This window comes from Bos indicus x Bos taurus, chromosome 1 (assembly GCF_003369695.1).
Source record: "Bos indicus x Bos taurus breed Angus x Brahman F1 hybrid chromosome 1, Bos_hybrid_MaternalHap_v2.0, whole genome shotgun sequence".
NCBI classification, from domain to species: Eukaryota; Metazoa; Chordata; class Mammalia; order Artiodactyla; family Bovidae; genus Bos; species Bos indicus x Bos taurus.
In genome coordinates this window covers 130535166-130607254 of record NC_040076.1, presented here as the reverse complement: position 1 = coordinate 130607254, position 72089 = coordinate 130535166, and the positions used below count along the sequence as shown (strand labels likewise).

Here is a 72089-nt window from a genome sequence, read left to right as displayed (position 1 = left end):
ATTATTGCTTCTGTCCACCATGGTATTGAATACAAACAATTCAATTCATACAAGCATAGAATTGAAAAGAGGAAATAAAACTATCTATTTGCAGTTGAGAGAATTCAACAAGCTTGCTAGAGACAGGATTTATATATAAAAATCAATTGAAATTCTATGCAATAATAATAATCAAATAGAAAAGATAATAGGAAAGGATCCCATTCACAATACCAAAAGATTAAAATCTGTAAGGAGTCTTGGAATAAATAGATGTGCATTATGAAAGAATTATAAGATATTATTGAAGTACATGAAAGGAGACCTGAATAAACAGAGAGACACTCCACGTTCATAGATAGGAAGACAATCTCATAAAGATGTCAAGTCTTCTCCAAGGTAACCCATAAATTAATGTAATTCCAGTCAATAACACAATGCAGGTTTTATTTATGGAATGTGACACACTCATACTTAAATTCACAGGGAAGAGTAAAGGGCCAAGAAAATCACAAAGATTATTTTGAAGAAGAGGAACAAGGTGGGTAGGTGAGGAGAGTGTGGGACTGCGGGATGGCAAGGGGGCAAGGGAGGAAGGTCATTGCCTAGCAGAGATCAGACTTTCTATAAAGTCATTGTGATTAAGCCAAGATGACACCCAGTTGGGCCACTTATTAGCTATGTGACCAGGGCAAAATTCTTAGCCTCTCTGAACAACTTCTTTAATCCTATCTGGAGATGTATGTTTATATCATCTACATCATAGGTAGGTTATAGAAACTACATAAAATAACTGATGTAAAGTGGTCAGTTCAGGAGAAAATAGGAAAGACAATAAAAAGTATTTAGATGTACATCTGAAAATTGAAAATAGTAATTCAGTTTTAACAAGCTTTATTAAAACATTAATTGGTACAACTAGAGTTTATCATACTAAAGGAAGTAAGTCAGAATGAAAAAGACAAATATCATATGATATCACATATATGTGGAATCTAAAATACAACATACATGAAAGTGAAAAAAATGAAAGTGTTAGTTACTCAGTCACGTCCAACTCTTTGTGACCCCATGGACTGTGTCCCGCCAGGCTCCTCTGTCCTTGGAATTTCCAGGCAAGAATAAGGAGTGGGTTGCCATTTCCTTCTCCAGGGGATTTTCCCTAGCCAGAGATTGAACCTGGGTCTCCTGCATTGCAGGCAGATTCTCTACCATCTGAGTCACCAAGGAAGCAGATGAACTTATCTACAAAATAAAAACAGATTCACAGACATAGAGCACAAACTTGTGGTTGTCAAGGGGTAGGGAGTTGGAGGAGCAGTGGAGTGAGAGATTGAGGTTAGTAGATGTAAGCTATTATATATGAAATAGATAAACAAAAAGGTACTACTGTATAGCACAGAGAGCTATATTCAGGATGCTATGATAAACCATAATAAGAATATGTAAAAAGAATGTATATCTATATATAACTGAACCACTTTATCACTTTGCACAGCAGAAATTAACACAACATTGTAAATCAACTATACTTCAATAAAATATATCTTTTTCATTAATGGGAAATTAAACTTCCACATGTCCTCAGGGGCCCTCTTTACTGCCAGCCCTATGTGTCCTGTATTAAAAAATAAAATCCAGAGACTCTTGACCTGGCTTCCATTTTGTTTCTGATGTTGGTCTGCACCAAGCATAAGTCCTCATTCTTCTCTGAATCTAGAAGTTCCCATAGGTTTCTTTGCCCTGGGCACAAACACATAGAACTCAGAAAATCCTTGATCCTTTCCCCGGGGCCCCAGATGCAACCCTTACAGGATGCAGATCACACAGCCCATCTCTCCTGGCAGTGGGCCAATGAGATGCTCAGGCTAAGAGGAACAATGCTGTCTAACTTTAATTATAAATAACTTTTTAACACTGTTGTTGTTGTTCAGTCACTAAGTCTTGCCCAGCTCTTTGCCACCCCATGGACTGCAGCATGCCAGGCTCCTCTGTCCTCCACTATCTCTCAGAGTTTGCTCAAATTTATGTCCATTAAATTTGTGATGCTATCTAACCATCTCATCCTCTGACACCCCATTCTTCTGCCCTCAATCTTCCCCAGCATCAGGATCTTTTCCAATGAGTCAGCTCTTTGTATCAGGTGGCCAAAGTATTGGAGCTTCAGCTTCAGCATCAGTCCTTCCAATGAATATTCAGGGTTGATTTCCTTTAGGATTGACTGGTTTGATCTCCTTGCAGTCCAAGGGATTCTCAAGAGTCTTATCCAGCACCACAATTCCTAGGCATCAGTTCTTCAGTGCTCAGATTTCTTTATGGTCCGACTCTCACATCCATACATGACTACTGGAAAAACCATAGCTTTGACTTTATGGCTATTTGTTGACAAAGTGATGTCTCTACTTTTAAATATGCTATCTAGGATTGTCATAGCTTTCCTTCCAAGAAGCAAGCATCTGTAAATTTCATGACTGTAGTCACCATACACAGTGATTTTGGAGCCAGGAAAATAAAATCTGTCACTGCTTCCACTTTTTCCCCTTCTATTTGTCATGAAGTGATGGGACTGGATGCCATGATCTCAGTTTTTTGAATGTTGAATTTCAAGCCAGATTTCTCAGTCTCCTCTTTTACCCTCATCAAGAGACTCTTTAGTTTCTCTTCATTTTTTGCCATTAGAGTGGTATTATCTGCATATCTGAGGTTGTTGATATTTCTCCTGGCAAGCTTGTGATTAATCCAGGCTGGCATTTTGCATGATGTACTCTGTATATAAGTTAAATAATCAAGGTGACAATATATAGCCTTGGCATACTCCTTTCCCAGTTTTGAACCAAACAGTTGTTTCATGGCTGGTTTTAACTGTTGCTTCTTGACCCACATGCAGGTTTCTCAGGAGACAGGTAAAGTGGTCCAGTATTCCCACCTCTTTAAGAATTTTCCACAGTTTGCTGTGATCCACACAGTCAAAGGCTTTAGCATAAATAATGAAGCATAAGTTTTTCTGGAATTCCCTTGCTTTCTCTATGATCCAGTGAATGTTGGCAATTTGATCTCTGGTCCCTCTGCCTCTTCAACACCCAGCTTGTACACCTGGAAATTCTCAGTTCATGTACTGCTGAAGCCTAGCTTGAAGGATTTTGAGCATAATCTTGCTAGCATATGAAATGAGTGCAATTGTATGGTAGTTTGAACATTCTTTGGCATTTCCCTTCTTTGGGATTGGAATGAAAACTGACCTGTTCCAGTCCTATGGCTACTGCTGAGTTTTCCAAATTTGCTGACATATTGAGTGCAGCATCATCTTTTAGGATTTGAAATAGTTCAGCTGGAATCCCATCACCTCCACTAGCTTTGTTCATAGTAATGCTTCTATGTACCTCCTGCACTCTGTTTACCAGATCTAATCCTTTGAATCTATTCGACACCTCCACTGGGCAATCATAAGGGATTTGATTTGGGTCATACCTGAATGGCCTAGTGGTTTTCCCTACTTTCTTGAATTTAAGATTGAATTTTACAATAAGGAGCTCATGATCTGAGCGACAATCAGTTCCATGTCTTGTTTTTACTGGCTGCTCAGTAAATAGACGATAGAGCTTCCCCATCTTTGGCTGCAAAGAACATAATCAATCTGATTTCATTGTGGCTCATAGTTTCACTGAGTTATGCAAGCCCCTTACCCACAATAAGGCTGTGATCTATGAAGGAGTTTTTAATACTAGAAGATATTATACCACATGAATTCCTTAACAGTGGTTTTAGGTAGTTTGGTTTGCTTTGATTTTTTTTTTTTTGTCTTAGACTTATTTCCCATATTTTCTATTCTTCTACAGTTATCATCCTATTTTAGAAAAACCTAAGATACTTTGAGAGTATGAACAATATTAGATGACATTAGATTTAAGGGAAAAGATACATCACAATAGTACATTTCTTCCTTGTAGGAAGGAGCCATCTGTTTTGTCTCAGTTTCTTGGGCAGGGTCCAGTCCACAGTACAGACTCCAGATTTCATGACTACCATTGTCTTAAGACACAATATTCCTCACCAGAGCCAGAATTAGGTCAGAGAAACCACAACCTTGTTACTAGGGAACACAGATTATAAATAATTTCTTTTAATTGTGTGAGCTTTAAACTTATTACATGTGGCATGCATGCCTTCAACAGCCAGAATAAAACTGGGGTTATTGATTCAAAATATCCAGTTAAAATAGGAGGTCAATGTCCGCCAGCATGTGGATAACAACTAACACTTTACACTGCCTCTCTGAGGCTAAGAATTGCTTTTTACAGCTCCAGTCTTCCCTAGTGTTGAGTGGGACTCTGGGACACAGTCCTGATTGGAACCTCCAGACCCAGATCCTTATACCTTTTTCTCCACCACCACACACATGATCAGTGATGTCCCCATGAGGGCCCAGACTCCAAAGATGTACTCTGATTATGGGCACCAGCAAGATAGGATAGGCTATGGTAAAGTTAATGCCTAGCAATTCCTTTCTCTCCTTCTCAAGAAACTTGTTAAAGGCAAATAAGATTGGTTTTAAAGGGAAAACTAAAACTACTCTAATTTTTAAATGAATTAGATTGCACAAAACTTCACACCTGGGCTTCCCTGGTGGCCCAGTGGTTAAGAATATGCCAGCCAGTGCAGGGGACATGGGTTCGATCCTTGATCTGGGAAGATCCCATAGGCCACAGGGCAACTAAGCCCCTGCTCCACAGCTACTGAGCCTGTGCTCTAGAGCCTGGGAGCTGCAACAAGAGAAGCCACCGCAACGAGAGGCCCATGCACCACAACTAAAGAAAAGTCCAAGCAGTAGCAAAGACCCGGCACAGCCAAATATAAATAAATAAATAATAACTTCAGACCTTTCTTACAGTGATTGTTACTGTCACAAGAGCACAACTGAATGCTCTAAACGTTTGGCCTCACATGTCACCTCTTCTAGTGACACTGCCTTCCAGTGGCAAGAACAGCCTTCTCTTCTCAGTCGTCACAAATCTCCAGGAAGAGCCTGAATTGTCTCTCCTTCCCCCCACACCCTTGGTGGTGGTGGTCACTTCCAGCAGGTACCACACATCTCTGTCTCACTTGGGAACACTCATCACATTTCATCAAACAAAGTCTGAAGGTTGGCAATCAAAATCCTATCTGGCTTGAGTTTCAGGTTTCCTGGTTCAAAGAGGGAACAGGAATCTTTTGGTTCAGTGGCACTTTTCAAAAGAAGTTTAATTGAAGTCTGAAATGTTGCATAAATGGAAGATATAAGTTTTAATTGAAAAATAATTATAACCACTTAATCATTTTTAAATGAGGGCTGTAATTGCAGTCAGCACACAATAGCCACATACAGTCACTGAGATTTGCGCAATAAAGCAGGGATGGTACAGCTTGATTTGCTAATAGCACTTCCACTTCTCCTCCCTTTGTCTCAAAGATTAATTCAGGCAAGGGCTATTAGTGCTGTTAATTGGTTCTGCAATTTAGACCTTGTGCTTGTGAATGAATGACTGATGTAGTCGCTCAGCCAATAAATGGGAGCACTCTGTCAACGCTCCCCATTGTCCAGCAGGGCATCATCCCACCAGCCCTTGGGGACAAAAGGCCCAGTGCCTCTTCTGGGTCACAGCTTCGGCAGGACCTGAGATAGGTCAACAAGATGCCTTTGAAATGAGGCTGACTTATTGAATCTAATGGATATTCAACGAGCACTCTTCTCCCTCACCAGAGGAAGGGTTTTGTTCTGTTCTGTTTGGAACCCTCCCCTCACTCCATGATGAGGTTGTGAAGGAATAAGAGGCCCAGTTGTTACGGAGCTTTGGCAAAAGAAGGCACTGTAACATTAGCTTGAAGATAAATGCACCCCAGAGCTCAGGAAGAAAACCTTCTTTAATTGCTGTGGCGCCTTCTTGGCATGGGCACAGCAACCCCAGGGAGGCTCTGGAGAGTTATCAGACCTGATGAGGGACCATACCGATTGTGCCAGCCCCCGAGGACTCTGGGGCTAACTGCAAGCTGAAACACCACCAAAGCTTTGATTGAAGTGGTGAGTGATTGAAGGCTCACTCACCAGCGGTCATTTGCAGAGCCATGCTGGATTTCACCATTCGGAAAAATTTCTGTTGCTCTAGGCGAGAGCCTCCTCAAGGCCTATAGGCCCCTCCCTCACTGCCACAGACACTCAGATCAATGCTTTACAGAATGAAGACATTGGAAATGAAGGGCATCTGCCATTTCAACTCCCAGGAGCAGCCTCAGGCCAGGAATTGGCAAAGAAGATGAGGGTGTGGAATGTCCTGATGAGGGAAGGGGGCTGGGGATGAAAGGGGCCCCTGTGACACACTTGGCATTGAGCATGGATGCTCTCTGAAGTCTGTGCAGATCTTGTACTGAGGTTACACATTCATGCTTCTCCCTACCCCTCCCCCTCACCCCAGGAGGGGGGCATGCACTTCAGTTTGGATCCCATTCACAAAGTGATTCTTCTCTCCAAAACAGAAGTTAAAAATCTCATTTATCCATATAGCAGAAGCTATACAGGCTTCTGTATACAGCTATACAGGCTCAGATGAGAGAGAGAAAGGGAACATCACAGCACCAAGAAGCAGTCTCTGGAATAACAAGCTATAATCTCCAGGCATCAACTCAGATGCTTAAGAGAATAACTGTCCTTTCTTTAATTTGTTGTTTAGTCACTAAGCAATGTTCAACTCTACTACAACCCCATGGGCTGTAGCCCTCAAGGCTCCTCTGTCTATGGGATTTCCCAGGCAAGAATACTGAAGTGGGTTTCCACATCCTTCTCCAGGAGATCCTCTCGACCCAGGGATGGAACCCGTGTATCCTGCACTGCAGGTAAATTCTTACCACTGAGCTACCTTTGAGCCCCATTTCACTCAATGACCAAAACTCAGATTTTCTTCCTATGTTTCCCTGAGGATTGAATCCAAGCTCCAGAGCTGCTATGGTGTCAAGGAATCAGGGAAGCATTGTGTGTAGAGAATTTAAAAGCAATAATAAAATCTACTCAACATCAATCAGCTTTTTATCATCATCATGTGACAAAAAATGTCAATGATAGATGTCTCCTCCCCAAAGATATCTTTTGTTGGTTTAATATCTAAAAAATTGCTGTAGATTCTCTTGAGCATTGTATGTGTAGGCTCCAAAGATATTTTTATTACTTTTCTTTCAATAAACCTTTTCTGCCTGGAAGTTAATTCAGAAAATTTCCTGCTGCCCAGTTGGCCCTGACACAAACTTAGCTACATGCATTCATTTTAAGAGTAAATACTAAGGGTTCAGAATCATTGTGTTTGCTTCAGGCATAGTTCAATATCTCCAGCTCCTGTGGTACTCCATGCCCCTGCATTTAATCAGAAGATTTGAAATAAGCATGATAGCATGTTTATTGCAAAGACAAAGAACAAGTGTTATTTCAATTCTGTCATTCTATGAGACCACTTGGAGTTTTTTGGTTTAAAATTTAAAGCAGAGTGCAAAATTGAGTAATTTTTTTTTCTTCAAAAAAACCCTAACATATGTGTAAAGTATTGATTAATTACTTTTCCCCTTTCCTGTATTGTACTATTTGTTTTATTTTTACTTATTTATTACTTACTGACATTATTATATGTGGATACTTGAGAAAAGAACTTTCATTATCCACATTTTTTCTTTGACCATTGTTATTAATTGTTCCCATTCATGATTATACTGAAAATAATTTGGTCATATAGAGGGAATAAAATGTTGACAAGTGACCCTCTGTGGGTGCAAACATACTGGGCACACACCACTGTTACAGTGGACATACTGACCACTGAAATGGGGCCTGTTTTTGGTCTCTCTGATTTGTGAAACTTTTGTGTCTAAGGATGATTGAGAAAGCTATGGGCCTTGCTTGGGATGTCACCTATGAGCAGGGAAGAACTATTCCAAGATTGGGCTTGAGTGGGCACTGAGGAGACAGCTTCCCAGGGGATGCAGTAGTAAAGAATCCGCCTGCTAATGCAGGAGACGAGGAGATCAGAGTTTGATCCCTGTGTTGGGAAGATTCCCTGGAGAAGGAAATGGCAACCCACTCCTGTATTCTTGCCTGGAAAATTCCATGCACAGAGGAGCATGGCAGGTTATAGTCCGTGGGATCACAGAGTCGGACACAACTGAACACGCACTCAGGCACACACATACGAAGGAAAATTGCCTTGGGCTTGCAACCAATGAACTCAGCTCCTTCTCTGTATTTTGCAAAACACACTGGAAGAAAACCCTGAGCGTTACTCTCAGGATTACAGTAGGCCCTTAACACTGAACTGAACATGACAGAAAGAGCTGGAATGATCAATCAGCCAACAACAAATGTCACCACTTCACCTCATATAAAGATGTGTGGGGACACAAGAGTGAGCTGTGGAGAGACACACAGAGAAGGTCCCAGAAACCTGGGCACTGCCAAAGGGCTAGGAATGGCCGTTCTACGCTTTATCACAGATAAAGATGTTCAAAACACTCCTTCATGAAGAGAACATTGAAAGTCATCACAGAACCTATCTGTATGTGCTTAATCAGACAGATACATTTATATTTAACTCTCTAGCAAAAAAAAAAAAAAATGAGTTTAGTCTTATTAACAAACTTCTTTTTGGTCTTAATAAACATCCTGAAAGGTTGTTTCAAATAGATCTGAATGGCCTGGCTTTTAGAATCAATGAGTGGGTACCACACAGAGGCAGTTCCCTCCCCAAGCAAAGACCACATTAACAACCTTATTTCTGAGTGAGCTTCATGCTACACTCACATTCTTCCCCCCAAATAAATAGAAATACCATATAACCTTGAGTTACACAGAAGATAAGAATCTGAAAAGCACTCTAATCTAAAACAGTAATTAATCTTATATATAATTGGAAGGTAGAGACCTCTGCCCACCAACTTGACATTAATTTCACTAAAGGAAGATATAAGACACAACTTTGTAATGGAATTATTAAGCTGATTAAAACTTCACTCATCAACATGAACAAGAAAATCAAAAGAGAAGACATAAAAATGTCCAAAAATGTCCACTAATATGAAAAAAAGATACTTACTTGGCAAATAATAATCAAAGAATTGCAGGTTAAAATAGGGCATTACTTCCATCTATTCTTTCTTGAAAGTAATAAAATATTGATAATCCTCATTTTTTGAGAATATGGAAAATTGTCATTATACTGTTTTTTAGCAGGAGTGTAAGTTGATCGAACTTTTTGAGAGAAAAATATGATCAAAATTTTAAATGTATATCTTTTTTATGCTCGTACCAAATGTTTTACTTCAGGGAGTTTATCCTAAGGAAATAATGAAACAAGGGAGAGGAGTTAATGTTCTGAGGTATCAATATTACTGATAACATTATAAATAATTAAATTAAAAATTAGAAACAACTAAATATACATCATATGGGATTGATTATAAACTAGTTGAATTTTTCCCTTTTTCATTGAAGTATAGTTTATTTACAATGTTTCAGATGTACAGCAAAGTGATTCATATATATGTATATATATAAAATATTCTTTTTCAGATTAGTTTTCATTATTATAAGATACTGAATATAGTTCTCTGTGCCATACAGTAGGGCCTTATTGGTTATCTCTTTTATAAATAGTTGCCATTGCCTTCTCCGTTTATAAATAGTAGCCTGTATCTGTTAATCCCAAATTCTAAACTTATCCCTCCCCCACTTTCCTCTTTAGTAACCATAAGTTTTTTTCCCCCATGTCTGTGAGTCTATTTCTATTTTATAAATAAGTTCATTTCCATAATTTTTTTAGATTCCACATATAAGCAATATTATATGATATTTGATATCTTTCTCTGCCTGGCTTACTTCACTTAGTATGATAATCTCTACACCCATCCATGTCGCTGAAAATGGCATTATTTCCTTCTTTTTATGGCCAAGTAATATTCCATTGTATATATATAGCACATCTTCTTCATCTATTCATCTGTTGATGGACATAGAGGTTGCTTCCATGTCTTGGCTATTGTGAATACTCCTGCTATGAATATTGGAGTGCATGTGTATTTTCAAGTTAGAGTTTTCTCCAGATATATACCCAGAAGTGGGATTGCTAGATCATATGAGATCAATTACAGTATATGCAAATGATGAAATACTATACAGTGTTTTAAAACATTGGGTAAATTTTGATGCAACAGCATAAAAAATTATCCCATTAAGAATGCTAGGTATGACCAGTACATTGAATAGTTACCACTGTTGACATAATAAAAATGCAATTTTATTTTGGTTCTGGTATTGCCAGTATTCTTACCTGGGAAATCTCAAGGACAGAGGAGCATGGTGGGTTAAAGTCCATGGGGTATCAAAGAGTCAGACACAACTTAGCAACTAAACAACAACATTGTCATTCTAATGGTTGGTCAGTGAGTGTAAATTTCTTCTGCAACTAAGTGAAAGCTGCCCATGAGTTTTCTGCTCACTGTTGGTTGACAATCCTACACTCACTTTAAGATATAATTACTCCAGAGGGATGGTACAGGGAGGGAGGAGGGAGGAGGGTTCAGGATGGGGAACACGTGTATACCTGTGGCGGATTCATGTTGATGTATGGCAAAACCAATACAATATTGTAAAGTTAAAAAAAAAAAGATATAATTACAGCCTCAAGTGAAAAATCAGAATGTCTGGTTCATTATATTAATCAAAACTGCAAACTTGATTTAATAACAAGTACATATGAGATCTAATAAGATATTCACCTTTTGGCATTTGTCTTCTAGCTTTGTTTTTGATAGGTTTGCTGTTGAGCAAATATGTTTCAGGCTAAAAGATTATAATTGAAAAGGAGGGTAGGGTTTTCTTCTGTGCTCTTTCCCACATGGAACATCTCTTTCCTTCTTCTATGGTGCCCATTGCCTCCCAGGAGTCCAGCTCCTTAGGGTTGAGTGAAGTGGGAGGCAGGGTTGGGAGGTGGGTGGGAAGAGTGATGAGGGGATAGGAAAGGCCTTACTTGAATTGGCCTCAAGTTAAACTCATTACTTGATCAAAAATACTGAATCTGAAACCAGGGTGGAGCAATAGAACATCAAGGACAGAATCTAATCTGAAATTCAAGGAAGCAGATAGTGCTGTTGATTAATCTGGCCCAACTTGGGCAGAGAAAGGAGCAAAGGACATCCCAAGTAGCAGAAAAGTTATGGAGTGGCTGGGAGGTGAGACAGAATGACCTGTGCAAGAAGCAGTGGGTCATCCAGGGAATTAGAAAAGAGGGGACATAGGAAAGGATGGGGAAGGGAGGGAGCATGGCTAACCAGTGCTTACTCTGCCTTATATATCTTACCACCTCCTGGGCAGAGTGTTTTATATTGTCTTCTTTAACTGGTATGACTGAGGCTCAGAGAAGTTGAGTAAACAGCAAAGCATAAAGTGAAGCCCAGAACCCCTGATTCCGAATCCCCAGTTCCTTCCACATGTCAATGGTTCCCAGACTACCCACAAAACCAGTATTAGACTGGCTTCTCAGGATCACCTGGAGAACTTCTTTTAAGATCTTTTTTTAACAATTAAATTTATTTATTTTTAATTGAAAGATTGTATTGGTTTCTGCCAAACATCAATATGAATCAGCCGTAGGTATACCTATGTCCCCTCCCTCTTGAACCTCCTCCCACCTTCCTCCCCATCCCATCCCTCTAGGTTGTCACAGAACCCCCATTTGAGTTTCCTGAGTCATACAGCAAATTCCCATTGGCTATCTATTTTACATATGGTAATGCACATGTTTCCATGTTACTGTTTCCATACACTCCCCCTTCTCCTTCCTCCCCTACCCCCGCCCCATGTCCATAAATCTGTTCTCTATGTTTGTGTCTCCATTGCTGCCCATCAAATAGGTTCATCAGTACCATCTTTCTAGATTCCATATACATGTGTTAATGTATGGTGTTTGTTTTTCTCTTTCTGACTTACTTACTCTGTATAATAGGCTCTAGGCTTATCCACCCATTAGAACTGACTCAAATGTGCTTATTTTTATGGCTGAGTAATAGTCCACTGTATGTATGTACCACAGCTTCTTTACCCACTCATCTGTCAATGGACATCTAGGTTGCTTCCATGTCTAGCTGTTGTAAATAGTGCTGCAATGAACTTTGGGATACATGTGTCTTATTCAGTTTTGGTTTCCTCAGGGTATATGCCTAGTAGTGGGATTGCTGGGTCTATGGTGGTTTTATTTATTTTTAAGGAATTTATTTATTTTTAAGGAATCTCCATATTGTCTTCCACAGTGACTGTATATGATCTTTTTTTTTTTTAATTTTTGCTTCTGGCCACACCACACAGCATGTGAAATCTGTTCCACAATCAGGGATCGAACCCATGCCCTCTACATTGGAAACATGGAATCTTAACCACAGGGCTGCCAGGAAGTCTCCTTTAGAATTTGTAATCCATAATCCCTGGCTTCATCCCAGATCTACTGAGTCAGAATCTCTGGGAGGATCAGGAAATAGGATTTATACATAAGTTCCTTAGGCAATCCTGTGGTACAGCCAAGTTTGAGAACTTAGGTGTGTCACATGACTTCCAACACATCTGCAGGTTGGGGAGGAAATGAACCTTTATTTTCTGAGCATCTACCTCATGTTACTTTCTCAGGAGCATCTCCTGGGCACTAAGTATATCATCACATGTTGTCCTTCCTTGATATGCTTATGAGATTGACTGTATCTCCACACTAGTGAAGAAGCTGGCAACAGTCATGGGATGCTCTGATAGGGTTCTTGGCTTGTATGCAGCAGAGCTGGGATACGATCGCAATCTCTAGGACCCCTGGTTCCTAGCCTTTGTACCTTACCACACTGCTAAGGGAGGGAAGACCTTAGGAAGATGGGACAAGGTAGAAGAGATCAAGATGCTGCAGATGAACTGGATAATTATGGATCAATTAACAGAGAGTTCTGCAATAGCACCCAGGCTGTGAGAAACCTTGGCTGGGAAAGCAAGTGTGAGGGGAACTAAGGAACAGGTCCAGCCCCTGTCCTGGTGGATTCATTAAGCGTTTCTCCAGTCCCTGCCTAGTGAAGACCATGCGGCTTTAGAAGACTTTATTCCGAGAGGCTGGCTCCCTCTTGTGGCAGCTTCCACTTATTACTGATCTGTGACCGGGCAGCCTTGAAGAGCAGAGGTGACAGCCTGGCTGCACACTGGAATCATTTGGGAGCTTTTAAAGCTCATGCTCCAGGTCAATGAAATAAGATTATCTGGGGAGATCTGGACTTGAGCTGTCCAACACAAAGGCACAAGCCACATGCACACTTAAGTAAGTGTTAGTCGCTCAGTCGTGCCCAACTCTTTGCAACCGCATGGACTGCAGCCCACCAGGCTCCTCTGTACATGAGATTTTCCAGGCAAGGATACTGGAGTAGGTTGCCATTTCCTTCTCCAGGGGATCTTCTCAACCCAGGGATCGAACCCAGGTCACCTGTGCTGCAGGAAGATTCTTTACGGACTGAGCTACAAGGGAAGCCCTTGAAATGTTGCTAATTTAAAATGAGATGTACGTGTAAAACACACACTGGGTTTCAAAGACTTAGCACAGAAAAGAGAATGAGAAATAGCTTATTAATAATATTTATATTAATTATATGTTGAAATGGTATTTTGGATATATTGGGTTAAATAAAGTATATTCTTTAAATTAATTCACTTACCTCTTTAAAATGCAGCTCTAGAAAATTTAGTTACATGTGTGATTCACATTTGTGACTCAGATCATACATAAGCTTGCCAGGCTTAGGAAATAAAAATATTGGATGCCCAGTTTAATTTGAGATAAACACAAATAAATTTTTGGTATATTTAATAAAGGTTTAGTATAAATATGTCCTATGCACTGTTTGGGGCATTCATATACTACAAAAAAAAGTTCATTGTTTATCTGAAATTCAAATTAAACTGGATGCAGAATGTGGTCTGAGAACAAGCAATGTAAGTCTTACCTGGAATCTTGTCAGAAATGCTGCATCTTAAGACTCCCCAGTGTCTCAATGGTAAAGAATCCGTCTGCAGTGCAGAAGATGCAGGAGAACTGGGTTCTATCCCTGGTTCTGGAAGATCGCCTGGAGGAAGGCATGGCAACCCACTTCAGTATTCTTGCCTGGAGAATCCCATGAACAAAGGAGCCTGGGAGGCTACAGTCCATGGGGTCGCAAAGAGTAGAACACGACCGGAGCAACCGATCATGCAAGCCTCACCCATAGCTACTGAAACAGAATCTTTTATTTAACAGGATTCCCAGGTGACTCGTGCAAACATCAATGTTTGAGAAGCACTTAGCTTGAGAGCCACCAGCAGAGCAGAGGTGTATAGGAGAAGGAAGATGGGTCTGCCCAATTCCCTTGGCCAAAGCAGACAGTCCTGGATTCCAAACTGAACCGATCTACCTTTCTCCTCTATCCCTACAATGACCAACATGTAAAGGTCAGTTGAGTAAATAAGTGTGAATGTGTGAATGAATGAATGAATAGGTGAGTAAGTAGCTGAATGGGTGAATCAAGTGTGTGCATGTTTGAGATAGTAAATAAATTCAAGAGCAACCAGAAGGAAGATCAAATGGAGAATTTCATAGTGAACCGTGGACTACACAAAGCCCAGCAGAAAGGGGCAGATGGCTCAGAAAGAAAAATGACCCAAAGGGTTGTCCCTTCCTTGGCCCAGGAGGAGACCACAAAAGGAGGTCCACTCCTTCTGATGCCAGACCCACACCTGCAGCTAGGACAGGGTGAGGAGGAAGGTTTTCCCCTCCAGGCCAGCTGACTTGAAATTTCTGTGGGACCTGAACACGTAAAACTTTGCTCACCCAGGGGGCCCACTGATCTGACCTGTCACTAACTGGCTCCCCCTAATAGCACAGCTGAAAGTGCAAGAGATGTTTTGATTTCCTTTATTTCTATAAAGTGGGTCAGGTTTTAATTAATCATTTCTTTTCCAAAATAGTCATTTCTTTCTTAATTTTCTTTCACATTATAAATGTATGCCCAAGTAGAAAGCAGAAACTGAAAGCCTTGCTATAATTCCTTCCTCCATAGATAAGAACTATTAACATTTTGAGTATATCCTTTTATGCTTTTATCTATGCAGATATAGTGTAATAAATGAACCATGCCAGACATAATATTTTATGGCCTCCTTTTTCACTGAAAATCTTTCATATCAATCAAAATATATACATCTATCTAATTCCTATGAGTGACTGTATGTTACACCATCATATGCATGCCCCATGATTTGTTGAACAAAATCCCCTACTGTTGGACATTTAGATTGTTTTTAAAGTTCATTTCTCCTACAGGCAATGCTGTTCATTCCCAACCGCCCACCCCTCATTGCCTAGTGAATTTCTACTCATCTTTCACATTTCAGCTCAGTTTCCACTTCCTCAAGAGAAACTTTTCCTGAATTCCTCAGATAAGCCAATCCTCCTATTCTGTGCTATAGCAGCCCTGTGAGATGCTTCTTCATGCCTCTTATCACTGTGATAATTTTAGGTTTATATTAATATTTTCCATGTGATTAATGTCTGTCTTCCTATTATTCTACCAGCTCAATGAAAGCAGATTCTGAGTGTTTTATTCACCATTGTATCCCCTGCATGTAGCATAGTGTTTGGCTCAGAGCAAGTTCTCAATAAATACTGGAAGGAAGGAAGGGAGGGAGGGAGGGAAATAAGGAGGGAAGAAGGGAGGACTAAGTGAGTGGTAGAGTAGAGCAGAGAACGAATCAATTCAAGAACAAATAGAAGAATGATTCAATGGAGAAGTGCATAATGACTCTGAACTACACAATACCCAGTTGAAGGAGGCAGTGGCTCAGAAAAAAAAAAAGAAAATTAAATGAATGAATGAATAAAAATGATTGAATAAATGTCCCTCTGTCTACCTGCCTAAATTCTGGCTTTACCAGTTCTATCTTCTTAGGAACCTCAATCTCTCAATTATCCCCTCCCTCTTCCGTTCCTTATTCCTCTTCTCTCTCCTGCTTATCAGTATTTATATGTTCTAGCCATGCCTTCTCACTCATGGGTATATGGCTCAGACAGTAAAGAATCTGCCTGCAATGCGAGAGACCTGGTTTCAGTCCCTGGATCGGGAAGATCCCCTGGAGAAGGGAATGGCAACCCACTCCAGTATTCTTGCCTAGAGAATTTCATGGACAGAGGAGCCTGGTGGGTTACATTCCATGGGATAGCAAAGAGTCAGACAGGACTGAATGACTACACTTTCCCTTTCTTGCCTTCTCACCCACACTCCTATTCCTTCAACCCCATCTCCCTTTCTCGTCTTTCTTTTTATGGTCAAACGTATGGAAAGAGACATATACTGCCATTCTCTCCACTTCCTCACATCCTATGCACTCCGCTACTCACTGCATATGACTTTCTTCCCTCTCACTCAAATTACCCTCAGAAGAGGACAAAGAGGACCGACCAGTGGCCTCTTTGTCATTCAAACAACTTGACACCACTTGGCCCTCCATTTGCTTGACCTCTAGTGGCATTTGACACTGTCACACTCTCTCTTCTCCAAATACTATTTTCTCTTACCTTCTATGACTCCACATTCCAACTTCCTTCCACCTCTCTGACCAAACCTTCCCAGTCTCTATGCTGATGCTTCTCACTCTGCCTGTCCTCGAGTATTGAACTTGTTCCCAAAATTCTTGTGTTTGACCCTCCAAGCTACAGATTCTACACTTTATTTCTTGTGATCTCATTCCTCTAATGACTGTCTTATCTCTTTCATCAGGTGCCATCAAGTTCGGTTCAGTTCAGTCACTCAGTCGTGTCCGACTTTTTGCAACCCCATGGACTGCAGCATGCCAGGCCTCCCTGTCTATCACCAACTCCCAGAACTTACTCAAACTCATGCCCATCGAGTCAGTGATGCCATCCAACCATCTCATCCTCTGTCGTCCCCTTCTCCTCCCGTCTTCAATCTTTCCCAGCATCAGAGTCTTTTCAAATGAGTCAGCTCTTCTCATCAGGTAGCCAAAGTATTGGAGTTTCAGCTTCAACATCAGTCCTTCCAGTGAACACTCAGGACTGATCTCCTTTAGGATGGACTGGTTGGATCTCCTTGCAGTCCAAGGGACTCTCAAGAGTCTTCTCCAACACCACAGTTCAAAAGCATCAATTCTTCGGTGCTCAGCTTTCTTTATGGTCCAACTCTCACATGCATAAATGACTACTGGAAAAACTAGACAGACCTTTATTGGGAAAGTAATGTCTCTGCTTTTTAATATGCTGTCTAGGTTTGTCTAGCTTTTCTTCCAAGGAGCAAGCATCTTTTAATTTCATGGCTGCAGACACCATTTGCAGTGATTTTGGAGCCCAAGAAAATAAAGTCTCTCACTGTTTCCATTGTTTCCCCATCTATTAGCCATGAAGCAGTGGGACTGGATGCCATGATCTTAGTCTTCTGAATGTTGAGTTTTAAAGATGCCATCCATATAGTGATAATTTCAGAAACCCATATCTCCAGGTCCCTACATCTAACTATCCAGGGAAAACCTTTTTATATACAACCCACAGATATCTCAAAGTCAACTCCTATTCAGATGAACTTACATGTCTCCCTTCTCCAGCCTCCAAAGAGGTTCTCCTTCTGCCATGTTTTTAATTTTAATAAAATCTATCATGATACACTGAGCATTTAAACTAGAATAAGGGATCTTTCTTAACACCTTCTTCTCTTACTCTCCTCAAAATCATTCACCAACAAAACAGTTTGAAACAGCTGTTTCAGCCCTGCTCCTGTGAAACAGCTGCTGCATATTGACCCACTCAATGCCATCCCAGTTACTTTCTAGCATGACTTCCTGTACAGAGATCGTACATTTCTCTTGCTTCCTTGCCACTAGGGGGAACCTATGTAATTAAGGTTCTTCTTATTAGCTGAAATTGCATGATACTTTGTCCAGAAAGGAGTTATGTAAATGAGTCAGGGCATGGGGCATCCATGTTGCCAGTGTGGGTAGCAGCAGAGACACAGTAGTTCTGAATTTGGGTAATAATCGAAGCAGCTGTCTGGCCATAGCAAAGGGATTTCCCTATCATCTCCTCTAGAAGTTCTTCTGGAACCTCAGCCTAGAGTCTGTTCTGTGAGTCTTCCTATATGTTCTGCGAGCTACCTAATACCTTATAATAAATTCCATCCTACTTAAATCACCTGAAATGTATTCTGTTTGAAGAAACTAAGAGCCCAGACTAATAAAACCTTTTAAGTAAAACTCAAATCCATCTACTAGTCTCCATTGGCATTGCCACTCCGTCAATCCAGAACACCATGGTTCACTCAAAAGCCTTCTGGACTGTCTGTGATTAGTAGTTGCCCATTAGTTGATTCCATTTTCTATATTCAACCAAAGTAAGTAAGTAAGATGTAAATATGAGTATGCCCCACTACTGTTAAACTCCTCATAAACTCCTCAAAGGCTCGCCATTATACTTGGGATGGAGTTCAAGATCCTTAACAACACTATTAGACTCCTCATGTTTACTCCATGGCCTACAAGGCCTCCATGTCCTGGCTTCTGCCCAATTCCCCAAGCCCCTGGCCCCTCTTTCCCATTCCCCTCACTCTGTGCTGCAGCCATTCCCAACCTCCAGTACCTGGTCCTCTCATACTCACTCTTTTTAAAAATTATCTGTTTGTTTATTTGGCTTCATCAGGTCTAGTTGCAGCAGGTGGGGTCTTTCACTGCAGTGTGCGCTCTAGGTGTAGCAGTCTTAGTTGCTCTGAGGCATTTGAGATCTTATTTCCCTGACCCAGGATCGAACCCATGTCCCCTGCATTGCAAGGAGGATTCTTAACCACTGGACCACCAGGGAAATCCCCTCTCATACTTACTCTTCATTCCCAGCCCTTGTACAAACTGCTCTGTACCAAAAATACACTTTACCTAGCTCTTCACGCTTCCCTCTTTGATGGCTCACTTTCAACCATCCCACAGTCTCTATTAATTCCCATGTCACTCAGGAAGTTGCCATAAACACAAAGATTAGAAGAAATTTTCTGGGGTATCACTCTGTACTTCATCTATTTTGTGTTTTTGGTAATTTGATAATTGTGTAAATCCTGCCTCTAGACCACGAGCTATCTGAGGGCCAAGACTACATCTGCATGATTCACGATTGAATCCCTAGCACCTTGCAAAATTATTAGGATGCTTACTAATTTTTAAAATAAATTAATGCTTTGGTAAACATGCTCAGATTGTACTAATCTCTCAGTGTCTTGGTTTCTTCATCTGTAAAGTTGGAATATTTAAGTTTCTGTACCGGGGACCAGCCCTGGTGGATCCAGGGAATTCAAAGGGGAGACAGCTTCGGCGATCAGAAAACAATAGATCAATTAAGCGTTAATTAAAGATATAAAGAGTGGTTAAATAAGGATAGCTCAGTGAGGAATATCAGTGGAGAAAAGAGGCTGAATAATTCAGCCAGAAGGTGAGAGAAAGAACGACATGGGGAGACCAAGCTTCGTGAACAAGGCCCACACTTTATTTTCCAAATTATACCTTAAGTTATGCATAGAGGATAATGGGGGAAGGGGTAGAGTCATGCAGTAAGCCAGGCTTTCTTCCTGCAAACTTATCATATGCAAAAGTTTAGGTGATTTCATCATCTTCTGGCCTGGAGGCCTGTTAACATTTTAAGACCCTTTCTTCAGAAAACTTATTTTTCTCTAAAGGTGATTAGTCAGGTGCCACCCTCCAAAAGCATTAGATAAAGTTGCATTCCTATAGGGCAAAGGTGTGGTGGGCTATAACAAGAAAAAGAATTAACTCAAGGGTCCAAGGTTACAAACATTAAAGCTATTTCTTACACCAATTATATTAATCAATACACTGCCAGGAACACAGCAGGTAAGGGATATGGAGACTTAGCAGAAAACATTGGCCCAACAAGTGAAAAACCCTTCACCAATACAATTTCTAATCAATCTTTTAACTGTTCAAAGGAATCTGTATTTAGACAGTTTAGAACATCTCATGCCTCTCACAGTTGGGAGGCTCTGAGCAATCACATGTGGCCGGAAAAACCTATTCAGGCAGGCTAGAGGACTTCCAAAGGAGTTTGTAGGTTGAAACACTATCACACCCAGGAACTTTATTAACTGGAGCTGTAAGTTAACTCTTTTTTCAGAGAGAGGTAGTGGGGGACAGCTCCCTGTAAAGTCAGAGGTGTAGGTGATAGCACAAAGCAGAAAGTAGGCAGACTCTGGTTTTGGGGGTAGATGCTCGAGAATTTCCAGGGGGACTCCTGAGGCTCGATCCTGCCTTTGCGTATGCCGAGCCTCCTTCCCCATGACCTTTACCAGGGGCGGAGCTCCTGCTCCTGGCATTTCTGTCTCATAGAGTTGTGGTGAAGATTAAATTAGGTAATACCTCTGAAGTTCTTATAATGATGCCTGGTACAGTGTAAGTTCTCAGTAAATGTCAGTGGTCATTATTATTATTTCTCTACATAAAGATGGTCTATGTGAGTTAGTATCATAGAAATTGAGGAAGAAGCTGAATTTGAGGTTTGAGTATACATGGTATGGGACAGGAACAGCTGCAAGGGAGAAGGATCCCAGAGGCAAAATTGATATGAGAGCATAAGACTGTAGAGAAATTGTAGAAACTGCAGGCTGGGCTTTGGAGACCTATGAGCTGTAGAATGAGTAACAGAAGTAGTCTTATTTAGACTGCAAGAGGCTGAATGCTCCAGGTAACCTCAGCACACACACACATGCATATCCATATCCCGGGGAACAACAAGACTTCAGGCAAAAGGCAGTTCCATTTTAAAATGAGAAAAAAAAACTTTTTTTACTCCATTAAGTTCTCCTTACCACAAACAAATTCCAGAAACATGATTCTTACTCAAGCATACACAAAAAAATGTACCTTACCCATCAGGATACTTGGATTATTAGTATACAAACACCTATTTTATGGTCGGTGGTGATACCATATCTTCCCCAAGAATAGTAAGTGAATAAGTAATTTACATTTGTGTGATTATATTGTTAATTCCAGTGGTGCACAGAAAAAAATGCAGACTGTCTTGAAGGAGTATTAGAGACTCTATTACTAGTGAAATAGAAAACTGCTTACCATTTAAATGTTAGTTATCTTTTAAGTTCTACCCATCAAAATTCCAAAAATCAGAGACTCTGGTTTTTCAAAAATCATATTGCACATAAAAAGTAAGCACCATAAATAAACTAAATACTCAACAGTAGGGGAAAGGTTAAACAAACATGGTTCACCCACATGATAGAGCATCAAAATTTACACTTATTATAAATTTTTGATAAAGTATTTTTGAAAGATATAAAGTTAAATTAAAAAGCTTGATTAAAAACTGTATGTGTAATATGATCCCAAAACATATACTCAAGGAAAGAAGACTAGGAGGAAATAAAACCAAAATATTAACAATCAGGGCTTCCCTGGTGGCTCAGTTCAGTTCAGTTCAGTCACTCAGTCATGTCCGACTCTTTGCGACCCCATGAATCGCAGCACGCCAGGCCTCCCTGTCCATCACCAACTCCCAGAGTTCACTCAGACTCACATCCATCGAGTCAGTAATGACATCCAGCCATCTCATCCTCTGTCGTCCCCTTCTCCTCCTGCCCCCAATCCCTCCCAGCATCAGAGTCTTTTCCAATGAGTCAACTCTTCACATGAGGTGGCCAAAGTACTGGGAGTTTCAGCCCTAGCACCATTCCTTCCAAAGAAATCCCAGGGCTGATCTCCTTCAGAATGGACTGGTTGGATCTCCTTGCAGTCCAAGGGACTCTCAAGAGTCTTCTCCAACACCACAGTTCAAAAGCATCAATTCTTCTGCACTCAGCTTTCTTCACAGTCCAACTCTCACATTCATACATGACCATTGGTGGCTCAGTGGTAAAGAATTCTCCTGCCAATGCAGGAAACACAGGTTTGATCTCTGATCCAGGAAGATCCAATATGCCACGGAGCAGCTAAGCCCCTGTGCCACAACTACTGAGCCTGTGCTCTAGAGCCCAGGAGCCACAACTACTGAAGCCCGTGCATCCTAGAGCCTGTGCTCTGCAACAAAAGAAGCCACCACAATGAGAAGCCCATGCACTGCAATGAAGAGTAGCTCCCACTGACAACAACTAGAGAAGAGCCCACGCATCAGTGAAGATTCAGCATGGCCGAAAATATATAAATAAATGAAACTATTTTTTTAAATGTTAGCAATCATACATTTTAGAGATAGTCATGGTTTATTGTTTTATTCTGTCTGCTTTTCTTGGGTTTTTGGTGGTGGGGATTTTTTTTTTTTTTTTTTTTTTAGTTTGTTTAATTGGAGGATAACTACTTTACAATATTATAATGGTTTTTGCCATACATCAACATGAATCAACCATAGGTGTACATGTGTCCCCTCCCTTCCTAACTCCTCCTCCATCCCCACCCCACCCTTCCAGGTCATCACAGGGCACCAGCTTTGGGTTCCCTGTATCATACATTGAACTCCCACTATCTATTTTACATACGGTAATGTTTATGTTTTAAATCTATTCTCTCAAATCATCCCACCCTCATCCTTCTCCCACTGAGTCCAAAAGTCTGTTCTGTATGTCTGTGCCTCCTTTGTTGCCCTGCACACAGGATTGTCAAAACCATCTTTCTAGACTCCATATATATGCAATAATAAATAATATTTGTCTTTCTCTTTCTGACTTACTTCACTCTATATAATAGGCTCTACATTCATCCACCTCATTTGAACTAACTCAAACGCATTCCTTTTCTATAGCTGAGTAACATTCATTGTGTATATGTACCACAACTTCCTTATCCGTTCATCTGCTGGTGGACATCTAGGTTTCTTCCACGTCCTAGCTATTGTAATTAGTGCTGCAATGAACATTGGGTTATGTGTCTTTTTCAATTCTGTTTTCCTCAGGGTACATGCCAGTAGTGGGACTGCAGGGTTGTTTGGTAGTTTTGTTCATCATCAAAAAGTTTCTTTTTTTTATTTTTTCATTTTATTTTTGAAAAAAACAATTTTTTTTAAGAGCAGTCTTAGGTTCACAGAAATATTGAGGGGAAGGTACAGAGATTCCCCATATAACCTCTTGCCCCCACACAGATAGTCTCCCCCATTATCAACATCCCTATAAGAGTGCTACATTTGTTACAACTGATGAACCAACATTGACACGTCATTGGGGTTCACCCTTGGCATTATATGTTCAATGGGTTTAGTTCATTATATGTTCAAACCAATATACAGGATCCTACAGATCAGTTTCACTGCCCTAAAAATCCTATGCTTCACCTTTCATCCCTCTTTGCATTTAAAAAACTTTATTCTTTAACATTTTCTACATTTTGTGGTACTTTTATGATAAGAAAAAATACTGTCATTTAAAGAAACTCTTTTGTGAAGGAAATTGCAGGTTGGAGCTTTCATTTTCACGACTCAAAAATATTATGAGAATATTTTCAGTTTCCCTGAATAAAGGCACCAAAAGGTGAACATGCAGTTTCTGTGTGGAGTATCAGGAGGAGTCAGGGAGTCTCTGAACCCAGGCTAATCAAACAGAAACCAGCCCTCCCACTTTGTTTGCCCTCTTGCCTCATTCTCTTTTCCAGAGCAGGAAGCAAGAGTATCACTGCTTCCTGATTCTGAGTGTCGGCTCAGATAAAGCGTGTGCCAGTGGAAATGAAAACTCTCATGACCATATCACTCCAACCACTTGCTATATATGGCTTTTCTTCTCATCTTATTGCATACATTAACTAAAAGTGACTCACTTTATATTATTTTTTCATTAAAAATTTTCATTTAGATCAAAAACAGGCGAAGAAATCTGCCTCAGTTCATGTACGCAATCTTTTTAGTATGGAAAAGTGAAAGTCGCTCAGTTGTGTCCAATTCTTTGTGACCCCATGGACTACACAGTTCGTGGAATTCTCCTGTCCAGAATACTGGAGTGAAGATTCCCTACACAAGGGGATCCTTCCAACCCACGGATCGAATCCAGGTCTCCCGCATTGCAGGTGGATTCTTTACCAGCTGAAACACAAGGGAAGTCCAAGGATACTGGACTGGGAAGCCTATCCCTTCTCCAGCGGATCTTCCCAACCCACGAATCAAACCAGGTCTCTGCATTGCACGCAGATTCTTTACCAACTGAGCTATCAGGGAAGCCCTTATTATGGAAAGCAGTCACTATATCCTTTAATAAGAGTGTTCTTTTTTGGCCATTTTTAGAATATAACATTTGTTGCTCAGACAGTTTGATACAGAACAGCTCTTCTTCTCATTTTGAGTTTGGAAATACTATCAGTTCAGTTCAGTCGCTCAGTCGTGTCCGACTCTTTGCAACCCTATGAAACGCAGCATGCCAGGCCTCCCTGTCTATCACCAACTCCCAGAGTTCACTCAGACTCACGTCCATCGAGTCAGTGATGCCATCCAGCCATCTCATCCTCTGTCGTCCCCTTCTCCTTCTGCCCCCAATCCCTCCCAGCATCAGAGTCTTTTCCAGTGAGTCAACTCTTCGCATGAGGTGGTCAAAGTACTGGAGTTTCAGCCTTAGCATCATTCCTTCCAAAGAAATCCCAGGGCTGATCTCCTTCAGAATGGACTGGTTGAATCTCCTTGCAGTCCAAGGGACTCTCAAGAGTCTTCTCCAACACCACAGTTCAAAAGCATCAATTCTTCGGCGCTCAGCCTTCTTCACAGTCCAACTCTCACATCCATACATGACCACAGGTACCTGAATACAAAGAGGAACCAAAAGTACCAAAACTAACCTTATGATTCTCTGTTCATGTGGCATAAACCAGTTTTGTACATAACATGTAGCAGCACTTTTTAAATGAGCTTTAGAAAAATATAAATTCTGCATATTTATTATTTCCTACCTAATGCTTGTGTTGAAATTATTAGGATCAACTTACTTCTGGAGAAAACAGAGGAACAGAAGGTGCAAAGAACAGTGAAACTTTGAAACTGCCCTCTGACTATCACATAGCTTCCCTTCAGTTCAGTCGTGTCTGACTCTTTGCAACCCCATGGACTGCAGCACACCAAGCCTCCCTGCCCATCACCAACTCCTGGAGCTTACTCAAACTTATGTCCATTGAGTCGATGATGCCATCCAGCCACATCATCCTCTGTCATCCCCTTCTCCTCCCGCATTCAATCTTTCCCAGCATCAGGATCTTTTCAAATGAGTCAGCTCTTCGCATCAGGTGGCCAAAGTATTGGAGTTTCAGCTTCAACATCAGTCCTTCCAATGAATATTCAGGACTGATTTCCTTTAGGATGGACTGATTGGATCTCCTTGCAGTCCAAGGGACTCTCAAGAGTCTTCTCCAACACCACAGTTCAAAAGCATCAATTCTTCGGTGCTCAGCTTTCTTTATAGTCCAACTCTCACATTTATACATGACTACTGGAAAAACCATAGCCTTAATTAGATGGACCTTAGTTGGGAAAGCAATGTCTCTGCTTTTTACTATGCTATCTAGGTTGATCACAACTTTTCTTCCAAAGAGTAAGCGTCTTTTAATTTCATGGCTGCAGTCACCATCTGCAGTGATTTTGGAGACCCCCAAAATAAAGTCTGCCATGGTTTCCACTATTTCTCCATCTATTTTTCCATGAACTGATGGGACCAGATCCTATGACCTTTGTTTTCTGAATGTTGAGCTTTAAGCCAACTTTTTCACTCTCCTCTTTCACTTTCCTCAAGAGGCTTTTTAATTCCTCTTCACTTTCTGCCATAAGGGTGGTATCATCTGCATATCTGAGGTTATTGATATTTCTCCCGGTAATCTTGATTCCAGCTTGTGCTTCTTCCAGCCCAGCGTTTCTCATGATGTACTCTGCATAGAAGTTAATAAGCACAGTGACACTGTACAGCCTTGAGATACTCCTTTTCCTATTTGGAACCAGTCTGTTGTTCCATGTCCAGTTCTAACTGTTGCTTCCTGACCTGCATATAGGTTTCTCAAGGGGCAGGTCAGGTGGTCTGGTATTCCCATCTCTTTCAGAATTTCCCACAGTTTATTGTGATCTACACAGTCAAAGGTTTTGGCATAGTCAATAAAGCAGAAATAGATGTTTTTCTGGAACTCTCTTGCTTTTTTGATGATCCAGTGGATGTTGGCAATTTGATCTCTGGTTCCTCTGCCTTTTCTAAAACCAGCTTGAACATCTGGAAGTTCACAGTTTACATATTGCTGAAGCCTGGCTCGGAGAATTTTGAGCATTACTTTACTAGTGTGTGAGATGAGTGCAATTGTGCGGGAGTCTGAGCATTCTTTGGCATTGCTTTTCTTTGGGATTGGAATGAAAACCGACCTTTTCCAGTCCTGTGGCCACTGCTGAGTTTTCCAAATTTGCTGGCATATTGAGTACAGCACTTTTACAGCATCATCTTTCAGGATTTGAAATAGCTCAACTGAAATTCCATCACCTCCACTAGCTTTGTTCATAGTGATGCTACCTAAGGCCCACTTGACTTCACATTCCAGGATGTCTGGCTCCAGGTGAGTGATCACACAATCGTGATTATCTGGGTCATGAAGATCTTTTTTGTATAGTTCTTCTGTGTATTCTTGCCACCTCTTAATATTTACTGCTTCTGTTAGGTCCCCTACTATTTCTGTCTTTCATTGAGCCCATCTTTGCATGAAGTGTTCCCTTGGTATCTCTAATTTTCTTGAAGAGCTCTCTAATCTTTCCCATTCTATTGTTTTCCTCTATTTCTTTGCATTGATCTCTGAGAAAGGCTTTCTTATCTCTCCTTGCTATTCTTTGGAACTCTGAATTCAAATGGGTATATCTTTCTTTTTCTCCTTTGCTTTTCACTTCTCTTTTTTTCTCAGCTATTTGTAAGGCCTCCCCAGACAGCCATTTTCCTTTTTTGCATTTCTTTTTCTTAGGGATGGTCTTGCTCCCTGTCTCCTATACAATGTCATGAACCTCTGTCCATAGTTCATCAGGCACTCTATCAGATCTAGTTCCTTAAATCTATTTCTCACTTCCACTGTATAGCTTCCCTGGAGCTGTGGAGAAAACAGCCATTTGGGTTCTTTGTTTTGCTTTTTGTCCTTTGCTTTGTTTTTGTTTTCACAGCCAAGAGTTTCATGTAGTAATTAAATCTCAGCATCCTGTCCATAAATCAAAGAGAAATAAATAAAGAGATAGACTTGCGCCTCAGAAAACCTTTCAGAAGATCTGTGTGTGTGTGTGTGTGTGTGCGCGCGCCACGTGCATGCGTGTTTGTAAAAGCCATGAGAGGAGAAAGAGAATCAAACAAAATATATACAAACAAATTAGCTAGACATGCAAACTAAGCTATGATTCACCCGGAGTGTAAACAAATCACAAATTTCACAGTTTAACATTGGAGGAGGGGACAGAACAAGAAATAAAAGAAACATTTCTCAACCTCACTAATAAAATGTGGCAAGACCTTATTGTCTACGAGGGTATAGGTGAAGGCTAAGTAACCATCACTTCACTCCCTTCTACTAGAGCTCTCTCCTGGTAGGACTAGCAGTATGCTTTGCTTTAACATATCTCCATTCTCCATAGTGAAAGATTGATTTCAAATTCTTAAATAAGATGATTTCCAACAGTATCACATTCTACCAGTTCATCTCACTTTCTTGATCATGCCCTTTGATGCACAAAATCTTTATATTTTGATAAAATCCAATTTCTCTGTTTTCTTTTATTGTGTGTGCTTTTGGTGTCGTATCTAAAACCATTGCTGACTCCAAGATCACAAAGATTTATGTCCATGTTTTCTAATAGTGTTATAGCTTTCACACTTACACTAAAGTCTTTGTTCCATACTGAGTTAATTTTTGTACATAGTGTGAGTAAGGGATCCAACTTCATTCTTTTCCATCTGAATATCTAGTTGATCAGTTATCATTTGTTGAAAAGACTATTCTTTTGAATTGAATTGTCTTGGCACACTTGTCCAAAATAAGTTTTCTCACTTATGACATTATGGTGAGGGTTTATTTCTGGATTCTCAATTCCATTCTGTTATTCCTATACTGTACTGTCTTGATTACTGTAGATTTGTAATAAGTTTTGAAAATGGGAAGTGTGAACTCTTCAATTTTGTTCTTCTCTTTCAAGATTCTTTTGGCTATACTGGTTACTTTGAATTTCCATATGAATTTTAGGATAAGCTTATTATTTTCATAAAGAAGTCAGCTAGAATTTTTAGCTATTGCATTGAATTTGAAGATCAATTTGAGAAGTATTGTCACCTTAAGAACATTAAGTTTTCCTATTCACAAACAGGAGATGCTTTTCCATTTATTCCAATCTTTTTAAAATTATTTCAATAATGTTATGTAGTTTTTAGAATATAAGTTTTGTATTTCTTTCATCAAATTTATTCTTAACCCTTGTGGTTTTTTACTCTATTTTTAGATGGAACTGTTTTCTTAATATCTTTTTCAGATTTTTCGTTGCAAGAATATAGAAATACAATTAGTTATTATATATTGGCTTTGTAGCCTGTAACCTGGTCAACTCATTATTAGCTCTATTAGTTCTTTAGTGGATTCCTAAGAATTTTCTGTATATGAGATCATGTCATCTGCAAATACAATTTCACTTCTTCCTTTTCAATCTGACACCAGTTGAATAAAATGATGACAATAGACATCCTTGTCTTGTTGCTGATCTTAGAGGGAAAGAATTCAATCTTTTACCTTTAGATTCAATGTTGGTTTTTAAGAGATACTTCTTTATCAGATATTTGAAATCATTTTCTTTACTGTCTACAAAATTTCTTTAGAATTTCCTTAGTTATAGATCTGCTGATGGAGAACTCACTCATTTTTTTGTTCGTTTTAATGCTTTTTGTTTATCTTCAGTCCTGAAAGATGTGCTTGCCAAATATAAAATGGTAGGTTGGTAGCTATCTTCTTTCAGCACCTTGGAGGTATAATTCTACTGTCTTCTGTTTTCCCTTGTTGCTGACAGTCTAATTGCTGCTCCTTTTGAATCTCTTATTCACTGGTTGCTGTTTAAAATTCTCCTTATTTTTGATTTACAGTGATGTCAAGATGTGCCTAAAAATATATTTCTTTTGATTCATCCTGCTTGAGATTTGGGGGCTTCTTGAATATGTCCACTGGTGTCTTTCATCAGCTCTGAAAAACTCTCAACAGTTATCTCTTCACAAGAGATGTTATGCAAAGGAGAATTGGAGTTTGCTTTATTCCAGGTACCCAGGGCTGTTTCCAGTCCAGTTCAGTTCAGTTGCTCAGTTGTGTACAACTCTTTGCAACCCCATAAACCACAGCACACCGGGCCTCCCTGTCCATCACCAACTCCCGGAGTCCACCTAAACCCATGTCCATTGAGTCGGTGATGCCATCCAACCATCTCATCCTTGGTTGTCCCCTTCTCCTCCTGCCCTCAATCTTTCCCAGCATCAGGGTCTTTTCCAGTGAGTCAGCTTTTTGCATCAGGTGGCCAAAGTATTGGAGTTTCAGCTGCACCATCAGTCCTTCCAATGAACACCCAGGACTGATCTTCTTTAGGATGGACTGGTTGGGTCTCCTTGCAGTCCAAGGGACTCTCAAGGGTCTTCTCCAACACCACAGTTCAAAAGCATCAATTCTTCGGCACTCAGCTTTCTTTATAGTCCAACTCTCACATCCATACATCCATACTGGAAAAACCATAGCCCTGACTAGACGGACCTTTGTTGGCAAAGTAATGTCTCTGCTTTTTAATATGCTGTCTAGATTGGTCATAACTTTCCTTCCAAGGAGTAAGCGTCTTTTAATTTCATGGCTGTAATCACCATCTGCAGTGATTTTGGAGCCTAAGAAAAACAAAGTCAGCCACTGTTTCCACTGTTTCCCTATCTATTTGTCATGAAGTGATGGGACCGGATGATCTTAGTTTTCTGAAAGTTGAGCTTTAAGACAACTTTTTCACTCTCCTCTTTCACTTTCATCAAGAGGCTCGTTAGTTCCTCCTCACTTTCTGCGATAAGGGTGGTGTCATCTGCATATCTGAGGTTACTGAAATTTCTCCCAGCAATTTTGAATCCAGCCTGGGCTTCATTTAGCATGATGTACTCTGCATATAAGTTAAATAAGCAGGGTGACAATATACAGCCTTGACGTACTCTTTTCCCAATTTTGAACCAGTCCATTGTTCCATAGAACAATACGCATTTCTTTATCTCTATCTGATCACTGCAAGCTGTATTTGTGAAGACTCTATCAGTTAAAAGTTAGAAAAACCTAATTCAAACTGGCTTGAACAGAGGGTGGGCTGGGATGGTGGGGGTAGAGAGATTTGTGGGCTCATGTAACAGAAAAGGTTAAGTGTAAACTCTCTTTAGACAATATCTGGTAGAGGGGCTCAGACATAGCCAAGTTAATCAGTATCTCTCACCACTTCTACTTTCTACTTTTCTCTAAAGTTATTTATTCAATAATTGGTTCTACCATCTTCAAGTGTTCATCAGACTCAATGCAAATGGACCTAGTGAAAACAACCCCTTTGGCCCAACAAGATGCCCCAAATCGAGTCTCTGACCTGGTTTGTATTTTATGCCCATCCACAATACAATCATTGTAATCAAGGAGGTGAAACTTACTGACTGGCCAGCTTCAGTCACATGTCCACTTCTATAGAGGAAACCACTCCACTGGAACCTAATGGATTGAAAGAGGTAAGAAGTTATTCCCCCAAAGAGTGAGCAAGATGCTCTGACTTAGGGTGACCAGCTGTGCCAGTCTGCCCAAAACTGTGGGGTTTCCCAAGACCTGGGACTTTCAGTGATATAACTGGGCCAGTCCCAAACACACCAGGATGACTGGTGACGCCAGTGCTGGTATCAGATGATTCAAAAAGCTAACATTGAGACACAGAGCCTTGCAACCCATAAAACAGAAGCAGTGCAAGGTCCTCCCTGGAGATTTCTGGATTTTTCCTCTTTCAGGTCTCATGGGAGAACTTCCTGCCCCATCCTTTTCGTTGAGCTCAGACATAATCATCACTGTATCACAGTGTGAGGCTGAATGGGTAAATCACACACCCAACCTCATGCTGCTCACTTAAGAGGGGTTCAATTAAGCCTGATCCACTCCATCTAGAATTTTAAGCTCCTTTTCTGTTGATAGGCTCTGTCTCAAGGGTCATTCAACAAATTTCTTGATCACTCTACTTTCCCCCCAATTCCAAGCTACATTCTCTCTTCTTTTTGCTTCATTTCATTTTTATTCACTCCTTGCCCCTCTTTTCTCTTTAAACCTAAAGAACTTGGACTACTCTCTTTTAGCCTTTTGTCTGTTCCTCAGACTTGTAGTAATACTCCTCTCTGCAATGCCATCATTGCTCTGACCCACCAGTCTCTCTATCAACTTGCTCACAGCTGATTTGGTCAATAATTTCAAAATAGGGAGACATACAGTGTGGGGATAGGCAAAACATTACATTGGGATATAGGAATAGATTATTTCAGAACTGTTTACAATCACTTTTTATTATCCTCCTTTCATCATGTGAGGCTATGTTTTGCAACATAATATGTAAATATTGTAGCACATATATAATTTATAAATAATTTTGCATGTCTGGGAACAAGAACTGATTCTAATTTGTCTCCAGATTCCCAGTGCTTAGTGTACTACCTGATTCAGCAATTGCTTTTTAAGCAAACGTGTCCATGAATGAATCAAATAGGTCACATAAAATCAATAATGTATCAATGATGTTCCTTAGTCTTTATCCACAAAACATTCTAAATAAGTCCTTGTAAGGTCATAGGCACTGTCCTTAGGGACTTTTCATTGCTTTTCTCTTTTCCACACCTGCTGATAATGATTATTTTATCAGACGCATTGCATTTCTACCCACCTCAGTCCCTGCACCCTCAGTCAGATAATCCTGAGACCTCAAGATCTCCCATCTGTATCTCCTCCAAAGCTGGCACCTCCCTTCAGGATCACCAAAACTCCCACTCAAAAATCATGTTTCTGGTCCTTATATTCTGGCATTTCCCACCCCAACAAGCCTTAACAGTGCATATCTCACTGGCTATAAGTCAACATCTAGTCCTCTGGCTCTAGGCTTCTATGGCCATATTGGTCCATGATAATGGTTTCCCATCTAAAAAGAAACAAAGGGATGCAAACCCAAACCACAATGAGGTACCATTTCACGCCAGTCAGAATAACTGCTATCCAAAAGTCTACAAGCAATAAATGCTGGAGAGGGTGTAGAGAAAGGGAACCCTCTTATACTGTTGGTGGGAACACAAACTAGTACAGCCACTATGGAGAACAGTGTGGAGATTCCTTAAAAAACTAGAAATAGAACTGCCTTATGATCCAGCAATCCCACTGCTGGGCATACACACTGAGGAAACCAGAACTGAAAGAGACACATGTACCCCAATGTTCATTGCAGCACTGTTTATAATAGCCAGGACATGGAAGCAACCTAGATGTCCATCAGCAGATGAATGGATAAGAAAGCTGTGGTACATATACACAATGGAGTATTACTCAGCCATTAAAAAGAATACATTTGAATCAGTTCTAATGAGGTGGATGAAACTGGAGCCTATTATACAGAGTGAAATAAGTCAGAAAGAAAAACACCAATACAGGATATTAACACATATATATGGAATTTAGAAAGATGGTAATGATAACCCTGTATGCGAGACAGCAAAAGAGACACAGATGTATAGAACAGTCTTTTGGACTCTGTGGGAGAGGGAGAGGGTGGGATGATTTGGGAGAATGGCATTGAAACATGTATAATACCATATAAGAAATGAATCACCAGTCCAGGTTTGATGCAGGATACAGGATGCTTGGGGCTGGTGCACTGGGATGACCCAGAGGGATGGTACAGGGAGGGAGGTGGGAGAGGGGTTCAGGATAGGGAACACGTGTACACCCATGGCAGATTCATGTTAATGTATGGCAAAACCAATACAATATTGTAAAATAAAATTTTTTAAAAATTCACAATTAAAAAAAAAAAGAAACTGCAAAAAAATAGTAAAAAAAAAAAATAAAAAGAAACAAAGGGAAAAGTAAGGACAATGTGAAACATATATATAATTTGTATATATGCTTCACATTTTCCTTACTTATATATATATATATATATATATATATATATATATATGTATATGTTTTCTAGTTGTCCTTTATTGTCCTTTATATGACTGTCCTTTTATTCTGAGATTGTTTTTCTGTATTTTTTATATCAAAATATTTTTCTCTTACAAATGTTGATGATCATAATAATTAGTTATTGTCCTTACTGGGCAAAATAAAAATTTGGTGATCTTCTTTGTGTCCTGGTATCTTTTACATGAAAATTTACTCATTCATACAACCCAAAGTCTGGAGATCACCAAACTATTAGCAAACACACAGTGTTTTGTTTTATTTGTTTTTCAGGTGGAGAGAAGTTGATTCATGGGTAAAATACAGACAGTTCAAACAAGGTTACAAACTAAGCTTTGCCATTCAATCATATCTTCACACATTTCTTTCCTATTAGCAAATTTTAGAGCCAGGAGTGAGCTTGAGGAACCTGGGGCACTGAGCATCAATGAGAAAGTGAGACGGGTGAGGGCAGGGGGCTCTGAGGATCATCTATGATGACATCACACTGGCACCAAGGGCTAATTCTGTCCTAGAATCTGCCCTGAAAGAGTCTACTATATTTCAGGAGACTTCTTAATATTGGTGTGTTGCTGCCAACAGGAAAAATATGGTCCTTGTGGATATGTCCATGTTCCTACTGCATTTTACTTTATCACCAAAGGAAGCAAGATTTGAGTTTCCTGACTAAAATCCTGCTTGGCAAACTAATAAGGACCTAATTCTTTTTTTTTTTTTTTTAATTCGAGGCTAATTACTTTATAATATTGTAGTGGGTTTTGTCATACATCAACATGAATCAGCCACGGGCACGCCTATGTTCCCCATCCAGAACCCCCCTCCCACCTCCCTCCCCATCTCATCCCCCAGGGTCATCCCAGGGCACCAGCCCTGAGCACCCTGTCTCATGCATTGAACCTGGACCAGCGATCCACTTCACATATGATAATACACATGTTTCAACTCTACCCTTTCAAATCATACTACCCTTGCCTTCTCCCACAGAGTTGAAAAGACTGTTCTTTACATCTGTGTCTCTTTTGCTGTCTCATATTTAGGGTCATTGTTACCATCTTTCTAAATTCCATATATATGCGTTAGTATACTGTATTGGTGGAGAAGGCAATGGCATCCCACTCCAGTACTCTTGCCTGGAAAATCCCATGGATGGAGGAGCCTGGTAGGCTGCAGTCCATGGGGTCGCTAAGAGTCGGACATGACTGAGTGACTTCTCTTTCACTTTTCACTTTCATGCATTGGAGAAGGAAATGGCAACCCACTCCAGTGTTCTTGCCTGGAAAATCCCAGGGATGGGGGAGCCTCGTGGGCTTCCGTCTATGGGGTCGCACACGACTGTAGTGACTTAGCAGCAGCAGCATACTGTATTGGTGTTTTTCTTTCTGACTTACTTCACTCTATAATAGGCTCCAGTTTCACCCACCTTGTTAGAACTAATTCAAATGCATTCTTTTTCATGGCTGAGTAATATTCCATTGTGTATATGTACCACAGCTTTCTTATCCATTTGTCTGCCGATGGACATCTAGGTTGCTTCCATGTCCTAGCTATTGTAAACAGTGCTGCGATGAACACTGGGGTACACGTGTCTCTTTCAATTCTGGTTTCCCCAGTGTGTATGCCAAACAGTGGGATTGCTGGGTCATGTGGCAGTTCTATTTCCAGTTTTTTAAGGAATCTCCACACTGTTCTCTGTAGTGGCTGTACTAGTTTGCATTCCCACCAACAGTGTTAGAGGGTTCTCTTTTCTCCACACCCTCTCCAACACTTATTGCTTGTAGACTTTTGGATAGCAGCCATTCTGACTGGAGTGAAATGGTACCTCATTGTGGTTTTGATTTGCATTTCTCTGATAATGAGTGATGTTGAGCATCTTTTTATGTGTTTGTTAGCCATCTATATGTCTTCTTTGGAGAAATATCTATTTAGTTCTTTGGCTCATTTTTTGATTGGATCGTTTATTTTTCTGGAATTGAGCTGAAGGAGTTGCTTATATATTTTTGAGATTAATTCTTTGTCAGTGGCGTCATTTGCTATTATTTTCTCCCATTCTGAAGGCTGTCTTTTCACCTTGCTTATAGTTTCCTTTGTTATGCAAAAGCTTCTAAGTTTAATTAGGTCCCATTTGTTTATTTTTGCTTTTATTTCCATTACTCTGGGATGTGGGTCATAGAGGATCCTGCTGTGATTTATGTTAGAGAGTGTTTTGCCTATGTTTTCCTCCAGGAGTTTTATAGTTTCTGGTCTTATGTTTAATCTTTATTCCATTTTGAGTTTATTTTTGTGTATGGTGTTAGAAAGTGTTCTAGTTTCATTCTTTTACAAGTGGTTGACCAGTTTTCCCAGCACCACTTGTTAAAGAGATTGTCTTTTTTCCATTTATACTCTTGCCTCCTTTGTCAAAGTTAAGGTATCCATAAGTGTGTGGATTTATCTCTGGGCTTTCTATTTTGTTCCATTGTTCTATATTTCTGTCTTTGTGCCAGTGCCATACTCTCTTGATGACTGTAGCTTTGTAGTATAGTCTGAAATCAGGCAGGTTGATTCTTCCAGTTTCATTCTTCTTTCTCAAAATTGCTTTGGCTATTCAAGGTTTTTTGTATTTCCATACAAATTGTGAAATTATTTGTTCTAGTTCTCTGAAAAATACCATTGGTGGCTTGATAGGGATTGCATTGAATCTATAGATTGCTTAGGGTAGTATACTCATTTTCACTATATTGATTCTTTCAATCTATGGACATGGTATATTTCTCCATCTATTTGTGTCATCTTTGATTTCTTTCACCAGTGTTTTATAGTTTTCTATATATAGGTCTTTTGTTTCTTTAGGTAGATATATTCCTAAGTATTTTATTCTTTTCGTTGCAATGGTGAATGGAATTGTTTCCTTAATTTCTCTATTTTCTCATTGTTGGTGTATAGGAATGCAGGGGATTTCTGTGTGTTAATTTTATATCCTGCAACTTTACTATATTCATTGATTAGCTCTAGTAACTTTCTGGTGGAGTCTTTAGGGTTTTATATGTAGAGGATCATGTTATCTGCAAACAGAGTTTTAATTCTTCTTTTCGCATCTGGATTTCTTTTATGCCTTTTTCTTCTCTTACTGCTGTGGCTAAAACTTCCAAACTATGGCTAAAACTATGTTGAATAGCAGTGGTGAGCGTGGGCACCCTTGTCTTGTTCCTGACTTCAGGGGAAATATTTTCAATTTTTCACCATTGAGGATAATGTTTGCTGTGGGTTTGTCATATATAGCTTTTATTATGTTGAAGTATGTTCCTTCTATTCCTGCTTTCTGGAGGGTTTTTATCATAAATGGATGTTGAATTTTGTCAAAGGCTTTCTCTGCATCTATTGAGATAATCATATGGTTTTTATCTTTCAATTTGTTAATGTGTTGTATTACATTAATTTGCAGATATTAAAGAATCCTTGCATCCCTGGGATAAGCCCACTTGGTCATGATGTACGATCTTTTAATATATTGTTGGATTCTGTTTGCTAGAATTTTGTTAAGGATTTTTGCATCTATGTTCATCAGTGATATGGCCTGTAGTTTTCTTTTTTTGTGGCATCTTTGTCAGGTTTTGGTATTAAGGTGATGGTGGCCTCATAGAATGAGTTTGGAAGTTTGCCTTCCTCTGCAATTTTCTGGAAGAGTTTGAGTAGGATAGGTGTTAGCTCTTCTCTAAATTTTTGGTAGAATTCAACTATGAAGCTGTCTGGTCCTGGGCCTTTGTTTGTTGGAAGATTTCTGATTACAGTTTCGATTTCTGTGCTTGTGATGAGTCTGTTAAGATTTTCTATTTCTTCCTGGTTCAGTTTTGGAAAGTTATACTTTTCTAAGAATTTGTCCATTTCTTCCAAGTTGTCCACTTTATTGGCATATAGTTGCTGATGGTAGTCTCTTATGATCCTTTGTATTTCTGTGTTGTCTATTGTGATTCCTTCATTTTTATTTCTAATTTTGTTGAGTTGATTCTTCTCCCTTTTTTTCTTGATGGGTCTGGCTAATGGTTTGTCTATTTTATTTATCTTCTCAAAGAACCAGCTTTTAGCTTTGCTGATTTTTGCTATGGTCTCCTTTGTTCCTTTTTCATTTATTTCTGCCCTAATTTTTATGATTTCTTTCCTTCTACTAACCCTGGGGTTCTTCATTTCTTCCTTTTATAGTTGCTTTAGGTGTAGAGTTAGGTTATTTGTTTGACTTTTCTCTTGTTTCTTGAGGTAAGCTTGTATTGCTATGAACCTTCCCCTTAGCACTGCTTTTACTGACTCTCATAGGTTTTGGGTTGTTGTGTTTCTTATCTAGCCTGAAATGATGAATCCTTTTCAAATTCTTTTTCAGATATATGAGGCATATTTTTATTAAAAATCTATACGCAATTAATCACTCCAACTGGGACTCAAAAACATAGCCAGGTCTAGAAACTGATGAATGCTGGGCAGCATATTGATTAGCCTTGCTTATTGGCTTTAGAATTGACTCTTGAAACTCAAATGGGGTGACGTACTTGAGCTGCTTATTCCACCCCCTGCCCCCCACCACAGTCAAGGGATTATTATCTTGTTACTCCCACAAGCCAAACCAAATGGAAATGAGTCACTGCATGGCTGACTCCTGTCCTTGGAACACCCACATTAGGCTGAAACTCAGGCTCTAGTGGTCATTCTTCTGAGTCATAACTAACTCAGGAGCATAAGCTTATGACAAGGACATACTAAGTTTCTCCTACAGAATCTGGGGTAGACATTTCACCTGGAAAGAGCAGGTTGGCTCTCTCACTTTGGGAAATTTGAATTTGTTTTTTCAGAGCTCACACTCAGTGACAAAGATCTCTGGATGTTGTGGCATTCAGCCTATTATTTTTCAAAGCATCCCTATGCTATGCTATGCTAAGTCACTTCAGTCATGTCTGACTCTGTGTGACCCCATGGATGGCAGCCAACCAGGCTCCCCCATCCCTGGGATTCTCCAGGCAAGAACACTGGAGTGGGTTGCCATTTCCTTCTCCAATGCAGGAAAGTTAAAAGTGAAAGTGAAGTTGCTCAGTCGTGTCCGACCCTCAGAGACCCCATGGACTGCAGCCCACCAGGCTCCTCCACCCATGGGATTTTCCAGGCAAGAGTACTGGAGTGGGGTGCCATTGCCTTATCCAAGCATTCCTATAGTGTGGATAATAAATGTTCCTCATTTCTCTGGGGGACAGAGGCTCACTTTTGGTAAAATGGTTTAAGAAAAATCCCACAGTGTTAGGACATGAGCTTCTTCATATGTTAGCATATATACTGAGATTGCTTTGCTTGCAATGCCTAGATTTGGTGAAAAAAAAATCCTGCAAGATTTTGTTTTTATTTATTTTTTGTTTGAGCTGGTCTTCATTGCTTTGTACAGGCTTTCTCTAGCTACAGACAGCAGGGACTACTCTTGGTTGCAGTGCATTGGTTTCTCATTGCGGTGCTTCTCTTGTTGCAGAGCATGGGCTCTAGGTGCACAGGCTTCAGTATTTGTGGCACAGGGGCTTAGTTGCTCTGAGGCATGTGGGATCTTCCCTGGCCAGGGATCAAACCCATGCACCCTGCATTGGCAGGCAGATTCTTATCCACTGCATTGCCAGGGAAGTCTCCTAAAAAAATTTTTTTTAATCCTTGACCACAGACCATATGGACAGAAGGTTGGATATAAGGAGTGTTTTCTTGGTCACTGGGCTTAAGATGTGTATCTGGCAGCCAGAGGGTTAGAGCTACAAGGAACCAGCCTCGCAGTCACTGATGGACATTTTGAGTCGGAATTCTCTTCCCCCAATTCAAGCCTCACAGTCTCCCCTTTACCAAGAGTTTGAGTGTGTTCTGACTTCTTTTCCCCCTCCCATGACTGAGCACGTCACTAGGATATGGCCCCTGCTCCTTCTGCTTGTCATGCAACTGAGATCTCCCCTAGGGTCTCCCCTGTCCCTGAAGACCTGTGTGAGATTGTTTTGGGCCCTGATTCTACACCTTGAGAAAGTCTACTGTTCATGCCAAGACTTTTCAAAATTCCCAGGAATTTTGCATTTTCATGGGCATCTCTCATTCCAGCTCCCTGCCCCTACTGAAGTCTTGATCTCTATTCTACCCTTCCAGAGTTGTTCTTTCTCCAGTCAGATATCAACCCAAAGATGGAGCTCAGCCCTTTTATTAAAAATAGATTTTATGTTTTAGGGCTGAGCTCTCGGGAGGACTTGGTTTCTTTGGGTCGGAGGTGGGAGTCCACAGGCATCATGGACAGATGTAAAGAAAACTGCATCTCAGGGCCTAAGACTGCAGTTCAAAAAAAGAAATTTTTAATAAAAAAAAAATAGATTTTATGTTTTAGAGCAGTTCTAGGCTCACAGCATGGTTGAGAGAGTTCTCATGTAAGCCCTGCCCCACACATGCACAGCCTCCCAAACTGCCTACATTCGGCACTGAAATGGTACATCTTATTATAATCAATGAATCTACACTGACACATTATTCTCATCCAAAGTCTGTAGTTTACATAGAGTATACTCTTAATGTTGTACATTCTTTACCATCTGAGCTACCAAGGAAGCACCAAACTGTCTTTCAAAAATGGCTATACCACTCTACATTATCACCAGCAGTAAATGAGAGTACTGTTGCTCCACACCCACATCCTCACTAGAATTTGGTGTTAGGGTTTTGGATTTTAGACAATCTAGCAAGTAGATAGTAGTATCTCGCTGTTTTTGCTGTTTAAATTTGAGATTGATCTTATTGCCTCATACATGATCATTGTTAGAAATGTTGCAAGTTGTGTCATCTCATCACACTATGTGTGATTCTACTCAAATATTTTTCCTTGTTGTTGTTTTAATTTGTAATTCCCTAATGACATAAGACGGAGAAGACAATGGCACCCCACTCCAGTACTCTTGACTGGAAAATTCCATGGACAGAGGAGCCTGGAAGGCTGCAGTCCATAGAGTCGCTGAGGGTTGGACATGACTGAGCAACCTCACTTTCACTTTTATGCATTGGAGAAGGAAATGGCAACCCACTCCAGCGTTCTTGCCTGGGGGATCCCAGGGACAGGGAAGCCTGGTGGGCTGCCGTCTCTGGGGTTGCACAGAGTCAGACACGACTGAAGTGACTTAGCAGCAGCAGCAGCAATGACATAAGATGTTGAGCATCCTTTCAAATGCTTAATTGTCATCTGTATAATTTTTTTGATGAAGAACTCTTTAGATCTTTTGCTCATTTTTATATCAGGTTTTTCATTTCCTTAATGCTGACTGTCAAAGAGTTCTCTATATATTTGGGATGAGTCCTTGATCCAAAAGTTTTCTGTATAAAATGTAGTTTGGCAGATATTTTTCTTTTGCAAATACTTTCTCTCCATTTGTGGCCTATCTTCTTATTTTCTTGAGGTTGATAGTTATTTTTATTCTCAATTTTAAAGATATAATTTTGTTACCTCCTGGTTTCTACTGGTACAGTTGATACAATGGCTGTAATTCTTTTCTTTCAGGTTTTTAAAAGGTTTTTCTCTTTGTCTTTGGTGTTTTTTGCAATATACAATGCATTCAGATATTGTTTTATTTTTATTTACCTTTCATGGAACTACTGTACAATCTTAATATGGGAGTAATGCTTTTCATCAGTTGTAGAAAATTCTTAGCCAATAACTTATCAAATAGTGTCCTTCTTTCATTCTCTTGATTCTCTTCCTTCAATACTCCAATTGTATGTTGGAACTTAATCTATCCTCCATGCCTCCTACTGCCATCTCATGCTTTCCATCTCTTTGTTTGTGTCTGTATTTTGTGTACTTTTCTCAGGTCTATCTTTTTGTTTATGGATGCTAACTTTAGCTGTATTTAATCTCCTACTTACCCATCATTAGCTTTCTATTTCTGAGATGTTCACAATCTTTTACTTTATTTTTTTTCCTGGTACACAACATATTGATTCAATGATTACAAACCCTTCACTTTAATAATGGGGGACCTGAGGCACAGAGGTGTTAGCCAACAATGTATAATATAGTCCTGTGAGTTGGAGAAAAAGTTGAAACTTGAATCTAGGTTCAAAGTATGTAGAAATGATATTTGGACCAAAAATTTTTTAAACCTCTCTAGAGATCCCTCGTGTGGAAGGCTAGGGTCTAGTTTCTGACCAGTGTGAAGAAACACAATGTGAAAGTGACTAGTCAATCACTAAAGTTTTTATTATATTGCATCAATCTGCCCTACTATTATTTGCTGTTTTCTGAGTTTAGAGTTCCACATTTAAGCTACAATCAACTCAGGGAGATAATCACCATTATTATGTGATTTTACAGATGAACACAATGAGGATTAGAGAAGTGAAGTTGATATAGCTGTTGCCTCTAACAGCTAAGTCAGCAGTGCCATGAGGATGAACCCAGGCTATTGGCTCCAGAGCCCAATGCCTTCCTGCTACTTTCCTCTGCCATCTTCCCTCTCCTGTGGTCTCTGGGCTGAAGGCAGGGTCAGTGCCACAGAAGCTGCAAATAGCTTGACCACATTCACTACCCAGTTCCATCAAATAACTATACTTGATTCCTTGCAGATTCATACTTGCCAATTCACCTGCTCCCTAAAATGTATTTTAATCAGTGTCCAAGGTGCTTCCTCAATCATCACTGGACATGTATGTATGCATAGGGCAGAAAATGTGGGTGGTGGGATGTGTATGTTCCTAGGTGAGGTGGAACAAGACGACGTTCTGCCTTCCTGTTTCAGCTCCTCCCATAAACAAATGCCCTTCTTGCAGTAATTTTAGTGCCATGTTATTCATATCTTTGTGTTTCTTGTTGGTGATTTCTTTATTTAAAATGGTCCAAGCATAGTACTGAAGTGCTGGCTAGGGCTCCTGAGCACAAGAAAAGGATATATTAGATGAGCTTTGTTCAGGCATAAGTTCTAGTGCTGTTGGTCATGAGTTCAATGTTAATGAATCAACAATGTACATTAAATAAGATGTCTTTAAGCAGAAACCCACATAAAACAAAGTTATGTATTGACCAATTGATAAAATGTGACCGGAGGCTCACAGTAACTGAACTCTGTATTCCCTCAGGGGGCAATGATTCCGTATTCGCTAATTCAGTGTTCCTGGCAACTGTAGAATGTAATAACAATGATTAAGAAGAATCAGCTGTATTTCATGCTGCCTCATAACCTGCCTACTTAGGTTTTTAAGTTAAAACGGCAGTAGTACCTTGGGAGAGCCACACGGATAAAGCCATTTCATCTCTAATCACTGTTTCATTTGATGTAGAGCTGATTTACGATGTTGTGTTAATTACTGCTGTACAGCAAAGTGATTTAGATATAAATCCATTCCTTTGGCATCTCCTACTATTGTGTGGCTTAGCCACTGGGAGCCCTACTCAGCCAACCTGCTGGGACCTACAGGCAGTGCCCTCTGCTCCTGCTTTATCCTCCACAGAGGGGAGCCTGGCTAATCAGGAAAGAAACTCCCTCAAAAGGTAAACAGTGAGTAGAGTGTACATATGGTGGAAGACAAATGGCTCTTGGTACCATGTTGTGGAAATTTTCTCACTCGGGAAGATAAAGGCGCGGGGCAAGCCCAGGTGGCACTGTTGAGTCCCCGCCTCCTTACATGGTCCACAGTGACGTGTGTGCCAGCCTCTCTAAGAAAGCTCCATCCTAACACTCAGCACCCTCAGAACTTGACTGTCTGCCTGTCGAGTGGTACTCTGTGTCAGCTCTGCACACCACCATGTCCGTGACCACCTGCCAGGGCTTGGGGTTTGTGGTTTCACTACTCGGGATTGCAGGCGTCATCGCCGCCACCTGCATGGACCAGTGGAGCACCCAGGATCTGTACAACAACCCGGTGACAGCTGTATTCAACTACCAAGGGCTGTGGCGCTCCTGTGTCCGAGAGAGCTCCGGCTTCACCGAGTGCCGGGGGTACTTCACCCTGCTGGGGCTGCCAGGTAAGGACAGGTACCTGACAAGATGTGGGGGCAGACAGAGCTGAACAGGAACAGCCACCTCTGCCTGGGGCACCGCCAAGGGACCACTGGGGAGGGAGGAGCAACAATCCCCACCGCTGAGGTGGGAACAGGAAGTGCAGGAAACTTAGGGACAGGAGCTTCTTGGAGCTGGTAGGACTCTTGTATCCCTAACTAGGTGGTACCCAACCGGCACATTTTTAAAATAACTCTACTGCACACAAGTCTCAATCACCCACAGGCTCAGGACTCAGGAGGCCCAAGTCATAGCCACTTCCTTCCTTTAGTCCCAGATCCTCCACCCTGATTTGGATAGGTGAGTCTCCTGAATGGAGTTCCATCTCTGGCCCTCTGTGCCTAGTCCCAGGTTCCAGGGCACCTATGCACAGAGCAGCAACAGAAAGTGGGCAGAGGAAAAGAACTGGGTGCTATGTTTCTCTGGGGGATACCAGATGGGTCTGCCCCTTCTCTGCATCTCCTGACCTCCAAAAAGTATTGATCACATGGAACCAGCTTCTGAGTTCTCTCTGCACAGAGGAACCTTGTAGAAAGTGCACTCAGCCATGCAGGGCAAAAGAGTGACAGCTGTGATGTGCAGGCTGGCCTATTAGTTTCATAAGAATTTGTTTGCTTCACAGATGGGTCATGTTAACATAGGAAACTTCAAGCCTCAAGAGCATAGATTGTTAAAAGTGTCTTTCACTCAGGTATCAGAGTAAGACAATAAATACACTTATTTTTATTTCTTAGTTCTTTTTTCCTTTCATAAATATTCATCAAAGTCTGGAGAGAGACAATGATGAAAGGTGGGCACAGTAAGGAGGATCAGAAATAGATACTAGAATTTCTCCTCCAGAAATTTTCCATTGGGTTGCAGAGCCAAGATATAGGCCTGCACAGAAGGTACAAGTTGAAGACTCTGTCTCACAATGATTCAGTCTTTCATGCATTCCATACTTGGGGATGGAGAGCTCAGAACAGCCTCAGGATTCTGTGGACCTGGCATCCCAAAAACGTGAAAGTGCGCACCAGAGTGGTATGATAAGGTGAAAAGTAAGGAAAATACAGGGCTAGTGCTGCAGGAGATGAGAGAAAGATGACTTGTTCAGGAAGAGACCCACTGGAAAGGAAATCCCACAAGTGACCCTTGAAAGGTAGTTATGAGTTAGAGGTGCAGCATCACAGCAGGAAAAACAGCATGGGCAAAGGCATGAACGTGTTAAAGGTTGTTTCCACCTGAGGTTTACTTGGGAGGAAATGAAGGAATGACTTTGGTAGGAAGAGAGGATTTATATGGAGATGATGGTGGAGAGCACTGAATGCCAGGCTAAGAGAGGAATGGCCTGTATACAAATGAGAACATAAGCCAGATCCCTGGGTGACCAGTGGCCGATTCAGTGGGATCTCCCTCCTCCAGGGACTGGAGAAAGGTGAGCCACTCCCACGTCTCTATGTCCTACTGACCCCTCCTGAGCTCCAGGTCTAACCATCTGCCCTTGGAATTCACCCTCAACTCAAACGCAAAATGCCCCTGGTCTCTCAGAGACCTCGGTTCATGGGCCTGGGTCCACACAGAGCTAGAGGCCCTGAAGGAGAGAGTCAGACTGAGGCAGAGCACCCAAGTGACACCTGAGGGGTCATACAGCTTCATAAATTGCAAACAACAATGGCAGACCAGGCACTAGCACTTGAGCCAACAATTGCCTTGAAGTACTTTGTGTAATCTCTACAAGCTCCCCCATCCATGAACTTGATGCTATCATTACCACCCTTTTAGAAACAAGGAAGCTGAGCTGGGGAAACTTGCCCAAGGTCACATGCAGATAGAGCTAGGGCTCAGACTGTGTCCTACCTGCACCCAAGTCCCAGCTCACAGCCCTCACAGGGAGCCCCATGGCTCTCAGACACAAAGCAGAAATCCCCAGTGCAAAAGCATCTTCCTAGACTCACCTCTTACCTAAGACTGGGGCTGCAGTCTTGGGGGCGTCCTAGAGTAGCAACAGCTGTCAACATGCCCTATTTTGCAGGTCAAGACATGAAGACTCAGAGAGGCAAAGTGACTTGCCCACACTGGGGCCGGACTGAAACTGTTTTAGGGCCTTCTCTTAGAACCTTTGTGTGTGTTATGTGTGAAGATCCTGCCACTAGATAGTTCAGAGAAGTATTTTTCAAAAAGAATTTTGTAGAAATCCATTTTAAAAGAAAAAAATTCTTGCAGCCCTTCAATATTGATTTCAATTATACTCATTTTACGTCACTTTAACATGGACATGTATAACAATAGATTTAAATTCCTAATGCACATAAATTTTATACAAGGAACCAAAACCACATTTGCAATTATAATGTAAATACCACTAAATAAACCCGAATGTCAAAATTCACTTGGTATTAGGGATATTATTGGTTTTCACTTGGAGTTTAATAGGACAAAGATACAGTTCAATTTTGTATTTCACCTCTCTCAAAGCTTTGACTTTAGTATTATTAATGCAGATTCTCTATTCACCTGAGTTTGTTTTATAAAGTGGTATTAATAAATTCAAGTTACTCACATCTGTCACCCTTAGCCACCACTTCATCAGGGAATTGTCCTCTCTTATCCACGGTGATGAGGCATCTATGACATGATGCTTTTTGCAATGATTTTGTTCATTTGAGGTGAGGTTGGGATGTGGTGCTTCTGAAATGTGGCTCTAAGACTATTGACCTGATTATTTCTGGGATCTGGGGAGGAAAAGTTCTCTGCTGTGTATTTGCAAGTATGTGTGCTCAGTCGTGTCCAACTCTGTGACCCCAGGGATTGTAGCAAGCCAGGCTCCTCTGTCCATGGAATTTCCCAGTCAAGAATACTGGACTGGGTTGCCATTTCCTTCTCCAGGGGATTTTCCCGACCTGGGGATCAAACCCAGGTGTCCTGCTTTGAAGGCAGATTTTTTACCATCTGAGCCACCAGGCTATTTCATACTCCAGAGGATCTCCCCAACCCAGGGATCAAACCCAAATCTCCAACGTCTCCTGCATTGGCAGGCAGATTCTTTACCACTGTGCCACCCACCACTAATTGTTGCAATCAGGTTTGTGCAAAATAGGACGTGCAGTACTTTTTGGTGATGCTCCTGCAGAATTGACCACCAGGACACAGGTTTCTGAGTCATAGTACCAGCGCCACAAGGTGGAAGAAATTCCCCTGACTCCATTTCTGTTTGGGCTGGAATGAACCCTTTGTTCATGGATCAGTTCAGGCTTTCACTTCACTGACTCCTGGTATAAACATGATCATATATACCAACGTAAACCTAGACCATAAGTGGCCAGCCTGAGGGTCTGGAACATATTTGCTTTAATTTTTTCCATTGTCATTGAAATGAAAGCACAGAATTTTTTAATTTCCATAGAGAAGCAACACACTCCCAAGAATGCAAACACAGATACTTAGGCTCAGAGGGAAGAAGTCAAGCACAACTGAACCCTCCAGAGAAACGCGAGGTACTGGACTGACAGTCAACCTTCCTAGACAGAGTCATTTCACTAAAACCAAAACTGTCAGCCACCCTGTCCTGGACTGACCAAGTTTAGACAAGGTCCCCTCTTGGCAGGGACAGGAAGTAAAAGTAAAGCCTTTGGTCTTCCCATATACACAGAAGTAATAAGGAAGTAACTGTAACACACACAGAAAAATAAAAGTAAAAAATTTTTAAACTCAGTAACACAGAAATCATGGCACTAGAAAGAACATTTATGCATTCAACAAACATTTGTTGAGTACCTACTATGTCCCAAGCTGTCTGCACATGGGGAAAGGTTCACAAATCTAAAAGAGAGACAGAGGATAAACAAACCGTTGCAGTGCAAAGTTTCTCAACCTAGGCACTATTGATACTTTAAGCCATATAATGCCTTTTGTAGGGTGCTGTTCCCCACATTACAGAGTATTTAGCAGCATCCCTAGCCTCCATCCACTAGATGTGCGTAGCAGCAGCTTTCCCTCCCTAGTTGAGACAGCAGAAATGTCTTCAGACTTGTCATATATCCCCTGGGGGCAAGAGTGGCCCCAGTTAAGAACCACTGTTATAAAGCATAGTCAGTGTCTCATATGGTACAGGATGTAGACATGAGGGAAGGGAAGACTTCCCAAAGGAAATGACAGCTGAGCTGAGTTACTTAGTTATGACAAGTATGAGTTACCCAGAAAGACAAAGAGGTAAAGAGTTTTTCAGAAAGAGGGAAACATAATTGGAAAAGACACAGTGGCATGAGAGAGTGTAGTGTATTAAGAGAATTAAAATAACTTAAATCTCTTTGTGAGGCAACACAATACAGGGTTATGTGTTAAACTCTTAGGAATAACATCTTTAAATGTTGCTGCTAAGTCACTTCAGTTGTGTCCGACTCTGTGCAACCCCATAGACAGCAGCCCACAGGCTTCACCGTCCCTGGGATTCTCCAGGCAAGAACACTGGAGTGGGTTGCCATTTCCTTCTCCAATGCATGAAAGTGAAGTGGAAGTGAAGTCACTCAGTCATGTCCGACTCTTTAAGACTCCATAGACTGCAGCCTACCAGGATCTTCTGTCCATGGGATTTTCCAGGCAAGAGTACCGGAGTGGGTTGCCATTGCCTTCTCTGATCTTTAAATGTTAGGCAAGAATAAAAATGAAAAAGGAAGTTTACTAAGGAAAATTTAAACATCAACTAAAAAGGAATATATATTACAGGATCCTAGATAGGGATATTATAAAAATGTGAATTTCTTCCTAATTAATGTATAATAAATAATATATTTAACTAATTGTGTTATAATAATAATATAACATACTGAGACCTTACTCTGCCCTAGGCATTGGTTCAAGAAATTATCATATGTTAATTTATATTTTAAATCTAATTTGTGTGATTATATAAATTTACATCAATTATCTTATACTTACTTTAATTTTCACAACTCTATGAGGTAAGTAGTGCTATTATCTCCATTTTATAGATGAGGAAACTGAAGCACAAAGGGGCTATAGAACTTTCCCAGTGACACTGTGATAGTAAGTGGCAGTTGAGAATTCAAACTCAGGCAGGTTTTTTGCAGAGCCTAAGCTTGTAAGAATAATATTACAAGAATTCTAATCAAAATGCTAGTGAGAGTTTTCCCTTGGGAGCATGGCGAAGTGGTTATCTATAAGAAGAAGCAGATGAAATTAATTTTAAATGTTTTTTTAAGGATAATATTAATATAAAAGTAGAGAGTTAACTCTCTCAGATATTCAACCAAATTCTAAAGTTGTGATAATTAAAAGTGTGCTTTGTCCCAAAGATAGACACAGGTCAATGGAGCAAAGTTTAAAATTAGGAAGACATATATGTGAATTTAATATAGGTAGAGGAGGTTTTACAAAGCATGAGGAAAGGGAAAGTTATTTAATAAGTGCTGTAAAAATTATTGATTAGCTTTTTTGAGGGAAAAAAATGAATCATAGACTACAAACCAAAATAGGTTCCAGATTAATTAAATGTAAAGATACACAAAACACTTTTAAATTTTCTAAAATTCTAAAATAATTCTAGTATCATTTCTAAATGGAAAATAAGTTCCTAAGCATAGAAAAGAACACTCATTTTACTACATCATTTAACAGATTTTTATTAAGCACCTATTATGCACCAGGTACTGTGAACATGTAAATGGAAAATACTGTATTTTTCTAAAACCATGAAAAAAATTAATAAGCAAATATTCAATGTGAAAAGATCTTTTTAGTAATCATAACATTATATTAAGATCCTTAACAAATAATTCATGTAAGTTGATAGACAAAATTCCAAATTCCAGTAAATATATGAGGAAGAAGTGATAATTCACAAAAAAGAAAAACAAACACTCCACAAATATTTGTTTAAAAAATAGTTTCAAACTCATTAATAATCAAAGTAATGCAAATTTAAACATGTGATCATATATAACAACAAATTCACAAAGCAGGTAAGGGTTTCAGTGAGGCAAGATCTTTCAAATGCTGTTGATGCTTCAGATGCTGTTTACTAGGAATAAAATTCATAGGAAAAAAGTCTGCCTCTACATAAAAAAGATTTTAAAAGATTTTTTTAAAGCCTCATACCCTTTGGCATCTTAATTCCTGTCTTAGGAATCTGTCCTAAAATAGTAATCAGAAATACTGGCAAAAGATACAAACAAAAAACTGGGGGAGGGGTAAAGTCTAATTATGTAAGAATAGATGCTGTTTTGGTGAACAGTTGGACTTCTATATGAAAGTGAAAGTGTTAGTTGCTCAGTTGTGTCCAACTATTTGTGATCCCATGGACTGTAGCCCATCAGGCTACTCTGTCAATGGAATTCTCCAGGCAAGAATACTGGGAGTGGGTAGCCATTCACTTCTCCAGGGGATCTTCCCAACCCAGGGATCAAACAGGATTTCCTGCATTGAAGGCAGATTCTTTACTGTCTGAGCCACCAGGGAAGTCCAGCATTTCTATATAATGAAATACTAACATATTCATAGATTAAATATTTAAGATTAAATATATTAAACAATGTTTACAAAGTACTTTAATTGAATATGTATGCAATTAAGTGAAAAGAGAAAAACAGTAAATTGTATGATCTCTTAATTATGTAAAAAATATATACAGAGAATAGATTAAAAAGAAAGTATGCCAAATATTTTGTGTAAGGTTTAAAATTATGACTAAGATTTGTCAACATTTTCCCACTTCTAAATTTTCTATTATGAGCACTAAAAGGTAGAGTCAGAAGTTAAGACTATAAAATGTGTTAATATTTTAAAAGAAAAAAATCAATGGATATATCAATCATTTGTCTTGCTAATAATACTAATTTAACTCCTCCTATATTCCTAGCTGTAATATTTTATATTGATATTTGACTGCCATATTGCCTAATTAGCATAGATATTGTATTAATATTCCTTTAACAAGGTAAAGAAAAGTTAAGGGAAATGTTTTCTCCAATATCAGTAAAATAACATAGGCTCCTGAAAATGTACAACCTGAAATGACAACACCAGAACCATATTTAAAGTTGAATATAGGGAGGATTCCCCTCAAGAAGTCAGCAAAATTTTTTGCTTCACTGTAAAAGTGACTAAACAAAGTTGAAACAGACCCATTATTGTTAAACACAATGAGATCATGGATTGTTATCATTATTATATACTATTATAATCAGACCATGAACTGTCATTATCATTAGAGATACATTTAATATATTTTAACAAAGCCCATTGCCATAAACAAGGAAGCCAGATGTTTCTCTGTGGACCCCCAATTACTCTTTAGCAGTGACTGCTAAAGCAGCAGTCCACTCATTCTAGAGCACAGAAAACTCACCAGGAAGTGAAAAATCCCATTTTCCACATGTTTTAAAGCATGTTAACACTTGTCAACCCACTCCAGAATTCTTGGCTGGAAAATTCCATGGACAAAGGAGCTATGGAGTCACAAAGAGCTGGACATGACTGAGCTTGCACACATGTAAATGTATACTTATTTCATATTTTTTAAAGTGTGTACACTTAGAATCCCTCTCTACTCATTCAATATTCTGCCTAAGTAGAAGGAGCTTTACTTTATCCTTTAAAGCTAACTTTTCCTTCCTCCAAAAATATAAAGTCACTGTCACCACTTCAAACAAGAAAGAAAGATTAATTCATTGTTACCTGAATATCTTTTTATTCTGTCTTGAAATTTTGCATAAAAACATTTTCATAGGAAAGTGAGAGGGAAAACTGTCATGAATGAAACTAGGTAACTATAATAACCTTTTCTTCTTAATTTTGCCATTTTCAATCTACATTTGGGTGGTCAATGATGGGGGTGAGGGTGTAAACAAGTGTCATAAAATGAACAACTGGAAACAAAACTCTTATAAATCTTTCTGAATAAAAAGCCTAACTTTTAATTGAAATAAGAGTGAAATGAGCTCTGTCCACAGGAACGGTGGCAGAATCATTCCTGAATTATTCTAACATTTTCCAATCTAATTGGTTGATCCCCGTCCACCAGCAGAGACCAGGGTCACTTCTAGCTGTCCCCTCCCCACCTTTTAGACTTGGCCTTATAGCTCAGTTCAGGAGTTACAGAGCCACCAACAGGACTTCACCTAAGTCGTATAACTCTTGCCTACTCTCTTCTTGGGGCTTTCTGGCTCATTCTTCTTACCATGCAAACCCTGATCACAGAACCTAAAGCAAGGTATGTGGTTGAGGGGAGTGTTGCCTCCATTCAAATCAGAGGGGAGACCTTGCATATTTGCTTTCTGTGTTTGCTGGGAATAAAGCCATGGGAGTGGTGACTGGGTGCACCCAAGATAACATTGAAATGTCCAGATGCACAGGCTTGTTTCCTGGAGAACGTGTATAGACTAGAGATTGGGGTATAGGTGTGTATCAGGGCCTTGACATCCAGATTCAAGGAACGTCTCGCTAAAATGTGTCTGAATTCAGACGCCAGACATATACCACCCACAGGAAGTAGCAGGTCCATCAATTCTCTAATGTAATTCTAAAATCAAATTGTGTCTACAAAACACACTGGCTGATGGCTGGCCAAGTCTCTGTTTTGGTGATTCCTGACATTTTGACCAACTGTAGTAAAGACTGTTCTGCAAAATGTAGAGGAGAACAGTGTATGACACCTGAAAGGGTGCTGAAGTGTTTCAGCTTATCCTGTCCATGTTACAGATGAAAACTCTGTGATCCACATAAGCGGAGCCATTTGCCCCAATCGCCCAGCACACAGCATGTCAAGGACCGGGTCAGGAGCAGATGCTAGGCCTCTCAGTAACCAGGTCAGGGTCTCTGGTCCAGCCTGCCTGTTTCCTCCTCATGGCCTTTTGTGGAACTTCTGTGTCTGCTTGCCACATGGTCTTCATTTGGTTCCTGCGAGTGAAAGGGTGAGATGTCCGTCAACACAACGCCCTGCTTCTTCCCATCCCAGATCCAATTCCGGCAGACCCAGAGTATAGCTGTAGGATATGGCTCCCCTCTCAAGAGTGGGGACAACTCTGCCTGCCCTGTCACTCCATATGGAAACAGAGAAGGAGTCCCAGACTAGAAGTTGAGATGAGACTTCCACCTTTGCCATCTTTTAAATTCAGCAGCTGTGGTGCAAGGCACCGGGGCAAGTACCTTAACCTCTTTACCTTGCTTGACTCACCACCCCCTCCCCCCAAAACTATGTGTGGGGAATAATTAATACCTGCTCTACCCATTTCTGTAAGATCAAAATGGAAAGATGTCAGTGTAATGGTGGTTTACGAGTTGTGAAGAGAAAATGTCTGGTGTGAGACAGAGATTTCTGGAGCCGTGTTTTTTAAGTGAGGTCAGTCGAACTGGTTTCCCGTGATGAACAGGGCCTCAAGGAAGGCTTGTGTGTGTGGTCGGGGGTGGAGGGACGTGAGTCTTAGCTGCGCTTCTTCCCTTGGGGCAGACCCAGAGCCGGGGTGGGGCAGGGGTCCACTCAGACTGCCGCGCCCTCAAACCAACCCGGCCTGTGCCACTCCCCAGACAAGTGCCTCTTGGGGCTGCTTCCCTAACAAATGAAAAAATAATGTCCTTGAACCAAGAGTGAAACTGAACTATCTAAGGAAAACACTGTGAACAAACACAGAGGGCCGAGGAAAGCCATCTGATCAGAGCAGCTCCCCGGGAGCTCAGCAGGACGAAGGCGGCAGCTGGGCGGGAGGACGGAGAGCCGGGCCATGTCCACCACCAGATGCCAAGTGGTGGGCTTCCTGCTGTCCATCCTGGGCCTGGCCGGCTGCATCGTTGCCACGGAGATGGACATGTGGAGCACCCAGGACCTATACGACAACCCGGTCACCGCTGTGTTCCAGTATGAAGGGCTCTGGCGCAGTTGCGTGCAACAGAGCTCAGGCTTCACCGAGTGCCGGCCCTACCTCACCATCCTGGGCCTGCCAGGTAGGCGTGGGCACAGATGAGGCCGGGAGCCGGCTGCTGCTTTCACCGCAGCCAGGAGGGACCTTGGAGTTGGGCTCAGGGCAGGACTCTCACAGCACTGGCTCCCATCAGAGGTGTAAGAGGAGAAGTTGGCCCCATGTCAAAGAGGGCTATGTAGACCTAAGGGAGAACATCCAAGATTTTATACTCAAAGGAATCGCCAGTGAGGAAGCGAGTCATGAGAACAAGGGGGCTATGGTGAGGGCAGGCTCCTGATGCTAGAAGAGACAATATTGCTCAAGGAGAAAAGTAATTGTGTGCAGGTATGTGCGTGTGACTTGCTCTTGCCTGCACATACCTAGGGCTAGGTAGGATGGTGAATATTTTCTTACCATCAAAAAAGTTTATCAGGAGTTAATATAATTTCATTATCAATTTGGTTAATTTTTCCTTTGAGAAGTCAGAGTCTCAGTCAGTGCCAGAAAGTATATATCGCCTTTAAATTACAAATATCCTTTCTCTGCATTTGTGTTGAGAGGTTCTGGTGTGCACTCTTCAAAAACAATGCATGTCAAAATATAATTACAGAACTATAATAATTGTAATAGTCTCAGAATATAAATATAATTATAAATGACATCCTTTCACCCCTGGAGATGGTATCAGCTAAATCCTTGTTTCTAATAGATAATTAGTTCAAATAGGAATCATAGGAACTTTGCATTCTAGATATTATGGGACCTCTACTTGATTTTTTTTTTTAAAAAGCAAAGAAAGAAATAAAAGGTTAATCAGTGGCCCCAAGGAGTAGCCCTGATGTGAGTTTGTTGAAGAAAGGAAAACAGGGCTAGGTTTTGCCTCTCTGAAACAAATACCTTGTGGACAGGTCGATGGGGATAAATTTGCAGGAAACTGCAAGGCCTGTGAAGCCCTTGAAATTGAATTCTGAAAAGCAATTATCTCAATTATCTCCATTTACAGAAAGAAATAGAAAGTGGGTGTCAGAGTAGAACTGGAGTGTTTATTCCATCTTTAGAAGCCACTTGTATTGTGAAACAGACTGATCACTGACTGAGATCTGCTTAAAGCAGTAAGGGAGGCTGGCTGGAGGGAAGAAAGCCCCAGAGAGTGGCTGATGCTACAGGGCAAAGGTCAGAAAGGAGATGCAAGACCATGGATTGTTGAGTTGCTGCTGCTGCTGCTAAGTCGCTTCAGTCCTGTCCGACTCTGTGTGATCCCATAGACGGCAGCCCACCAGGCTCCCCCATCCCTGGGATTCTCAAGGCAAGAACACTGGAGTGGGTTGCCATGTCCTTCTCCAATGCATGAAAGTGCAAAAATGAAAGTGAAGTCGTTGAGTCGTGTCCAACTCAGCAACCCCATGGACTGCAGCCCACCAGGCTCCCCTGTCCATGGGATTTTCCAGGCAAGAGTACTGGAGTGGGGTGCCATTGCCTTCTCCAGTTGAGTTGCTAGCTACACCCAATTTTAACTATTAAATAAAAGAGTAAGAATGACCTTGTATTCAAAATGAAGGCAGGACATTTCATGACTTCAGCTCAATTACCTCTTCCCAGGACCCCATCACACAGTATCAGTCTCTGGCTCATTCTCTGTCTTTCCACACATGAGAATCCCAAATAGCCACACTCTCCAACGTGGTCAGATTGCATTGCTACCACCCTCATTGTTTTTCCATTCTACTGAGGGATCCCATCATCCCTAAGTCCTCTCAGAATCTCTCCTCATTGCCCATCAACAGTCTACTCTGCAGAACGAGATTCCTTCCCTGCCACCTGTCCAAGACCAGCCTCTCCACCAGGGCTCTGAGGGCCCTGCCCCCTCTTGTGTGGCCACCCCTGCTGACCAGCCCCTCCCCTTCTTGCCTCTTTCATCTTTCCTCCTCACTTACGCTTATATCATCTTTTCTTGGAAAACCTTCCTGATTCAGAGCGTTCTCAAGTTCTCTCTCTCCCTAGCTCACTGACAATCAAACTAAAAGACAAAGTTTTTCTCCCATCCCTCCCTCCTCACTCTTAACCTCTTGCATTCCGGTTTCTATCCTTTATTCCTTACAATGTTTGCTCTTTTGACTATGGCAGAAGGTCAGGCCGAATCTTTCAGTCACCAGCTTCCAGTTCTCTGCTCTCCTCTTCCTGGATATTTCAAGGCCCAAACACCTTCCATGGTTCCTCACTCAGCTTAACTAGGGGCAGATGTGACAGCCTGACACACACCTCCAGCGTTACTCACCTTCCTTCCATTACCCATCTCTTACCAGCCCGCTGCCCCCAGCCCATGCTTCTCCCTTCACAGAGAGAACCCCTGCCCTGCCTGTCTGCATCAGAACTGCATCCCACCAAAAGGCAGGATAGCCATTTCCTGGGACTGAGTTTGTGGAAAAAGAGATACTTTAAATCACTAATCATGTGTGGCCATGGAGAAGAGTGTGGATTTAAGAGTAGCCAGTCCTCAATGCAGCAGGAGTGACCACAGTGCAAATTGGCATCCTGAAATGCAATTATTTGTTTGATGACTTAAGGTGTGGCTGACTGACTGGGGTAAGGGAAGAGTGGGAGGATTATTAGGAGGAAAAGACTAGGGAAAAAACTCAAAAGCTACAGGCAGGATCATAAGGCAATGAAGAAGTCAGAGAGGAGGCCAGAGGATGGCTTGTGGATACTTATGGGGCTCCCAAGGGGGTTGAAAGGATTAACATGAACCAGCCAGGACCCAGTGCCTAGAGAGGATGAGGCCACCAGAAACAGTTGCTGAAAGCATATTCTTGAGCATGACAAAAGGCCTTGGGAAGAAACACCTGAAGCAGGGAAGCTGGGAGGAATGCCTGGAGGTAAAAATGGAAGGTTGCAGAGAGCTTAATTTTGACCTGGAACTCAGGGAAGAATATTATCCTCCTGCAGACAAGTAAGCCTGTAAGTGCTATAAAGGCATGAGGCCGATACTATTTTAATGCTTTAATCATCATAATCACCACTACCAATTATTCAATTCTTCTTTGCTCTTTGCTTGCAAAAATCTCACTTTTCATTTATCTGATAAGAATGTATCACATTTAGTTGGAACTGGCAGCCATAGAATAACTTAATTCTATTCATCTGAGGGTCGGACACGACTGAGCGACTTCACTTTCACTTTTCACTCTCATGCATTGGAGAAGGACATGGCAACCCACTCCAGTGTTGTTGCCTGGAGAATCCCAGGGATGGGGGAGCCTGGTGGGCTGCCGTCTATGGGGTCACACAGAGTCGGACACGACTGAAGCGACTTAGCAGCAGCAGCAGCTGTAGTATACCTACAGAGATGAAGGAGGTAAATGGTGGTGGTACCAGGACTGTTTACCTGTATATTGCCAGTGCTGTATAGTTTATAGCCCAGGATTCTCTGCACTGGATTCCAAACAACCAATGTAGCATGCAATTCTCCAAAGACAGTGCCCAGAAATAAAAACAGCTATGGTTTATTGGACTGCACAGAAACTCCAGTTTAATCTTCACAGTAATACAAGGAAATATGTATTAGCTTTATTTTTACAAAGGTAAAAACTGAGGCTCAGAGAGCATGGCAAGGTAACATGCCCAAGTTCCCGTGGATAGAGGATGACAGAAGTAGGCTATGAACACACAATGAAAGACTTCCAAGTTGTGTCATCTCCCTGCCCACACTCATTCCAGCTAGAAGGGGCTTCCTTACAGTTGAAAGGATTGGTCTAGGCTTAAGCACATAAGAGTAGAGGGTGCATTGGCACTCTGACCCATTGATAGTAATTTCATTAACAATGCACAATCAAGAATATTAAGTATAAAGATACTTATAAAAATACTAATTCCCATTTCCCCTCCCTGGAGACTGGAGACTGTGGCAGGAAAAAAGCAAAGGGCTGTCAATGGACAGGAGGGAGAGGAGGCAAAAGCCTGGCAAACTCATGTTTCTGGCCTCCATGATGGTATCAGAGTCAAGTGATGTTTTCTATAACATGTTTGCAAATATGCACTGAATTTGCTGCTGTAGCAGGGTCCTGTGGTTAGAAGCAGATGAATTGGGATCCAGGGCATAGCTTGGCCACCCACATCTCTTGACCTGGCTTTCTCTAGGTCTGCAATGCCTCACAGGAAGGCATTTGTGTAAAACATGCTCTGTGACCCATTTACAGGATCTGGCTCTTTTTATTTTTTTGGCCTTACCTTGTGGCATCCAGAGATCTTAGTTGCCCAACCAGAGACTGAACTCTCCCTACTTTCATTTAAAGTGCTGAGTCCTAACCACTGGATCTTCTGAAAAGTCTCTACAAGATCTGGCTCTTGGCATCATTAAATCATTACTGTCATGTCTACACCGCCCAAAGCTCTCAGTTAGGATATTGATCTTCCAGGTTTTTTTCTTCTCCAAAATCAGATGCCTTTTATGAATCTAAATATCTAAAGTAAAGATTTCTTTAGGGTCCTTTTTTTCTCCTTTCCATCCCCCATCCCCCTGTGTTCTGAGCTCTTCACTGATTCTCAGCACTGTAACAGGCACTGAATGTCTTGATTTTTTTCACACAACTGACTGCATTTCCCCTTTACCACCTCAATGTGCAAAAACAACAGCCACTGGAGAGCTAGGGAGTCTCCCATCAACCTGTCAATCATATTGACACACACAGCAATGGGGGTGTTTAAGGAAACCATATTTAACCCAGAGAACAGTTTCACTAAATCTGAAATCCATAAGGAAAAAAATATGAAACTGCTCTTATGTATCCTTTCGAAAGGAGCTATCTTGTTTATTTCTTCTTACTACTAGCTAATGTTTCACATAAAGTCTAACGCTCCTGATGCTGTGAAACCAGCTTGTCTTTCCTCAATGTCCAGTGGAAGAAATTGGCCCTGAAAGGTAGAGCTAGTATAAGTTAGTTGTAAAACTGAAATGAGATCTGGAGGAACCTCTTGGATTTGGGTTAAGCTGCTTTCCCTTTCTTCAAAAAAGAGACATGTTTTAGCACAAATGTGATTTTTTTAAGTATATGGACAAATATCTGATGTGTACACATTATGGCACATCTGAAGGAGATTCCACAGAGAACTGAGAACACATCTACAAAGCTCAAGAGAACCTGTAACTTGAGTGTAAAAGGAGGCTGTTGCTCTGACTTCTTGATTCTCAAAGCTATGTAGACCCAGAAATCAGGATGCCTCCTCAGCTTGTGCTTGTAAAGATTGTTACTATGGGGGTTTTTTTGTTTGTTTGTTTACTTGGCCGCACTGGGTCTTAGCTGTGGTACTTGGAATCTTCAATCTTCACTGCAGCTTGCAGGATCTTTAGTTGCAGCATGCAAACTCTTAGTTGCAACACATATGCCGGAGAAACGTGTGCTAAGTCACTTCAGTCATGTCTGACTCTTTGGAACCCTATGGACTAAAACTCCCCAGGTTCCTCTGTCCATAGCATTCTCCAGGCAAGAATATTGGAGTGGGTTGCCATTCCCTTCTCCAGGGGATCTTCTGGACCCAGGATCAAACCCATGTCTCTTATGTCTCCTGCATTGGCAGGCAAGTTCTTTACCACTTGTACCACGTGGAAAGCCCATGGGATCTTCAATCTTCATTGAAAATTGATATCTAATTCCAAATGCAGAACATACAATATCTAATTAGAATATATCATATCTAATTCCTGACCAGGGATCAAACCTGGGCCCCTGCATTGGGAGCATGGAGTCTTAGCCACTGGACCACCAAAGAAGTCCCAAGGTTGTTAATTTGATAGCAGGGGCATCACACCCTAGCATGAATTGGTCAGTGGTGGGGCATCATTGCTTTGTGGGAACATACATGGTCAGAGTTACGTAGTTGGAGCCCACCTTAGAGTTGAAAAGGCAATAGGACAGAACCCACCTACATCGCATCAGCCTGCTCATTGCCCACCAGATCCTAAGCCCACTTTTCCTGATCTCCTCCCTATGTTGGTCCAAGCCTTTCTCTTCCTCCTCTTCTCAAATCTTCTTCCACTCCTGCCCTTCACACTCTCTCACACATGTCTTTTTCAAATCCTCAACTGTATTTTACCAAATGAAAGGATTCAGGTTTGTACATGGTTAGTACAAGCCAAAGCCATGTAGAGTTGGAGAGAGATAACTACTTTTTTCAATTGTCTTATTTTTAATTAATTTTTATACAATTTTTAAAGATTACTTTCCATTTACAGTTTTTACTGAGTGTTGGCTACATTCCTCGTGTTGTACCCTACATCCTTGTAGCCTATTTACATCCTCCACTCCTCTACCCCAATATTACCCCTCGTCAATCCCCACTGGTAACTACTACTTTGTTCTCTATGGAAAAATAGCTTCTTTTTAGGGAAGGGGAAGAAACTGAATCTTACAGATCCTGACTTAGTTCTATGCTGGGACCAAGCAGCATCTGATCTTCACATTTCTTTGCAAGAAATCTCTCTATCCCACTCCAGAGTTGGGGAGACTTGGCTTCTGTGAGGTTGAAAGACTTGCCTAACGACACTTGGTATCATGAAGTCTGTGGGACCTCATGAGATGCGTAGGACCTCCATATGGGTTCCCCAGGATCTCTGGAGAATCAAGGCCCTCCCACCTTGTTCTGAAGGCCTTTCCTCTAAGGTCTGGCCTCAGACTTACCTCTTCTGGGATCCCCCTCTTTGGACTCCTCCACCAGCCCTACCTGCCTCCAATCTGAGGCCAAGCTGTGCATGAAGATATGAGTCATCTCCCCTCCCCATCCCAACAAAGACTCCATGCCCAGGCTTTGGCACTTGGTGGCTTGCTGTCTCATCAGCCCCACCCCCACCCTCCAGCCAGCTCAGTGATATCAGCTACTAGAACTCTTTCCTCTTAACTCCCCATTCTGAGCACCTCCTCCTAAGCCCTCTTGATTATTAAGCCCCCAGATTATTCCTTGCAGTTTTATGTCACTGGACAATTAAATGAAAGTTCCTAGGGATCAGGGCAAAGCATAAATATTTATCTAAAAGTTTCCCCAGGAGATGCTAAGGTACAGCCAGGATTGGGAACCATGTCCAAAAACACCTTGCCTGTCAGTTCATAGCTACTTTGGGAGAATAAGATATATAGCAACAGGGAAGGAACATTCAGTTCCCATTTTTCTGTTTGCTTCTGTCAGCTCTGAATCCTGCCCACCCTTCAGCTCTGATAATATGTCTTTGTTCATTGGAAAGAATGCTGTAGTCACACCTTTAGTGCAGGGAATCAGTCTATAGAGCCAGTTGACTCACCTGTTATCAGCTGATAAGCCTATGCCTCTTGCTCAGAATATCAAATAAGACACAGAGTAGCTAAAAGAGAAATGTACCTCCTTTGGGAGCCATTTCTCTGGTTATGTATCTAAGGAGAAGGATTAGAATCCTGGATGGTAGAGTCTTCCAGATGGAAAGAAGTTCCAGTCACCACCATGCACCTCCATGGACATTACTAAACATAGGGAATCTAGCAGTGAGTAGTAAAGAACATTGTCCCTCACTCTGGCAATTGCCCCCATCACAGCCCCCACCCTCAGAAGAACCCTTCCCCAAGGGGTCTCCAAAGCAAGGAGAGCTTAATTCATCCATCCAGGTTCAGAGTTTTGGCTTTGACTGTGGTTCCACAAAATATAAGTGGTAGGAGTAAGCTAATCCTATCCATAGAAGGAGATTCTAAATATAAAAAGGAGCTCAAAGTCATGGTGGACCTGATTCAAAGCAGGTACCAGTGTTGATCAGAAATCCAGAAATCAAGAGCAAGCAGAAAATAAATAAGGTCTTATTTCTGACCTTAACTTGACCCAGCAGAGGCAAGAGGGCATCTGAGAGCCCGAGACAAAGGCTGGCCAAAACAGGCTGACTCCAGTACCCAAAGGCTCCTGTGGCACACACAGCAGCAACTGCTGTCCACATCAGGCAAGACCAGAGCTTTTATTAATATCTCCCACCAGCCAGCATCACCATCCCTTCCAGTCCAACAAGGCCGGGGTAGACCATATATCTCAGCCACAGCAACAGTCACAGCACATATGTGATACATTTTTGAGACTAAATACTAGAACCACTCAATTGAAAGAGATTCAGTGACCCCATCCCTGCTCAGGATAAATATAAAAAAGGGACATTCCTTATTCTACTTTGTTAATATTGTCTGGTTCGTTGGTTGGTTGGTTAGTTGGTTGATTGAGTTTTGGTTGTTTTAACCAGATGCCTTGCCAGGTGCTTCCCAAAATGGTAAAAAGATTTTGTTCTCTGAATGGCTTAAGGTTTAAGATATCAGAAAAAGAGCAGTTATTACAACTTCAAATAGGCTTTTGAGTATATTTGAAGTTCATAAAAGGCCCATGGGGACAAGATAGAAGGAAAGTTAAAGTCTCTTCCTCCTCTCATATGTCTGGTTTTCTGGTAGCAACATTCAAAAACAGAAGAGCCCTAAGGATATTTCCTGAAGTCTGGGGATTCCCCAAAAATGTCCTCTCCTGAACTAACCTTCTTGAACCACAGTTTTGAAGCTTAATTGTGTGTGTGTGTGTGTGTGTGTGTGTGTGTGTGTCTGTGTGAAAGAGAACTAGAACCACACAATGAGTGACATCAGAAAGCGGTTCCATTATGATTTCTTAGCCAAGGTACTTCCAAGGTGAAAAGACATTTAAGGTTCAGTATTTCCAATGGAAATAAAATCTTCCCAGGTTGTAAACTGCTTGAAGACAGTGATTATTTCTCATGAAATTTTATTCCTCATACAGTACCTGGGAAAGAGCTTAGCAGAGAATTTGAGCTTAAAAAATTCTTGATGAATAAATGAATGAATTCATGGATGAGTGCATGAATCTGTGAACATATGACTATGAGAGTTTATCAACATGCTGAGTGAATACACAAAGGTGTAAATGAATACATGAGGAGATGACACATGCTTGCATTTGCCAGTGAGGGAATGTATGGGGTGTTTGTTCCCAGTATGTGTGAGGCCAACAAAGCCATTGAGCAAGGCATTGGAAAACAGAGGTAACATGCTAGAGCCCTCTTAAGGAGTAGATCCAAAGGCCATTCTTAAACCCCCATGGGTTCTTTTCAGCTTCCTGAGGTCTCCATGACACTAGCATCAGAAAAGTGCAAGCCCAAGATGCCAATGTTCAGCAGCTCTCCCAGGAGTGAATGGTCAGATCCTAGAAGATTGATCCACACTGTAAACCAACACATTTACCCTGGGAAAATAGTTGTTAACAGGGCCAAGATTGATGATGGATGCCTATAGAAATCTCTCCCCAGCAAGGAAGCAAAGTTAAAATCATAAGTTTTCTTAGGGAGAAGAATCAAGGATCAATGGCATAGAACAAGAGTATCTGGTTTCCATCGTCTCCCTACCTGGTGAGAAAGTTCTCAGGGCTCCATTCCTCAGACACAGCAGAAGGCTCTTTAATGAATTCTGCATGATCTACCTCTCCTCTTTTCAGTATCTTTCATTGATTGCCAATTCTCCCATCATGACAAATTGCTTTATGATACACATCTTAGAGTGAATAAGCAGGCAGTTCCATGGATATTGGCCATATTTGAGATGGAAATCTTTGCAAAGAGATTGGAAAGAATTTCTCCCAGGGCTTCCTTGTCTTGAGAGTCACATTTATAAATACTCTCCTGGGGCAGGTAATTCCCTGAGATGACTTTTGGAGAATATTCCTTTATACACTCTTACCATCCATTTCAGAGGATGACATTTTATGGCCGAGTCTCCAAGTTTGAAGGATACATTCTATTAGGAGTTTACAGAACCCCGTACCTTGCTGGCAGCCAGAACTCTGCCTGTTTTTCCAGGATAAAGTACCTCAGAGCAACATACTGTGATGGGAAAATAACTATTTTAAGACAGCTCCAGCTTTGCCCCCCCAGCCCTGCTTTTCCTTTGATATGTGTGTCTGGGAAGGTTATTTAACCTCTGAGTTTCGATTTCTTTAAATAATATTACCTACATTGTAGAGTTGTTAAAATATGGATTCAGTTTTTTAACATCTGAAAAGTCTCTAATAGCTTTCCATTAAAAGTAGCAATTGGCTATGACAACTTGGACAGGACAGAGCTCTCTGCTTTGCTTCATGTGGCCTTCAGTTCTGTTCCACCAGAATTACCCACCCTAGTGGCCTCTCCATCTAGAAGACACAAGAACTCATTTGTCTTCCTTTTGTAAAGTTCATTATGCTTGTAGTGGACATGTTTGATGACCATCTTTCCCCACTTTGGCATAAGCTCCATGAGGGCAGAGACCTGTTCATTATTGTCATCCCTATGTCTAGTCATGGGAGGGGGGGTTCACGCAGTAAAAACCTGTTGCTAAGACTCGCTGCACTTTAAGGAGGCACTAGAAACCACTTTAGAAGTATCTGGAGGGGAGGTCACTGCAAGAGAGTCCCCAGAGGACAAAGAACTTCCATTGATTCCTGGAAAGGGAACAGCTGATAAACTGTGGTTGTGCTGAAAGACCTGAGATTGATATAATCATCTTTTTATATAGGCCCCAAATACAGCTCACCATGACCTTAATAGTCCCTTTGGGAAGAGGCAATGATACAGTGCCCTTGGTATATCATCTAGTGACTTTGCTTCATTATAGGCTATAAATTAAATTGAGTTTTCTGGAAGTGGGCACAACTCTATGAAGCACTGAGCCCCTGTGAAAAGACTAGAGAAGAAAGATGTTTGAACTGGAAGATAAAGCAACCCAGTTTTACTATAATCTCTATCAATAATCTTTAATGTCACCTTAGTCAAGCCATCTTCCCTTCTTGGAACACAGATTATCAGGTTTTAAAATGAGGAGATGAAATATTAGTAATTAATATTCTTAATAGCTAAATTCCCTTGACCGTCCCAGCTCCAATAGTCCATAGTTTTCTCATTCTATAGACATCTGCATGCATGTTTTTCATCAATCAGGGGAGTTTAAGTGATGGTTTTGCACTTTCCATAATTTTGTATCTCCAACAATGACAAGGTTCACAGTTTCTGGGCTTTCTGCCTCTCAGAAGTTTGGTATTGGTTGGTTGTAGTTTCTCTGTTGTATTAAACCTAATCAATCTGGCGGAGGTGGTCTTACCTGTCTGCTTTGTCCTGTCCCTTGTCCCACAGCCATGCTGCAGGCAGTGCGAGCCCTGATGATCGTGGGCATCGTCCTGAGTGTCATTGGCCTCCTGGTGGCCATCTTTGCCCTGAAGTGCATCCGTATGGGCAACATGGATGACTCCGCCAAAGCCAAAATGACACTCACCTCCGGGATCATGTTCATCATCGCAGGTAAACAAGGAACCTGGGGATCCCTCTCTCAGATGCACATCCGGGAATGTCAAAGCAAAATCATTCTGGCAGAGAAAACACAGCTTCTCCCTACTGGACATAGTCTGAACATGGGTAAAAGCTTTACACACTGGGCTTCAAGATCTGAGATTAAGCCTCGACTACACTCTACAGAATTATCACAGTGCTAAGGTCCCTCTTAGCTGCCAGCCTCGCCTCATTATAGGAGATTCTCAACTCTAAGGTAGTCAAGTGACTCTATCCCTAAAGGCATTATTTTGCTGAGACTTTACAAAATGATTTTAAGGGAAGAACCCTTGACATTGTCAAAGGACCAGGGCCCAAATATTAATATTTGTACTATTGACCCCTTGTCCTGAGATGGAAAATCTCTTTCTGCACACACACCCATCCCTCCACAAGTAGAGATAAGAGACAGCCCAACTCATAGTGAGAATTCAGTAATCAGTGCTTGAATTGACCATTCTGTTATAGGAATGGAGTATTCTGCAACCTGCTCATCTAAACTCATGTAAGCATACACTGTCTCACAAACAATGTGATTGCTTTAAAGCTGACTCCAGAGTCTTCTTGTTCTTTGCTTGCAGGTCTCTGTGCAATCGCTGGAGTGTCTGTGTTTGCCAACATGCTGGTTACTAACTTCTGGATGTCCACAGCCAGCATGTTCACCAGCATGGGGGGGATGGTGCAGACCGTTCAGACCAGGTAACCTCCTAATCTAGACTCAGTATTTCTCAGTGAACATTGTTGTAAAAATCCGATTAAGCACATATGCCTAATGTGACTGTCAGGGCCTGAAATAGCAAAAATTTATCAGAGGCAGCCATGCCATATCATAAATCAACAATGATCTGTAAATTCATAAACTTCATTTCAGTGAAATATCCTTGGTGATATGACTTGAGGCTGATCTGACATTTCCATTGAAATACAGCGACAGTTCACAGTATTTATCTAACACTCTTACACAGGCCCCATTGTGGTGGCAATGAAACAGGCACTGTTAACCCAAGCATGTAAATGAGCATCACCCCACATCTCCAGTCAGTGACAGGAACCCAGCTAGGGACAGGGAAAAGCTAGAATAGAAATGAGTGAGGTGCAATATAGGTGAAAAAGTGATGTTTCTTCCTTGTATGGCTGCTCTTTCTCTCATTCATTAACTCATTCATTCTACAAATGTATCGAACACCTGCTGTGGGCCAGGAATCATTCTGAGTTCTTGGAATAACAACAAAGTCCTTGTTCTCATGGGGGTCACAGACTAGCAGAGGGAGATGAAACCTCACTGTAATTTGGTGTTGCAAGCAGAGTAGAACTTTTCAAAGATGCAAGAGGAATTCCAACACCTGTATTCATTTAGCCACTTCAAAGGAATGTATTTTATAGCAAGAAGCAGCAGCAAATTCCTGAAGGAGAAAGATCTTTTTCTAGGAGAGCCATGTAAATATTATACCTAAGTGACCCATCATCTCTAGAGTGGATATGCTTGGTATTTCTCCAGCAACATCCATCATGGAAGACAGATGAGTGTGAGCATGTGATAAATCCATTACTCTCTGGCTCCCTGGAACTCCATTCACCATATGTGTTCCTGCATTGTTTTAAGAATGGGAAAGATATGATCCCCATAAGGTGCCCTCATCCTCCTTTACAGTCCTCCCATGGTCTCTTGACTACAAGGACAACTTAGAACCATGCTGATCAACTCATCCTGGTTTCTCTGGGTGTTGTTGTTGTTGTTCAGTCAGTAAGTCATATCTGACTCTCTGTGACCCCATGGACTGCAGCTTGCCAGGCTTCCCTGTCCTTCACCATCTCCCAGAGCTTGCTCAAACTCAAGTCCATTGAGTCAGTGATGCCATCCAACCACCTCATCCTCTGTCACCCACTTCTCCTCCTGCCTTCAATCTTTCCCAGCATCAGGGTCTTTTCCAACCAATCAGCTCTTTGCATCAGGTGGCCAAAGATTGGGACTTCAGCTTCAGCATCAGTCCTTCCAATGAACATTCAGGGTTGATTTCCTTTAGGATTGACTTGTTTGATCTCCTTGCTTCCCAAAGGACCCTCAAGAGTCTTCTCCAGCACCACAATTCAAAAGCATCAATTCTTAGGCACTCAGCCTTCTTTATGGTCCAGCTCTCACATGCGTACATGACTACTGGAAAAACCATAGCCTTGACTATATGGACCTTTGTCAGCAAGGTCCATATAGTCAAGGCTATATGCAAAGGTTATAAAAAGCAAGAGGTCTCTGCCTTTTATATGGACCTTTGTCAGCGAGGTCCATATAGTCAAGGCTATATGCAAGAAGCTATGAAAAGCAAGAAGTCTCTGCTTTTTATACACTGTCTAGGTTTGTCATAGCTTTTCTTCCAGGGAGAAAGCATCTTTTAATTTCATGGCTGCAGTCACTATCCAGTGATTTTGGAGCCCAAGAAAGTAAAGTCTGTCACTGCTTTCCTGGAACTTACCCAGTTTTAGCCCTGATAGGCCCAGATCCTAGGAAACTTCTCTGTCATGGGCAAATCAGGATGGTTGGTCACTCTACTTAGAAAAGCCCACCTTGTCTACAGTGTCTGGATGCCTAGTGTCAGTGCCCCTGCCTGGAAAAGTCACCCAATACCAGGGATCCAGGACTAATGCCCACCATTGCTCTCTTACATTATCTCCTTAGAACCTGCCCACGTCTCTTGGACAGGTAACTTCAGAGATTTTTGTTCTCAGATTATCCTGTTTGGATATAATTGACAAGGGGGAAGGTCACCAGTTTTACTGTCAGACCTCTACAGGTTAGAATTCAGTGTGGGCTGGAACAGAAGCACCATTGGGGTATGGTCTGTGTCTTGTTCACCCCTCTGTTCCAGTGCCAGGCAGTAGGAGGCACATAGTAGGAGATCAATAAATACTTGTTGACCAAGTAAGTAAAGAAATGAATGAAGAAATGAATGGTCTCTTCACATTAGGTCTTTCAAAAAACAGCATCCATGCTCCTACTGGCATGGATGGTTACCAGGGTTACTTGAGTTAGAGATGAGAAAAGCTTCTTGGTCCATAGTAAGAACTCAAGAGACCAAAATTCCTTCTAAAATAATAACTTGAGACTGATCCCATATCGCTCATACTTCTCTTACCAAACCTTCAAGACACTTCCCTTTGCCAATAGGGAAGAAGTAGAATTTTCCTGAGGTGTTTCTCTGAAATTAGAGACTCACAATGAATTCTATGCCTGAGTGATGTTAGGGGCATAAGGATCTCACAACTGTTTTGCTGAATAGCTTCAGTTCCAATTCTAATCTCAGAGCACCTGATTCAGTTGACTGTGACCCAAAGGACTGTGTGTTCAGGGGCGGGCTGGAGTAGGTGTGAAATCTGAAAGTGGGGACCGAGAGGATGAGCATGGCCAGGTTCACAGGGTAGAACCTGGGCGGTTGAGTCAGCCACATTCATAGCCACTCTCTCCCCACCCAGGTACACCTTTGGTGCGGCTCTGTTCGTGGGGTGGGTCGCTGGAGGCCTCACGCTGATTGGGGGCGTGCTGATGTGCATCGCCTGCCGGGGTCTGGCCCCCGAGGAAACCAAGTGAGTCTCCCCATCCCAATGTAATCAGACATTTGATCCAAGTCCATTTTAACATATCATTTGCAGCCAGAACGATCAGCATATGTATACAGAAGAACGCTATTGACAAAAAGATCATGAACCTTATGTTTTATGGGGAAGCCTAAAGAACAGAACAGGAATATGTCAGCCTGAGAAGATTTAGAAGTGATGCTATTGAAGGAAAAACGAAACAGCCCTCTAGGCTGCCCCCCAACTCCAGTACTTCATAACTTGATGATTCTCAGCTGGGAGCAATTGTACCCGCCTCCCCACCTCTCCCCACCCCCTACCCCTGTCCTGGTCCCCAGGAGATATTTGGCAACATCTAAAGACTCTCGATTGTTACAGCTCTGGAGTGGAGGGTTGAGTGATACTTAAATCTGGTGGGTGGAGGCCAGGGATACTGCTAAACATCCTGGAAAGCACAGGACAGGCCCCTACAACAAAGATTTTCAGTTTCAGAATGTTAGTAACACTGATGCTGAGAACACTTATTGTACTTTTCTCACTGTGACTGGGATTGGGAGACCTGGCTCCATCTGGTTCTCCTGCTTACCAGTCCTGTGACCTCTAGCCAGTCATCTGCCTTCTCTGAGCCTCTGTTACCTCATACACATACTGAGCAGGTTAGCAGAGATGGGTTGCTCATACGTACTGATCAGCTTACAAATTCTATGATTCTTTGGCATAACCATGTTCCCCTGAACATTGTTTCTGGTTCAGCTTCATCTGAATTGATGAACAGATGGAACTCACTGGTCACTAACCCCCAACTCTAATACAAAGCAAGAAATTCTGCTCCACTGCAGAGGCTGAAAAGCCAGTGTCCCAAAGCCCAAAACAGCGGCTATCTCAGTTTACCTAGGACTAAGGGTTTCCTGGGACACTGGACTTTCAGTGCTAAAAGTCAGACATCCTAGAGAAAATGGGTAATTTGTCCTGCTACCAAATACATCTCTAGTTGGTCATAGAGTGTTTCTTTTTCTTTCAGCTACAAAGCCGTCTCTTACCATGCCTCAGGCCACAACGTCGCCTACAGGCCTGGAGGCTTCAAAGCCAGCAGTGGCTTTGAGTCCAACACCAGAAACAAGAAGATATATGATGGGGGTGCCCGCACAGAGGATGAGGGACAGTCTCCTCCTTCCAAGTACGACTACGTGTAGCCCTCCCCCCAGGTCACCCGGGCAGGGGCAGAAGAAACCCCTCGAGATCTCACCCCAAAACAAGGAATTCTACCTTGATTTCCCATAGCTTTTGACTCACAGTTGGAAGTTAGAAAGCCTTGGTTTCCCCTGTGGTGAGGCCAGATGGTCTTGGCTACATGCCTCTGTCTCTAAATGTTCCATTACAAAACAGCTGAGCTATCATAGAGCATTAGAGGCTAGAGCCCACATCTTCCAGTCTTCTTCTCTCTTTTTTTTTGATATAACCTTTTTAATCTGATGATAGAATATGGATTGATAAATCATTTAGATCACTTAGGCAAAATGTCCATCCTCCTTCTAGCTGACAGCCCATTGAAGATCTATTTCCCAACTCATCCCCCAGAACAATTCTGAAAGGAAAAAATGAGTCAATCAAAAGACATCATTTTCTGCTATTTCATTTTTGCCTCCCCTCCCACCCCCAGCCCTCACTTGGCTACTAATAAACACTGATTGCAGAAGAGATAGGGAAATGGGAAAATATTTATTATATCTGCAGTTCATTATCTGAGTTTTCTTACACTGTGATCTTTAACATTACTTGGGCCAAAGTGATTTCACTTGGAGGAAACTAACATTTCCACCTCTGCTAACATCTGCTGGACTCCCCATGCATGTCCTCTTTCTGTCACAGGCCAGAAAGAGTCTCTGGAGGAACAAGAAAAGGATTTTTTCTTTTTCCTTTTTATTTTTTGTAATCTAAATATATTTGGTATTCTAAATATAGTTAGAATAAATAATGTATTAGTGAAATGATACACTGTCTCTGTGAATTAGCCTCACCCCTGCACATGAATAGAAGAAAACGAAAAAATAATTGCTTTGATGTTGTCTGTATTGTACTTGGTAAAATCACATTGAAGTCTGAATTTCATGAAATGCTCACTGATCCTATTTCTTTCCCTTTGAGGTCTCCTGGACTCTGGTTATGGATGATAGAATCAGTGTAATCCATGTAAAAACCAAATAATGGGACACAGCAGGCCCTAGGAAGTGAGTTGAAACTAGTTCTATTTTGAAATGTGATGAGGCTGAATGTAATGCTTCCCAGGGACATGTGGCCACTCTCACAAGCCTACAGGCCGCTGAGAGTTGAGGGTAGCACTTACTTGCTGTTCCCTTCACTGATTTCACCTCCACTGGTTGGACCATTAGATGTCCAAGAACTCTCTGCAGCGACCCACCTTCCCTGCATTTGTGTCACTGCTGCCAAAAGCCTAACCTCCTTCCTCCAGGCCACCAGCATCCTGTCCCAGCACCAGAGCCAGAACAGGCCCCCCAGGGAACTGTGGTAAGGGTACTCTCTCAAAACTACCTAGTCAGGCAGCGGCACTGCCACTGAGGGAATCTGACCAGTGGGTTATTATTTGAGGGGTTAGGGGAGGAAGCCCTCATGCCAATAGTGCATGTGAAAGTGGCTTCCAAGGAAACAAGGAATATTCACAGGGGTCTTCAGGATCAAAAGACTATGTTCAGGGGAACTCCAGACCATGGCCCATTAAACAGAGAGGAATCATGTTCACCAAGAACCCAAGTAGTCAACCCAGAGACCCTACTCACTGTGATAAGCCTGCATGCGTGCTCAGTTGCTTCAGTCATGTCTAACTCTTTGCAATCCCATGGACTGTAGCCTCCCCAGACTCCTCTGTCCATGGGATTCTCCAGGCAAGAATACTGGAGTGGGTTGCCATTCCCTCTTTCAGGGAACCTTCCCAACCCAGGGATCAAACCCGAGTCTCCTGCATTGTAGGCAGATTCTTTACCACTGAGCCACTGGAGAAGCCCTCTCACTGAGACAGCAGTGTTTAAAGACCAAATCAGTACTCATGAAACTCTAAGATGGGATAAAGAATGGACAAATAAAATCAGGATGGACCTAGAGATGACCATACTAAGTGAAGTAAGTCAGAGAAAGACAAATATCATATGATATCACTTGTATGTGAAATCTTAAAAAATGATACAAATGAACTTATTTACAAAACAAAAACAGACTCATAGGCTTAGAGAAAGAATTCATGGTTACCAGAGGGGCAGGGTTAGGGGAGGGATAGATTGGGAGTTTGGGATTGACTTGTATACACTGCTATCTTTAAAATAGATAACCAAAATGACCTACTGCAAAAAATAAATAAATGAAAAATAAATAAAATCAGCAAATGCATGCACACCAAAAAAGTAGGGGTTGGGAGAGAGAAAGCTGAGCAATGTAAGAAGTGGAGATTGTTCAGTCTTCAGGTTTGAAGGCGTGTGCACAGTCAATTCCCCCTCCCACCAGGGCAAAGTCCTGGTCAGTTCCAAGGCCCTGAGGTGTGACTCTTTAATTAGCGTGCTCTCCATCAACACTAAATTATTTGAAAGCCTCCATGTAGTTACAGCATGGTTTGTAATTTTTTTTGTTGCTCTGTCTTATTGTATATGCATTGAGTATTGACCTGCATGTTTTGTTACTTAAATATTAAAGATACTGTTATCTCACTTTTGAACAGCTTCTGCTCTTTTTTCCTAAGCTTTTTTCCTAAGCTTCAGAGGAGCCTCAGCACCTCAAAGCTGAGCGCATCTCCCTGGGGTGTTCTGTTTGCAGAATCCATGTCTTCTCAGCAGTAGCCAGGCTGCCTGGAGGTCGGCCAGGTCTGCCCCAGTCCAGTTAGTAGTTTCTGCAGGTTGGGAAGCCTGAATGAAAAGGGATTCCCAGAGCTGCCAGGCATGCAGTGTGGGGTCCAAAAACCAAGATTAGCTTGTCCGACCCTGAGTGCGCCAGCCTGGATGTCTAATGTCATCGATCAGCCC

At 41.4% G+C, this 72089-nt stretch overlaps 1 protein-coding gene and 1 non-coding gene across 3 annotated transcripts; one reads left to right on the top strand and one right to left on the bottom strand.

Moving 5' to 3' along the window:
- Positions 1-1137: 1137 nt before the first annotated feature.
- On the bottom strand, positions 1138-1209 carry TRNAC-GCA. Its single transcript has one exon. It is a non-coding gene; the product is annotated as a tRNA-Cys (tRNA).
- Positions 1210-43006: 41797 nt separating this feature from the next.
- Positions 43007-70057, top strand: CLDN18 (claudin 18). Of its 2 annotated transcripts, none has more exons than XM_027545380.1 (5): positions 43007-43226; positions 64306-64470; positions 65079-65196; positions 67963-68073; positions 69086-70057. In XM_027545380.1, the coding sequence occupies exons 1-5, from the start codon at positions 43007-43009 to the stop codon at positions 69255-69257; spliced, it is 786 nt and encodes a 261-aa protein (XP_027401181.1). In that variant the 3' UTR covers positions 69258-70057. The 2 variants fall into 2 exon arrangements, with proteins under 2 accessions (XP_027401181.1, XP_027401171.1); XM_027545370.1 differs by lacking the exon at positions 43007-43226 and adding an exon at positions 52718-53193.
- Positions 70058-72089: the final 2032 nt, after the last annotated feature.

What these genes read in the sequence shown, in the direction of transcription:
- CLDN18 (XM_027545380.1), top strand. Translation starts at nt 43,007, where the DNA reads ATGTCCGTGACCACCTGCCAGGGCTTGGGGTTTGTGGTTTCACTACTC. An exon ending in GTGCAGACCGTTCAGACCAG is followed by an intron (nt 65,197 to 67,962) that starts GTAACCTCCTAA and finishes CTCCCCACCCAG; the next exon opens with GTACACCTTTGGTGCGGCTC. An exon ending in CTGGCCCCCGAGGAAACCAA is followed by an intron (nt 68,074 to 69,085) that starts GTGAGTCTCCCC and finishes TTTTTCTTTCAG; the next exon opens with CTACAAAGCCGTCTCTTACC.